The sequence below is a fragment of the Arachis ipaensis genome, chromosome B2 (genome assembly GCF_059453495.1).
Source record: "Arachis ipaensis isolate K30076 ecotype BB chromosome B2, ASM5945349v1, whole genome shotgun sequence".
Lineage (NCBI taxonomy): Eukaryota > Viridiplantae > Streptophyta > Magnoliopsida > Fabales > Fabaceae > Arachis > Arachis ipaensis.
Window position 1 is genome coordinate 26,516,975 of NC_142437.1, and position 63,125 is coordinate 26,580,099.

The following is a 63,125-nucleotide window of genomic DNA, read 5'->3' on the forward strand; positions in this document are numbered from 1 at the left end:
AAGTTACATAACAACAGAACAAAATACCATTCTCCCTTTCTTACAAATAAATCAATCCTCTTTTATGCTGCAATCAAATACTCTTCTCCTTATATTTCTACTACAATTCTTTCTCTTCTTTTATTTTATAAGTATTTTAAATTCTATTTTCTATTACTCTTTACATATAATATTAATAGCAGTATTAACCATCTTTATTATATTGAGATTGTAACAATAAACAAATGCGATTCTCTCTCCCTTTATTTTTAATACTTCTTTCTATCTTTGTATATATATACACATTACAACATATAATATTATTATATATATATATATATATAAATTATTATTGAGCTAATTATTTTAATACTAGAGTCTTCTATTTATACATCTTTATATATATATCTTTTATTTTACAACATGTTATCAGCACGAGACTCTGATCAAATTTTTAGGAAGACTCAGGTAACAATTTTTCATTATGTCGAAGCTCTCTCATCTTGAATTCAATGCTCTTGATATATCTGGAAACAATTATTTATCATGGATATTAGATGCTGAAATCCATCTTGATTCAATAGATCTTGGAGATACCATTAAGGCTGAAAATAATACATCCCAGAAGGATAAAGCCAAAGCCATGATTTTTCTTCGTCGTCACCTTGACGAGGGATTGAAAAATGAATATCTCACATTAAAAGATCCTGCAGATCTTTGGAAAGACCTTGAAGAAAGGTACAATCATCAGAAAACGGTGATACTTCCTCAAGCCCGGTATGAATGGACGCATCTGCGTTTACAAGATTTTAAATCTATAAATGAATATAATTCTGCAATGTTTCGAATCACCTCACGAATAAAATTGTGTGGGAAAAAAATAACTGATCATGATATGTTGGAGAAAACTTTCTCAACCTTCCATGCCTCGAATGTGCTCCTGCAGCAGCAGTATCGAGAGAAAGGGTTTAAAAAATATTCTGAGTTAATTTCTTGCCTTCTTGTTGCCGAACGCAACAATGAGTTGTTATTAAAAAATCATGAAGCACGCTCAGCTGGCGCCGCCCCATTTCCTGAAGTAAATGCGGCAAATCATTACCCCAGAAGAGGTAAATGGCAAGCTTTTAATAACAAGAAAAATTATGGAAGGAAAAAGAATTATGTTCAAAAGAGATGATCTCACCAGAAGTGGGACAAAGAAAGGAATATCGGGCAGAATAAATCAACCGAGGAGAAGTGTTTCCGCTGTGGTGGAAAGGGCCATTGGTCACGTACTTGTCGTACCCCAAGGCACCTAGTCGATCTTTACCAGGCATCTTTGAAAAAGAACGACAAAGGAAATAAAACAAATTTTGTTTCAAATGATGCTGAGAACTCCACCACTTATTATGATGTATCTGATTTCTTTGAGGACCCTGAAGGAAATATTGGTCATTTGATCAATGATAGAATAGTTTAATATGTGGGATTGTGAAGTATATATGTAAATAAATAATGTAAAAAACTTATTGTTAAGTTTTATTTTCTATGTATTTAAGTTTCAAATGTGATGTAAATAAATAATGAAATATTAATAAATTTTGAAATTATTAAATGTGTCAAATTTTAAAATAAAATTTTAGTATATGACATTATTTTATGTACAGTATTTCTTAGAAAAATAATTCTGATCAAGTATTCAATTTAACTGTGCATACTACTCATTTTATTATTATTTGTTTTTGAAGAATGGCAAGGATATGTAATGAAGATGTATGCCTTGCGGATAGTGCAAGTTCACACACTATTCTCAAAAGTGATATATATTTTACCCATCTTGTGCCAAAAGAGGAATATGTTAACACTATTATTGGCTCAGGCAATGTGATAGAAGGCTCCGGAAGAGCTATAATTTTGTTTCCTGGAGGAACAAAATTTATAATAAATAATGCACTGTTATCTACCAAGTCTCGAAGAAACTTGTTGAGCTTTAAAGATATTCGCCGAAATGGATATCATATTGAGACTATGAATGAGGGAGATCATGAGTATTTATATATCACAACCTATGATGCATAGACACTGACACGGACACGGGACACGACACGACACGGGACACGCCGACACGCAAATTTTAAAATTTTACATGACACGGGGACACGCATACATATAAAATATAAAGTATTTTTTAGATAAATCGTAATGATATTTTGATATTTTATTGATATTAAAATATAAATTAAAAATTTTAATTATTTTTAATGTCTTATTTTAATTATATCAAGTATTTAAAATATTTTTTGTTTTAATAAATAATAATATATACTATATCTAAATTTATTTTAAAAATATATGTTAAGAATAAGACAGGATACGCTGACACGTGATGGTATTTAGGTGTGTCCAGGTGTGTCCGGAGAAGAATTTTTTATTTTTTATTAAGACACAGTTGGACACAGCAGACACGCGTGTCGGACGAGTGTCGGTGAATGTCGTGTCCGAAATGTGTCCGACACGCGGACACGGTAACTCAACGAAGTGTCCGTGCTTCATAGATCACAACTCATGATTCAAATAAGAAAGTTATATTAGAAAAATTACCCTCACTTTCATCTGGGTTGTATTATACCAAGATTAGTGCAATTGAACCACATGCCATTGTAAACCAGAAGTTTACTAACTCAAATGAGTTCATAACTTGGCACGACCGATTGGGTCATTTGGGAACAACCATGATGAGAAGAATTATTGAAAACTCTCATGGGCATTCACTAAAGGACCAGAAGATTCTTAAAACTAGTGAATTTTGTTGTGCTGCATGTTTTCAAGGGAAGTTAATTTTAAGGCCATCACCAGTAAAGATTGGATTTGAGTCCCCTGAATTCTTAGAGAGGATTCAAGGTGATATATGTGGACCTATTCATCCACCATGTGGATCTTTTAGATATTTTATGGTCCTGATAGACGCATCTTCGAGATGGTCACATGTGTGCTTATTATCTTCTCGCAACCTGGCGTTTGCGAGATTACTGGCTCAAATTATTCGATTGAAAGCACAATTTCCAGAAAATCCAATCAAAGCAATTCGTCTTGATAATGCTGGTGAATTTACTTCCCAAGCTTTTGATGCTTATTGTATGGCTAATGGAATAAGTGTTGAACATCCAGTGGCTTATGTTCACACACAAAATGGGTTAGCAGAATCACTTATTAAACGCCTCCAATTGATTGCTAGACCTTTGTTTATGAGAACAAATCTCCCAACCTCGGTTTGGGGGCATGCTATTTTACATGCCGCAGCACTTATTCGTTTGAGGCCAACGAGTTACCATCGGTTCTCTCCTATGCAATTAGCTTTTGGCCAGCAGCCAAATGTCTCCCATTTAAGAATATTTGGGTGTGCGATATATGTTCCCATTACACCACCTAATTGCACCAAAATGGGACCCCAAAGAAAATTGGGGATATATGTTGGATATGATTCTCCCTCTATAGTGAGGTATCTTGAGATACAAACTGGTGATGTGTTTAAAGCCCGATTTGCGGATTGTCATTTTGATGAATCAAAATTTCCAACATTAGGGGGAGAGAATAAGCTTCCTGAAAAGGAACTTAATTGGAATGCATCATCGTTGATGCATTTAGATCCTCGATCAGGGCAATGTGAACCAGAAGTTCAAAAGATTATACATTTGCAAAGAATAGCAAATGAATTGCCTGATGCATTTTTCGATACAAAGAGGATAACCAAATCTTACATACCAGCGGAAAATGCCTCAATTCGAATTGACGTCCCAGTAGGACAAGTAGCCACTGAAGCAAATTCACGCCAGAAGCGTGGCAGGGCGGAAAATGCCCCAATTCGAATTGATGTCCCAGTAGGACAAATAGCCACGGAAGCAAATACACGCCAGAAGCGTGGCAGGCCTGTCGGTTCCAAAGATAAAAATCCTCGAAAGAGAAAAGAGGTAAATACGATTCCTGTTGAAAAAGACATAGTAAAGACACCGGCAGTTGTCCAAAATTCTGATATAACGCCAGAAGACGTTCAGATACCTGAAAATTGTGAAAATGACGAGATCTCGATAAATTATGTCTTTACAGGAGAGAAATGGGACCGAAATAAGACAATTGTCAATGAAATATTTGCATATAATGTGGCATTAAATATCATGCATGAAAGTAAGGATCTTGAGCCAAGATCAGTTGAAGAATGTCGACAAAGAAATGATTGGCCAAAATGGGAAGCAGCCATGAAAGCTGAATTAGACTCACTTACAAAACGTGAAGTCTTTGGACCTGTAGTCCGTACACCAGAAGATGTAAAACCTGTTGGATACAAATGGGTATTTGTGAGAAAACGAAATGAGAAAAATGAAGTTGTGCGCTATAAAGCCCGACTTGTGGCACAAGGTTTTTCACAAAGGCCTGGTATAGATTATGAAGAAACGTATTCCCCTGTAGTGGATGCGATAACATTGCGTTATTTGGTCAGTTTATCTGCATATCATAAACTGCATATGCATTTAATGGATGTGGTAACAGCCTATTTGTACGGCTCATTAGATCGGGTTATCTATATGAAAGTCCCTGAAGGACTAAAGATATCTAAACCATCCAGTGAATATTCGCAAGGGTTATACTCAGTCAAATTGCAAAGATCTTTATATGGTCTAAAGCAATCTGGACGAATGTGGTATAATCGTCTTACTGAGTATCTGGCCAAAAACGGTTTCAAGAATGATGATATCTGCCCATGTGTTTTCATAAAGAAAACTACATCTGGGTTCATTATAATTGCTGTGTACGTTGATGATTTAAATATCATTGGGACTCCTGAAGAGATTCCAACAATTATAAAAACTCTAAAAGAAGAGTTCGAGATGAAAGATCTTGGAAAGACTAAGTTTTGTCTCGGCCTGCAGATCGAGCATATAAAAGGTGGGATCTTTATTCATCAAACAACATACACAGAAAGAATCTTGAAAAGATTTTATATGGACAAGTCACATCCATTAAGTACACCAATGATCGTAAGATCTTTGGATGTGAAAAAGGATCAATTCCGTCCTAAAGAAGAAAATGAAGATATCCTTGGTCCTGAAGTACCATATCTTAGTGCCATTGGAGCGCTAATGTATCTTGCTAATAATACGCGACCTGACATATCATTCGCGGTGAATTTACTAGTAAGGTATAGTTCATCTCCAACCAGAAGACATTGGAGTGGAATCAAACAAATTTTTCGATATCTTCATGGAACGGTTGATATAGGATTGTTTTATCCCTATGGATCCAAGTCACAACTAGTTGGCTATGCAGATGCCGGATACTTGTCTGATCCACATAAAGGGAGATCTCAAACAGGATACCTGTTCACATATGGTGGTACAGCTATATCTTGGAGGTCCACGAAACAGATGATTGCTGCAACATCCTCTAATCATGCTGAAATACTGGCGATTCATGAAGCTAGTCGCGAGTATTTTTGGCTGAGGAGTCTGATTCAATATATTCTATCATCATGTGGACTGATTGATCATAAGATAGCTCCAACTGTCCTGTTTGAAGATAATGCAGCATGCATTGCTCAACTTAAAGGTGGATACATCAAAGGTGATAAAACAAAGCATATTTCTCCCAAATTCTTCTTCACTCATGACCTTCAAAATCAAGGGACAATTGATGTCCAACAGATCCGTTTAAGTGACAATCTGGCAGATTTATTTACAAAGTCACTCCCAAAATCCTCCTTTAAAAGATTGGTACATAAGATTGGGATGCGCCGATTTCGAGACATTAAATGATGTCGGCAAGAGGGAGAGACTGTACTCTTTTTCCCTTGGTCAAGTTTTTTTCCCATTGGGTTTTTCTTGACAAGGTTTTTAATGAGGCAGTCCCCATCACAAAAGATATTGTACTCTTTTTCCTTCACTAAGGTTTTTCCCACAGGGTTTTCCTTTAGTAAGGTTTTAATGAGGCATATCCCTAAATGAGCATCCAAGGGGGAGTGTTGAGATAAGATTTGTTACGTGGATGCCCATTTATGAAGGGCGGTGTAGTATTCTCAAGGAAGAATGCTTTTAATAAGCATTTGAAAATCTATCCTATGTACATCTATAAATAGAGGTTCAAGCCTCTGAAAGTTACATAACAACAGAACAAAATATCATTCTCCCTTTCTTACAAATAAATCAATCCTCTTTTATGCTGCAATCAAATACTCTTCTCCTTATATTTCTACTACAATTCTTTTTCTTCTTTTATTTTATAAGTATTTTAAATTCTATTTTCTATTACTCTTTACATATAATATTAATAGCAATATTAACCATCTTTATTATATTGAGATTGTAACAATAAACAAATGCGATTCTCTCTCTCTTTATTTTTAATACTTCTTTCTATCTTTGTATATATATACACATTACAACATATAATATTATTATATATATATAAATTATTATTAAACTAATTATTTTAATACTAAAGTCTTCTATTTATACATCTTTATATATATATATCTTTTATTTTACAACAAATGCTATACTTTTTTGTTTTTATACTAATACTGTGAACATTACCAATAAATAAGTATAAAATGATGGATAAAGAGATTAGTAAAAAATTAAAATAATACTGTAATTATTTTTAAATTAAAATAAAACAAAAATATTATTTTACTATCTTACTCGGTTACTCTTACCATTTGCCAACTTCCTTTTTCACCTAGTGGACTCGTGGCTAGTGCAGTAGTGCGTATATCTCGGGATACCCGACCCGCCCCGTCAAAGAAAGTCCAGTCTTGAGTCTTCTTCTTCCTCGTGTCGCAGCCACTCGCCCGCCAGCCTCGCTGTCCTCGCCTCACCGGTCTCGATTCGCCGGCTTCACCTCCTCCCTCAGCCCCTACTTTCTACTCCTCCGTGATCAGAATCTCCACGCTCCTTCTCGGTTCCACGCATCCACGACGCCGTCCAGACTACAGATCACCCAGCCTCCATCGGCGCCGTCTCCTTCGAAGCCACATCTGCCAGTTTCCGCTGTCTCGGTGAGCTTCTATTATTTTAACTTTTCAATATTCAATTTCGGGCATTCGTGTAAATAATCTGCTTATCTACTCTTGTTCTTCGCATGCGTGAAATATTTGAACAAAAATTTCATTACAGACTGCATCGGTCCGCGTATTTTGTTTAATTGATCCACATTTCCGACTCACTACTTGTTCTTCTTTCGATTCTAAGGTAAAGGATATTTTTTTTTTGTGTTGAGGTTTGTGAAAAATTTTAAAAATATTTTTAATTTTTTGTTTTAATTTTTTTTATTTATATTAAATATATTTTTGGTGGTAAATTTTTTAAAAAATATAATATTAATTCAATAATAATTTTATAAAAATAATTTTTAATATAAATAAATCAGATATAATTGTATATATTATTGTTGAATTAGTTTTAAATTATTTATAAATTTAGTTGTTAGATGTAAATTAAAATATTTTAAAATAAAATTAAAATAAAATAAAATTTAAAAATATTTTAAAATTTTTGACAAATTTAAAAAATAAAATATACATTATACTTAATTTAATTAAAATCTTTCTGCCGACTATCATCATTTCTTTTTTCAAACAAGAACAAGCAGATGAGATCAATTAAAACCCCAGCAGCAGCAACAAGGAACGCTAATTAAAAAAGAAGAAAAATAGTCTCTTAAATTTTGAGAAAATCAACTTGATGGAGGAATCACTTCTGGATACAATATTTATGGCTCGCATATTTGGCTAAAAAAAGGAACTACCTGAAAGGCTTAGCATATTTTAGAAGAATGATGTTATTTGCTTTTTTAATTTAGTAGTAAGCGTTGTATGGTTTTGTGTGTTTATAATTTTTTTGTGGAATTTGGGATTTTAACCACCTTGCTCAGTTTTTGCTGAAGTTGTGACTTACATTTAGTTTTTCTTGAAATGTTAACACACACTTATATATTATATTAGGTCACTTATTCTTGCTTGATTCACTTGTCAACTCAATTTTATGTATTAAGATAGTTGATTAAGTATTTTCATTTGATAATTTTTAAGGCATTTGATCAAATATTTTTATTTTTATGTTTGGATAGTGTGGCTAATTTTTTATAAAATAGAAATATTGTTGGTGTTTTAATTGGAAATTAGTGCACCAGGTGTATATGCAAATTAGTGGACGTGTCAGAGAGAAGCTCCAACACGCAGGGAGCTACGTGTTGCCAACAGCACGTGGGGGTGTTATTGTCACGTGGCGAAGTCTGCTTGCTTGGTGATGCAATTGTGGAGGGCGTGTTGACACGTGTCTTACTCTCGTTGGTTGGTGAAGCAACACGTGGGGGGCGTGCTGAGTCAGCATGTGGAGGGCGTGTTACCACGTGTCTCAATCTGGTTGGTTGGAGATGCAACACGTGGAAGGCGTGATGAGTGCTTCCCCTATATAAGACAAAGTTCGGTACCATTTCATTACGAAGAAGAGAGTTCTTTGAGTGTGTTGTTAGTGTAATGGAGGGTACTGCAAATTTGGTGGTGTATCACAACGGTGAGATTATACAGAATACTCATGAGGGAGTGAGCTTTGCGTGTGAGAATCCATTTTCGTTTGTGGTTCCATTTACCATGACGTTCATTGAGCTTCAAAACGGTCTCTGTCAAAGGATGAAGAACGATATGCTGAGGAGAGTGAGCAATATTCTGTATCGGAATCCTGTTATAATTTTTGGTAGTCTAATACAATTTGATATTATGCCGATCATTGATGAAGCCAGTATGCAGAATATGTTTCATATTCACCGGCAGACTCAAGTGCGACAGCCAAAGATTGAGCTTTATATTGAGTTTGAAAATGTAGAAGATGGGATTCAACATTATTCAGATATAGAGGATGATAGAGTTGAAGTGTACGAAGGAATGAACAGTGATAGCGAAGAGGTCTTCGAAGCTACTTATGAAGCCGGCAACGAAGACAAGGATGATGCTGTGGGAGGTGAGGCAGCAGTGGAGAATGTAGTGGTTCCTCCCGCAGTAAGTCAACCGATGAGCGTTCCACCTTTTATACGTATCTTGGATCTTAACGCTATGCATGTACCGGAATTTTCCGAATATACAAACATAGGTACATGATGAGTGAATAATACGTTTGTCTTCATTTATATTTTGGATGGATCAATCAGTAACGATTTCTGTTTTGTGTAGGTGTTGATGATCTTGAGGACGGGGAGTTTAGGATCGGAATGGAATATAGTTCTAGAAAGTCTGTCGTCACAGCAATCAGAAGTTACACTATTTCTAGAGGAGTCGACTATAATGTTTATGAGTCTGAGCCACAGACATTTTATGCAAAATGCAAGATGTATGGGCGTGGGTGCGACTGGCTTATCCGAGCCAGCTTGATACAGAAAAAAGGTTGTTGGGAGATACAGAGATACAACGGTAGGCACACATGCACCATGGGAACCATTTCACAGGATCATTCCAAGTTGGATTTGGACACAGTTGCTGAGACTATAAGGCCGTTGATTGAGACCGACCCGTCCATCAAGGTCAAATCTATAATTGCAGAAGTCCAGTCAAGGTTTAACTATACCATCAGTTATCGAAAGGCTTGGTTGGCAAAGCAGAAGTCCATAGCCAAATTTTTCGGTAGTTGGAAGGATTCTTACCAAGCTTTGCCATGGTGGCTCTCGGTCATGGTTCAGAAGATTCCTGGCTCAGTTGTCCAAATAGAAACACGACCCCTGTACAATGGGAGTGAGGAGGCGGGCGGTGTCAAAATACTTCATCGTGTATTTTGGAGTTTCAATCCATGCGTTAGGGCATTCAAGCATTGCAAGCCTCTAGTTCAGGTTGACGGCACACACCTATACGGAAAATACAAAGGTACACTTCTAGTTGCTGTTGCACAAGATGGGAATCAAAACATTGTGCCTATCGCTTTTGCCCTGGTGGAGGGGGAGACAGTTGATGCGTGGCACTTCTTTCTCCGAAATCTACGAAGTTATGTTGTTAGAAGAGACGGTGTGGGTATGATCTCAGGCCTACATGAGTCAATCCGAACAGCAGTAAATCGTTCAGGAGGTGATTGGCAACCTCCAAGAGCATGGTGGATGTTTTGTATAAGGCACATCAGTAGCAACTTCTTAAAGGAATTCAAAGTCCCGCACTTGCAAAAACTTGTTGTCAACATAGGGTATTCAAGGACGGTGGAGGAGTACAACATCAACTATAAGAGGTTGGAAGAGCGAGGAGAGGCATATGCTCGGTGGTGCGATGCCATTGGACTTAGACACTGGGTATTGGCATTTGATGAGGGACATCGATGGGGCCATATGACGACAAACATTGTCGAGTGCATTAATTCAGTGTTGAAGGGTGCCCGAAACCTCCCTGTGTTGGCGCTCGTCCGAGCAACATATTATCGGTTAAATGAACTATTTACGCAGAAGAGTGCCGAGACCCACGAACGCAAGCGTGCTGGATTTACTTATTCTGTATTTGCACAACAACGGATAGAAGCAAATATGCAACAGGCTGGGAATATAGTTGTGCACCGGTTTGATGGACGAAATGACGTGTTTGAGGTGCGTGAAATGCCTAGCGAAAAGGTGTTGGTAGTTGATCTTGCACGACGAACGTGTGATTGTGGGAACTTTCAGGTGGAACGATTACCATGTCGCCATGTTATTGCTTGTTGTGCTAACCGACGTCTCAATTGGCAGTTGTATGTGCATGATGTGTACAAGATGACAGAGGTTCGTAAGGTCTATAGATTTGAGTTCATGCCATTAGGCGATCCAGAGACATGGCCTGATTATCAGGGACCCACATTGGTCGCTAATCCCGCCTTGAGGCGAATGCCGAAAGGTAGTCCTAAATTGACCTGATACCTGTATGAAATGGACTCACGCGACATGCGTGGTCCTTGGATATGCCATCTCTGTGGTAGACAGGGTCATAGTCAGAGTCGATGTCTTCAGCGTGCTGGATCGAGTGGTGCTAGTGACAATGGTAGTCTATATATCTTTGTTGGTCTTTGTGTTTGTATGTTTAGGTTAATTTTATAAGTTAATACTTTTTATGTTCGTCGTGTTTGTATTTTTAAATTAGGATTTATCCATTAATGTTTTTCATGTTTGTTGTGTTTGTATTGTTAGGTTAATATTACATTAAATGCCTTTGTGAGTTAAACATACAAAATATTAACTAAGAATTACATTAACTTAATTTTGAAACCATAATTTGAAATTCGATTAGGGTTACATACAAAATATTAACTAAGAATTACATTAACTTAATTTTGAAACCATAATTTAAAATTCAATTAAATAAACATACAAATGATTAACTAAGAATTACATTAAACCTTTGCTCACTTCTTTCGAACCATCTAGTTCAGTGACCGAACCGCGACGGAGTAAACCTATCAGGTGGATTTTATTCCGTCCGTAGGTCATACGATTGTCCTTGAACTGAATCATCGACAGCCGGAGTGGCCGACCCACCTGCCTCTGCTGGAGCAGATGCACTTGGGTTGTACTCATCAACAACCTCGAATCCCACATGCGGCTCGAAGAAACCACTATCACACGACGCCAATAGCTCACTAAATAGCTTGAAGAAACCACTATCCAAAACTGCATTAATTTGGATTTGATTGGATTCTATTTTTTGCAAACTACTGGATCGAATCGGATTTTGGATCTACTTTTTATAACCGATCCAATTAAATCCAAACTGCACAATATGTTATAATGTTATTATTTTATTATTATATTTATAATTATACTTATAACATGTTTAATTTGTTATATATTTTTATATTATTCATATATTATTATTATTTAATAAATATTTTATGTTTAAAATGTGATTTATTTATTTATTTTAACTAACCTATAATTTTATTTCTATTGTTATGTTATAGTCAATGTTCTGAAAACCGGACCGGATTGGCCGGTCCAACCGGCAAAGAAAACGGTCCAATCCGCTATTAATAACCGTTCTTTCAAAAATCGTTCAAAAACTGTTGAACCGGCCGATTTTTGGCCGATTGGACTGAACCAGTAATCGGCCGATTCTTTTTAAACGTTGTCGTTTTGATTTTTATTTAAAAAGAAAAAAACCAATGTTCAACTTAACTCTCAGTCACCCCCTTCCCCCAACACACCCCCGGAAATAGATCCTCTCTAGTTTTTTTAACACTTGACAGAATATAGTGTAATCTCTCACCTTTGATTCTATAAGTGGGACCAGAAATAAATAAGAGATAGAGAGTAATGAATGGTTAGATTAAACACTGTACACTATCCAGTTTTTTCACTGGAGAGGATCCACTCCCCACACCCCCTGTTCATGAAACTATCCCTCTGAACTCTCAAGCAAAGTTCAAAATCACCCAACCAAAACCCTAGTTCTCCCTGCAACAGTTCTGCCGCAGTGCCGCCGCCGTCCGTGCTGTCGGTGCCTTCGCCTCCTCTTTTGTAGCCCATGTCCTCTCTTGTAGCTCAGCGTCCTCCTTCCCCTTGTCCCCGTCCTCCCTGGCTTCTTTGTTCGAGGCTTGGAGCAGCTCGCCGCCGTGTTGCAGGTCACTGTTGTCTTGCCGGTCGCCATCCGTGTCTCCGTCGAAGGTTAGTGGCACTGCTTTCACTTCTTCGGTTCTTCTCTTCCTTTTATGCTCTGTGTGCTAATTTTTGAATGTGAAATTGTGGATGAATTAATGACAATCAAATAATTGATTTTGTGCTGTTGCTCTTTTCTTAATTCCTGAAATTTTTGTTGAAATTTTCTTGTTGCTGCTAAGGATGGATTAGGGATTAGGGATTACTTGTTGCTGTTTTGTAATTAGGGATTATGCTCTGTTAGCTTTATTGATTTCAGGTTTAGTGTGATTAGGGATTACTTGTTACTGTTTTGTTATGTTTGTTGCTGAATGCTAAAATGGAAATCAAATCAAATGTTGTTTGTTGCTGAATGATATTTTTTGTTGCTGAATGCTGTTGGTAGTATTAATTTTGTGCTGCTATTAATTTTCTGGCGGTGCTGCTGCTGTTTTTAATTTTGTGAATGATTTATTAATTTCAGTTATGGATGATAGTTTTAACCTGCTGTTTTATGCTACTAATTTCAATGAAAAATTTGTCACTGATGTTGAGGGACTCTTAAGCTTATATGAAGCTTCACATCTTAGGATTCATGGAGAAGACATATTAGATGAAGCTCTTCGATTCACCTTAAATCCATTACTCTTATGAATGTTATTTTGTTTTATTTTATTTTTCAATTTGATGATATCTTTAATCTTTGTTGCCTATGTTAGTTGGTGTTTGTTGATGGCCTGGAGTTTTGAGCTGTTTGTTAGATGAGTTTAGTTGTGATAAATTTTGATAATTGTTATGTTTTGAGAAGGTTTGGTTTAGTGATTAGGTTGAGCTTGAGTTTAGATTGTGATAAATTTTGATAATTGTTATGTTTTGAGAAGGTTTGGTTCATTGATTAGGTTGAGCTTAATTGTAGAAGAGGTCTTGCTACTCGGTTGTAAGATTGTACAGTATTAACTTATTAAATGATTAGAATTGCATTTTGTTTGAACAGTGTTGACCTATTGAATAGTATTCAGTGATTGAAATTGCATTTTGCTATAGATGGTGATGATTTCTTATGGAATGACCAAGTTTGTATTAGACTACAAGTATGTGTTAGGCGTTTATTTATAATTTATTTATTATTTTATTATAAAATAGTTTTTTTCAGTTAGACCATGGTTGAACCAGTAAATCAGTGAACCAATAACTAAAATGGTTCGATGATCGATTCAGTTTTTAGAACCTTGGTTATAGTTGGTTTTTAAGATATTGTGAGACTTATTATGTCATTGCTGGTTATTTAAAATTTGATGTTGAGACTTGTTATATATATTTAATTTTTTTAATTTACAAAACCGTAAATCCAATCCAATCCAAACCGCATCGTAAGTAAAATTAGTATTCGAATCGAATGAATTTTTGACTCAAAATCGATCCAAACCGCACGGCGAACGCCTCTTACTATCTGTGAATAGTCGCAGGATGGAATTTATATAGATTATAGAATAAAGTAGGAGTGTAGGACAGGGCGAGGTTGGATAGTGCAAAAACCGCCTGTTGCCATCCCTGCAGCCCACTTTTTTGACCCACCTAACCAACATACACGGCAAAATCCCAAGCTCATTCTTTTCCATATTTACCATTTAGCCCCTCCCCTCCTACCATGCTCTTCAATTTCAACTAGCCCATCCATTTTCCCCTTCATCACAACTTGCAACCTTGCTCTCTTGTACTCTTTCCCCTCCTAATCCCACCTACTTCCTCTGCAATAAATTGTACTCCCTCTCTCTCTTTGTTGTTTTTTCTCTGACAATTTTAGCTCGTTCCATTACATTTTACGAGAGATGGGAAAAGTTTTGAATTTTTTAATCTAATTGAATTTAGAATAAAATCCAAAATAGTTTCTGACAATTACCTCAAAAGACAACAAAACCCTTAATAAAAAAAAATACCAATTCAACTCCTGAAATTTACTTTTATGAGAAAAGTCAATGTTATTTTTTTGGGACAGGGACTAATAAGTCCCAAAATAAAATCAAGAGCCGGATTGGATGGTTTTTTTTTTGGGAGCCTTGTTGTCCTTTCGAAATAATTGTCAGGGGCCGGATGAAGTATTCACTTTTGAATATATATTTGTGGGTTGTGTTTGTTCAGGTTGTGTTTGAGAGAGAGAGATAGATAGAGATTTGGCGGGAAAATGGAAGGCAGCGAAAGTGAGGCCATCTTTGAATCTCTGAATTTGAATCCGCAGCTCTTCGTCAACGAAGTTCGCAACACCGTGGACGATGTTGTTGATGAAGCTTTCGATTTCTTCCACCAGTAAGTAACACCCTCAAACACTCCCTTCTTCTCCTTTATTTTTTCACTTTCAATTCTGAAATATCATTGTTTGTTTTAATCGGTTTTGTAATTCTATAATTTCAGAGAGGCATCAACCAAGTTGAACTCTGAAGGCTACATACAAAAGTCTGAAGATCTGAAAAAAGGTAACTGTTCTGCTGAACTGAACAGAATTTTACCAGTTAGAGTTACTTTTGTTGTGATAATGGAAATTTGAGAGTATGATAGTTGGTAGCTAGAGTATGCTAAGTGTGGTTCATGCCATTGTTTTGGTTTTTGTGAAAAAGGGAGTTGATTGCGTTCGGCAGAGGACCCAATCTGTTTTGGACAGAAGCTTAGCTATGTGGGAAAAATACTGCTTACTTCACTGTTTTGCTGTTCCCCAAGGCTTTTGCATGCCAAACACTGTATGATCTCTCTCTCTCTCTCTCTCTCTCTCTCTCTCTCTCTCTCTCTCTCTCTCTCTCACACACACACACACACACACACACACATCTGATTTTATGACGGTCTAAAAATTAGTTCTGTTAACCGGCTATGAATATGCAGTATGATAAAAGTATACTATATTATAATATTATATATGCGTATGTACTAACTGAAGCATTTCTTATCCTCAGTAAGGATTTTCATTTTGTGAATTTATTATCTAACTTTAGGAAGACAATGTACTTCCAGGACAAGTCAAATGAGAATGGCCTCCATCCAGATGCTCCTTTTGATCCTGATATTGATGCCCAGTTAAATTCCTTAAGAACAAGACTAACAGAGGTCGTATGAATGATAATTGCTGAAATCCTTCTATTATGGGGTTCTACTTTGTTTTTGTCATTTGATTTACATTGATACTATTTGTGCTGTCAGGTGGGGAAGGAGTTTGAAGTGTTGAATCATGAAATTCAAATATTAGAAAAGCAGTCTACTGTCAATGCTCACTATGTCAATAATGCAGTACAATTATATGAGCAGAACCATGTGTTGTTTCAGGGTAATTCAAGAGCTCTGCTTCATCTTTATATTCATTTAATCATTTTTGCACGGCAAGTACTAGCCTTTTACCATTAGAGATTAATTGTGATGCGAAATGCATGCTTTCATTTTTGATTAAGCTAAAGGGTACTTCATTTTGTACCTTTATCTATATATGCTATTACATGCGTGCTGCATATAGCTTTCTTTTCCATTTTTGATGCAAATGGACATTTAATTGGTTCAACTGTTTGGATTCTAGAAATTTTTTCAAAATATATGTATTTTTCCACGCAATTGCATAGCAGTCAAATAATGCACAATTAGGAAAAGGTTTCTTTTTATTCTGTGGTTCATATATATCATATATGACTTGCATAATACATATTAGTATTTTACATGTATAAGATCAACTTTATATCTTTATAGCTTCTAACCTGATCAAGCATAATGGTGCTGCACTGTTAATATGGTTTAGGATGTCAAGCCCATGAACTCCAAGGGAGAAGCTTACCAAATAATGCTATCAACTTTTTTCCTGTATGATAATGATGATTATTATTATTGCTTTTTTTTTTTGGTGAAAATAAGCAGGAAGAATTTTGTACTTTCTGGTGGAAATAATTGTTAAGGTTTAAACTGATATTAAATGAAGTTTTGTAGTTGACTATTGTTTCCCACAGAGATTGTGACAACTGCAGCTGAACTTGGGATAAAAATAAGAAAGCTAAGCACTACAACAATTGAAGAGTCTGAACAAATGAAAACAAAAGTGGTTTACAGCCTAGAGCTGGATCTATCTTCTATTAAATCTGGCAAAGGTAACTTAAATAATTCATTGTATTTCCCTTGCTAATTTAGGCAAGTCGAAATGTTGCATTCCAAGTTAAATTTTTATAATTTCTTTTTGCAGATCTCTCAAATATGAATTTAAATGACCTTAAAAAATTTGCACGTATTATGAAGAGTACATGAAATTGTGTGTTTTTCATCGGTCTAGTTGGGACACCTTTTTGTTGATCCGTACTCTTTCCTTATGTTACCTGTGTGTATTAGCTATAGTGGATTACTGCACTTAGCTTAGTTAGCATTTCTGATTAATAGTTAGTTATTGATTAGTGTATTCAGATAGACTCAGATATTTATCACGTAAGTTGCTATATATAGCAGGGTTGGCTATCTGATTCTGTTAGCTTGCCATTTTACCCCGACTACTTTCTCTCTATTGCAATCTCCAGACTCCAGAGCACTCTCTCTACTCTCTACTCTCCTCCCTCATTCTTCTCTGTTCATCGCTTACACTCTCTCACTTCCGTTTTTCACACCTTGTACTAGTTGCATACTAGGATTATTCTGAGCAATTCTGTGATACTTGAAATTAGCTTTAAAATGAAATTGCAAATTTAAACAATCGTGACCCATAAATAGGGTCTAGATATTGGAAATGTTGATTCCGAGATAGGGTATGAAGAAAAGTAGATGGAAAAACAATCATTTTTATTTACAAAAAGTTTAAAACGCTAACAAAATTATTCATAAAAGAACGAAACTAATATTTTATCTATAAAAGATGAGGCCTGTGAGACAAAAGTATCCAAAATTCCAAACACTAAGTTTTGATTAATTTTGTTAAAAAATTATTCAAACTAGAGTGAGACCCGCGCAATGCGCAGAGAGATAGATTATTTATACTATATATTATATTTTAATTATATTAAGAATATTTTAGAGAACATATTATAAATAGATATTATAAATAGATTTTGAATTTATTTATTTTTAAAAAATACATAAGTTATTTATATTAGAGTTATACAAAATTGCATTTTTATTTTTTTTTATTTTTCGATTTGCATTAATGGCTACACTTTGTCTTTTTTTGCGGTTTTTGTTTGTTTGTAAATAATTAAAAAAAATAAATGAATGAGAATAAAAAACATATACAAATGTTATATTAAATTTAAGAAATTTTTGACAATTAGTATGAGAGGTTAAGAGAAGAGTAGTAAGTCTTAATATGTATAAGTTGTAGAATTTGAATATTTGTAACTGGAATTTTTTATAATTATTATTATTATGACTCTTTTAATGTATGTTTATTGCATTTAATTAGTACTTGATGTTTCAATTGAATAATAATAAATAAAAGTTTTTTATTTTAATTTTTTTAAAACATTTTACTAAATAGTGATTGATTGATTTTCATCTTTTGTCAAGTCATTAAAATTGCTGATGTGACATCATTAGCAAAGAAAAGATGACTTAAACTCATTGTGGAGAGAGTTGGTATCAGCTTTTATATATTAAAAATAGATTTTCAACGAAGAAGAAAACAACACAGATAAAGATCACATACGAAAAGAGTGTCTATATAGGTACAATTTAGTTGAACTTGATTTAAAAAATATTTAGCCGTCTACTATTTCTAAATCTTATAAAGGAAAAGTCTAGGAGCCAACAACTTTGTTAAATTCTGGCCAGCATGTAACCAGGAAAGAAAAGTGAGTCATTGGATGAAATCTCACACCATTAAAACCATTATTGATGACTATTTGATGGCTACAAATCACAAAAGTTACTAACCCCTAGCATTCCTCATCTTATAAATTCAAGTTATCAATTTTCTTAATATTAGACTAGTATAAAGAGAAACAATATTATTGTTAGAAGGCATAGAGTAACCTTAACCAAATTAAAACTGTCAGCTAGAAAAATGCATAATATGGCTATGGCACATTAAAAATGATCAAATTATGGTATCTCCATTATTTTTATCAGGCTTGTGTTGCTCCTTATCTATAGAATTTCCCTTTGGCAATTTTTCTTGAATTGTTGGACAAATTTTTTCTAATGTATATTATAACCGAAGCATAGTCACCAAAAATTAAATATACTTAAGAATTGCAATTTTTCTTTTTCAACTTTCAAGAAACAAGAAGCGGTATACCAAAAATAAAAAATAAAAATAAAAACAACTTAACAAGAAGCTTCTTCAAATACAATTATCCCATTCCTGTTAGGCATTGGGTTTCTCTTGTATTGACTCACTAATTAACAAATAACTAGTGAGACAGTCTATACTCTATAGGCTATATCCAAAAAAAAATAAAATAAAATAAAAACTAGCGAGACGGTCAACAAACATGCAGTAGTCTCTTTTAATATTCAGAATCATCGTAATATCTATGAGCTATGTAAGAAAATATCTTTTAGAATTTTCAATTCAAAGTACTTAAACGAGTTAAAGTGTCAATTAGATTTTTTTCAAAGATATATACATTATTATAGATTATAGATAAAATTTAAAATACCAACCAGTAGTCAAGATTCTTGGTTCAGTTTTGCAGCCACCGAAATTGAAGAACAGTTACATTTGAGCGATACACATAGTTGACTCCACAGTCCACTCATTAAAGAGACAACATCACCATTGAATAAAAACTTTCCACAAAAACTATGTGAATTTTAACACTTTGCCTTCAGAAGAAAACATCATTTGCCTTTCTCTTTGTCACTCGGTTAATATCTGCAATGAAAATCCAACAATTCTTATCTCTTTTGGTGATATCAATCTGTGTGGTTGCTGGCCTCTGTGTTAAAGATGAGCAACAACTGCTGTTGCAATTGAAGAACAACCTTACTTTCAATTTCAACAGTGAAAGATCAAGCAAACTGAACGTGTGGAATCAAAGTATTGCTTGCTGCAATTGGAGTGGTGTTACTTGTAATGATGAGGGATACGTTATTGGTCTTGATCTGAGTGGAGAATCAATCACTGGCGGATTCAACGATTCGAGCAGCCTATTCGGTCTTCAGCATCTGCAGCAATTAAATCTGGCTGCTAATAATTTCAATTCTATGATTCCTTCAGCATTTGGCTTGTTGGACAAGTTAACTTACCTGAATTTGTCACATGCTGGGTTCGTGGGGCAGATTCCCATAGAGATTTCTCAGCTGACGAGGTTGGTTACTCTTGATATCTCAAGTGTTGCATATTTTGAAGGGCAATATCTAAAACTTGAGAACCCAAATCTAAGGATGCTTATCAGAAATCTCAGCAGTATTAGGCAATTGTATCTGGATGGTGTAATTATGACATCTCAGGCAGAGGAATGGTGCAATGCTTTGTTGTTTCTGCCCAACCTGCAAGAATTGAGCATGTCATATTGCAATCTCTCAGGACCACTTAATTCTTCATTAACAAGTCTTGAGAATCTCTCGGTCATTCGTCTTGATCGGAACAATTTCTCATCTCCAGTGCCAGAAACCTTTGCCACTTTGAAAAATCTAACCATCCTCAGTCTTTCCGTTTGTGGGTTGACGGGAGTGTTCCCTCAAAAGATATTCCAGGTTAGAACACTGTCATTCATTGACATCTCATACAATTCCAACCTCCAAGGTTCCTTTCCTGTCTTACCATTCAACGGATCTCTCCATACCTTAATAGTAAGCAACACCAACTTCTCTGGAGAACTTCCTTCTTCTATTGGCAGCATGACACAATTATCCGCACTGGATCTATTTAACTGCCAATTTAGAGGAAAACTACCCATTTCGTTGTCAAAACTCGCGGAGCTGAGTTACTTGGATTTGTCACTCAACAATTTCACAGGTCCAGTTCCATCATTTGGCAAGTCTCAAAAACTTACCTATATAGATCTTTCACATAATAATTTTAGTGGACCAATTCCATCATCTTCTCCCTTTGAAGTACTTCAAAATCTCATCAGCATCAACCTGGCTTACAATTCCATCAGTGGAAGAATTCCTTCATCTCTTTTTAGACTCCCATTATTGCAGAAGATTCTACTTTCCAACAACCAGTTTGGTCAATTGGATGAACTCACGAATGTGTCTTCCTCTAAGTTAAACACTCTTGATTTAAGCAGCAACAACCTATCAGGTCCAATACCAATGTTCATCTTCCAGCTCCGGGAACTCTCTATCATCCAACTTTCCTCAAACAACTTCAATGGGCCAATGCAGCTAGATGAGTTTTTGGCACTTAAAAATTTAACCACACTAGACCTTTCATACAACAACTTATTTGTCAATGTGAGTCTCAACCTGTCTTCAATTCCAAACATTAGCACGCTAAAATTGGCATCCTGCAATTTAAAAACTATACCTGGTTTCTTGAGGTACCAATCTGGATTAGCCTTTTTAGACCTCTCAGACAACCAAATTCAAGGATCAGTGCCCAACTGGATTTGGAAACTTAAATATCTTCAAAGCCTTAATATGTCTCACAATTTTCTAACTGATTTCCAAGGGCCACTTCAGAATCTTAGTTCCAATTTAGCTGTCCTTGACCTTCACCACAATCAACTTCGGGGGCTAATTCCTGTCTTTCCTAAATATGCTGCCTATGTAGATTATTCAAACAATAATTTCAGCTCCATTATCCCAGTTGAAATCGGCAGTTACCTGTCTGGCACATTTTATCTGTCTCTTGCAAACAATAGATTCCATGGCAGCATCCCTAATTCCATCTGTGATGCCTCATTTCGTGTTCTTGATCTCTCCCGTAATAATATATCTGGCACAATTCCCTTTTGTTTAATAGCATTAAGTAAGATTCTCGGTGTACTGAACCTGCGCAACAACAAGCTCTCAGGTCCTATCCATGATTTGTTTCCAGCTTCCTGTGCTCTGAGGACTCTTGATCTCCATGGAAATATATTAGAAGGACATATTCCAAAATCTCTTGCTAACTGCTCAACACTAGAGGTTTTGGACCTTGGGAACAATCAAATTTCTGATGGATTTCCATGTTCCTTGAAGCACATATCCACCCTCCGTGTGTTAGTACTGCGAAAAAACAACTTCCATGGCAACATTGGATGTCCAAAAATCAGTGGTGCATGGAAAATGCTTCAGATTGTTGACCTGGCCTTTAACAAGTTTAATGGTGCACTCCCTGGAAAATGGTTCAGAATGTGGGTGGCAATGATGGATGATGAAAACCAGGCTGATTCTGGCGTAAATTATCTCCGATCTGAGGTACTTCAATTTAATCCGATATACTATCAGAATTCAGTAACTGTTACAAGCAAAGGTCAAGGGATGGAGTTAGTTAAGATTCTAACTATCTTCACTTCCATTGACTTTTCATCTAACCATTTCCAAGGAGAAATACCGAAAGAACTGTTTGATTTCAAAGCACTCTGTGTGCTTAACTTATCAAACAATGCTCTTACTGGCCAGATTCCATCATCTATAGGGAATTTGAAACAGCTTGAGTCACTAGACCTCTCAAACAACTCATTACAAGGAGAAATTCCCACTGAGCTTGCGAGTTTGAATTTCCTTTCAGTCTTGAATCTCTCGTCCAATCAGCTGCAAGGAAGAATCCCTTTGGGCAGCCAAATCCAAACATTTTCAAACTCCTCCTTCATTGATAATATAGGATTATGTGGTCCTCCTTTGACTACAAAATGCAGTGATATTAATGAAACATTCAGTTCAGTTAGCCTGCAAGATTCTGCAATTGATTGGAATTTTATTAGTGTGGAAGTTGGTTTGATTTTTGGCCTTCTTATTGTCATTGGTCCCGTCTTGTTCTTTAAGAAATGGAGACACATGTATTGCCAATTTCTGGACACAGTTCTTTGTTGGATCTTTCCTCAACTGAGCCTTGAATATGAAAGACGTGGAAGCCAAAGTTACGAAGTTCTGGTATGGAGGAAGTACTAGTCATTATTTAGTATCTATAACTGTTGATGACTTGATGATGCTACTGATGCATGAACAGCAAGTATAGAAAAAAAAAATGTGGGATATGTTATGTTTATTTGACTTGTTTTCATTTTTTGCTTTAAGCCTTTAAGCCATGTATGTACTATACTATTGAATAATCATGTGTACTTGTTGTACTGAAGTTTCCCTTTCCCATGCTAATGCAAATTGATCCATTGATAAAATAAAAGTGAATTGGGATTTTTTTTTCTTAGATTGGAACTATGACTTTCCTCATGCTAGATAAAATGATTTATTGTATGAAAGCTGTGGAGAAAAGGCACAGAACTCTGAGATGGATGCATTACTAGTTTATAAGAATTTCCCTCACTTTTCATAGCCTTACAAAACGGCAGCATAGGAAGTAAATAGGGGGTCATCCATAGTGTCCCATGAAACTCTTGAACTTCACTAACTGCTGGCGTACGATACTCATCTAGAAGCAGCATAATCTGTAAAATAAACCCGAAGAGATTGTTCACTGGTTCGTGATTGGGTCATACCTGACCAGGCTTCCGAAGTTTCTCTAGTGCTTATCAAACTTGTCAAATTTTTGCAAAGATTACGTGCCAAATTTGCTTATTTTCAATTTGAGAAATAATGAATTCTTCAACCTAAGGAATGAACTAACCACCTAGTCCTAAACTGAAAATTTGCACTAGACTGCGCAAATCCGCAAAATAAACGACTCCGGTTTTTTTTCCTTCTGTCATGAACGACTCCAGTTTCCAATTATTTTCTCTGAAAACCTCCAATCTCAAAAGTCAAAACCCAAAAAACAAAGACCTGCAATGTCACGAAAAAAACAAAGCAGCAACCCGCAACAACCCTAGCCCCTCCATCGCCCATTCCTCTTCGGCTGTTGCTCCGTCAACGCCGCCGGCGCCTCTTCGAATCTCCCTCGCCTGCGCTGCCGGCTCATTTTCTGTTCTCTTACCTTCTGCGCCGCTCCTCTTCTGTTTCCCCTCCTCTGCTGCTCTGCCACCGGTCTGCTCCGCCTCCACATCTGAGCTACTTTTCCGTCGGTTTTCTCTTCTCTGCTTTCTGGTGCTTCTTACTGCTGCTGATTTTGAATTTGGAGACACAGATTTGATCCTTCAAAGAATCATAGCGGTATAGTGGCCAAAGATTGGTACCGCCGCTAAAAGCGTCTTCGCAGGTATCGACCGACGCCTTCTTTCACTCGCAGATCGCAGTTAAGTTTCTGAAGCTTCATTGTATGCTGTGATTATTCAAATGGTTTCTTTTGGAAGTTGTAGTATTTATAGAAGAACAGAGAATCGTTTTCTTATGTGTTCAATTCTCAAATTTCGTAGCATATATGGTTCCTTTAAATTCTTTCATTCTAAACTTAACCGGGGTTCCAGTGCTTCAGATAAAACCTCCAAACTGGAACCAAATAGGAATAATCACAATAGGGTAGGGATTTTTTGGGACTTAGATAACAAGCCACCAAACCCAATTCCACCTTATGAAGTTGCCAATAAGCTTAGAATTGTTGCATCTTCATTTGGGGTTGTTAGGCATATGGTAGCTTATGCAAATAGCCACACTTTCAGCAGTGTCCCACACGCTGTCCGGCAGAGGAGGAAAGAGAAGGAGCTGTATAACCGACTGGAGAGCAAGGGCGTCATCAAGCGGAATGAGCCTCATGTTTGCAGGGTTTGTGGGAGAAAGTTTTACACTAATGAGAAGCTTGTTAACCATTTCAAGCAGCTACATGAGAGCGAGCAAACGAAAAGGGTAAACCAGATAGCGTCGGCAAGGGGGAGCCGGAGGGTGAAGTTGGTGGCAAAGTATTCGATGAAGATGGAAAAATATAAGAAGGCTGCAAGGGATATTCTTACTCCAAGAGTAGGGTATGGTTTGGCGGATGAGCTCAAACGCGCAGGATTTTGGGTTCAGACCGTGTTGGATAAGCCACAGGCTGCGGATCGTGCATTGGAAAGTCACATGGTTGATATGATGGATCATAGGAGGGTTGAGTGCATAGTACTTGTGTCTGATGATTATGATTTCGCTAATGTAATAAGGGAAGCGAAGCTACGATGTCTGAAGACAGTTGTCATTGGGGATACTAGTGATGGTGTATTGAAGAGGATTGCTGATACGTCCTTTTCTTGGGAGGAAATTCTAATGGGGAAAGCTAAAAAGGAGGCTGTATCAGTTGTTGAGAATTGGAAGGATCGTGATATTTTGAAAAGGTTAGAGTGGACATACAATCCAGAGGTGGATAAAAAGAAATACGATCCGGCTGATGTGGTTATTGAAGAATCAGAAGATGAGAATATTGAAGATATTTGTGATGATGTTGATGATGACTATAAGGATGGTGGAGGTGCTTGGTGGGAGTTAGATTCAGATGAAAATGTCACAAATGAACAGACACGAAAAGTATAGCTAGATGAAATTGTTAAAATGCTATTGGTTTGTATTTTCGTTTTCTATTGTCTTTCAGTTTTTCTAATTCTGTGGAAGAGAGATTGAAAATAGTAAAAGTAACAAAACCATGTTTTCCCTATTTTCAATTTTCAATTAAAATTCTGAAAATAAGAAATAAAACAGAAACCAGTCACACCCTTACTTGACATTCTACTTCACCATCTGAGTTGAGTGGAAATAATAAGTCCGAATCAATCATTTTTGGGAGTTAGAATTGTAACTTCGGGAATGTTATTGTTGTAAAAAAGACTTTGTAAATAAAATTAATAAATGTTTATTTATTCTCTTTTTTTTCCAGCTCTTATTTGTTCTCATTTGTTTATTTTACTAATCTGCTGGGATATTTTGTAAACAATAGATTTTTATTCTAAAAACTAGATATCTTGTTAGTAGTGAATGTTGTGGCATGGATCTTTTATTTCTTTATCACCTTATTCTGTTCCATACATTGGAATAAGACCTGGCGTTTAAATTTCAAAATGTTAAATTTCTAATCTTGGCTACACTTTAAATAAGTTAAAATTCACTATTTTTTTATCCAAGATTCATGTAGGATAGTGAAAGGAATCAGCATGCTAAGGTGTATAAGTTTTTTGCCCATAGATTGAATCTTGCATAAAATAAATAGTAGTAGATATGCGTATAATAAGCTATTTCTAATACTAAGAAAAGGTCGTGTATTAATAACTATTTCTTTCTAATGCAGTCAAGATTCAAAGAATATGCTTTCCACATTTAAAGATGACAATCCTGTACCTGAAATAGTCATTAGAAGGAGAAGATGTAGTGATGCCATCAGACAACAATTTCATTCCTGTCAACTTCACTCAATGGTGAGTGCAGTTTGTACATATATCAAACCAATGAGTGTCATTTCTTTTCACCGTTAACTCTAAAATCAAACCAATTATCCAACATTGTGTTCATGAGGTTCTGACATAATTGTGTGTGTGGTTTTTGTGATGACAAACTGATAGGACTAGCAATAGCAGAATGATCAAGTTTTATTAATACACTGGGGGAGCCAATTAGCTCACCCTAGAAGGTTCTACACAGCTGGAACTACCAGCTCAGAGAGAGAGAGATTCTCTCCAACTTCTAACAGAATTCACAACAGAAAAACTATCCTCCCTCAACTAACTATAACCTAGCTATTTATAACAACCTATCAGCCTGCTGGATATCCTAACAACTCCTAAAACACCTCTACTTGACCTCTACTTACCTCTCCTTTTGTAACACAGTCCAAACCTGTTAGTAGTAGGCGCATCTCTATCAATACTCCCCCCTCGGACAACCACCTTGTCCTCAAGGTGGAGCTCCGGAAAGGTGGCCTGCAATGTCGCCGCTCGTTCCCAACTGTCCTCACAAGGAGATAGGCCCACCCAGCGCACCAAATACTCCAAGGCCCCATCATCTGCAGTTCGCGATGCCACAATCTGGGATGGCTGCATCACCAGCTCACCATCCTCAGCCAGCCCTAGTGGAAGCGTCTGTACCTGCTTCTGCGGCGGGACAGCCTTTTTCAACTTGCTAACATGGAAGGCTGGGTGAAGTCTGCACTCTTGAGGCATGGCTAACCTGTATGCCACTGCTCCTATCCTCTCAACCACTTCAAACGGTCCATAGTACCGAGGGCTTAACTTCTCATTGACCCTCCGCGCTAGTGTCCGCATCCGATAAGGTTGCATTTTCAAATAAACCCACTCACCCGGTTTGAACTCGACATCCCTTCGATGCCTATCCGCTGCTTGTTTCATCCTCTGCTGAGCCTGTACCAAGTGCATCTTCAACTCTGCCAACACCGCATCCCTGGCTGCGGTCAATGCTGCCACCTCCTCAACATGGGAGGGAAACGTCTCTCCCCGGAAAAGAATAGGTGCCGGCACCCCATAAAGTGCTTGAAATGGAGTTGTTTGGGCTGAGGCATTGTAGGACGTATTAAACCAAAACTCCGCCCATGGGAGCCACTCCATCCATTTCTTCGGGTAGCCCCCCACAAAGCACCGCAAATAAGTCTCCAAACAGCGATTCACCACCTCAGTTTGGCCATCGGTTTGCGGATGAAATGCCGTGCTGTACTTCAATTTTGTCCCTGCTGCTTGGAACAGTTCGGACCAAAACTTACTCATGAACACCCTATCCCTATCCGATATGATTGACTTGGGGAACCCGTGTAGTTTAACTACCTCTTTAATAAAGGCTAGTGCCACCTCCTTGGCTGAAAATGGATGAGCTAAGGGGATAAAGTGAGCATATTTAGTCAATCGATCGACCACAACTAGGATAGTGTCCATGCCTTTGGATTTTGGCAATGCCGCCACAAAATCCATCGTAACGTGCTCCCAAACTCGCTCCGGAACTGGTAGTGGCTGCAACAGCCCCCCCGGTTTCATCGCTGCATGCTTGTTTTGCTGGCAAGTGTGGCAGTTCGCAACATAATCCTTGATCCGTTGCCTCATGCCGCGCCAATGAACCGCTGCTGCCAGCCGCTTATAGGTTCGAAAGAAACCTGAATGTCCACCCGCCCCGCTGTCATGGGACTCAGCCAGCAAAAGTGGGATCTGAGAAGAATTTGCAGGCAACACTGCTCTCCCTTGATAAAACAGCCGACCCTTGTGTAGGGAATACCCCGGATAGTCATCCAGCCCCTGCTGCAGGGCGATCACAATCTTTTGTAGCTCTTGGTCGTGAGCCACCTCCTCTTCCACTGTTTCCCAGAGGTTCATATGTACTACTGAAATCACCCTTGCCATCATTTGCCGTGACAATGCATCTGTTGCCTTATTCTCAAGGCCTGGCCGGTATCGGATCTCAAAATCCAAGCCTAACAATTTAGTGGTCCACTTCAAGTAAGTTGGGTCCATGAGTCGCTGGTCCGAGAGGAACTTCAGACTTCTCTGATCTGTGAGAACAATAAAATGGCGACCCAACAAGTAATGCCGCCACTTTTGGACAGCGAAGACAATGGCCATCAACTCCCTCTCATATGCAGATTTTTGTCGGGCCCTTGGAGATAGTGCTTGGCTTAGGAATGCTATTGGCCTGCCTTGCTGGGACAGCACTGCACCCAACCCCTCACTCGATGCATCCGTTTCCAAAACAAAGTCTTGATTGAAATCCGGAACTGTTAGAGTCGGTAGGTCTGCCATCAGCCTCTTCAATCTCTCGAAAGCCTCTTGTGCCTTGTCATTCCATTCAAACGCATTTCGCTTTGTCAACTCCGTTCACGGCTTGGCGATTACCCCATATCCCTGCACAAACCGCCTATAATAGCCGGTAAGGCCCAAGAATCCCCGTAAAGCTCGCTGGTCCGTAGGCATCGGCCACTCTAGCATCGCCGTGGTTTTGTTAGGATCCGCTGAGACCCCTTGTGCCGAGATAATGTGGCCCAAGTACTCCACCGAGTTCACTGCGAACGTGCATTTCTTCTCATTCAACACCAGCTGGTTCTCCACTAAAATCTGGAAAACTTGTTGGAGATGAAGGGCATGGCTATCCATATCCTGACTGTAGATGAGGATATCATAAAAAAAAACTAAGACAAATTTCCGCAATAGAGGCTTAAGAATGTCATTCATCAAGGCTTGGAAGGAGCTAGGGGCGTTGGTCAAGCCGAAGGGCATGACTAGAAACTCATAATGGCCTTCATGAGTGCGGAAGGCGGTCTTGTGGATGTCTTGATCCCTCATCCGAATTTGGTGGTACCCCGATTTTAAATCCAGCTTAGAGAAGACTGCAGCTCCCGCCAATTCATCGAGTAGCTCATCAATGACGAGAGTAGGAAATTTATCCGGCACCGTAATACCATTTAACGCCCTATAATCGACACAAAATCTCTAGCTGCCGTCCTTTTTCTTCACCAGCAATATCGGACTCGCGTAGGGGCTGGAGCTTGGCCGAATTATCCCTGAGGCCAGCATTTCTCGTACCATTAGTTCAATTACTGCTTTCTGATGGTGCGGGTAACGATAAGGTCTTATATTCGGAGCCGAAGCTCCTTCTATCAATGGAATGGCATGATCATGGCAACGATGTGGTGGCAGCCCTGGTAGTGTCTGAAACACCTTAGCATGAGAAGCTAACACCGATTCGATTACCTGCGGCACCTCCGATACTGTAGCCGCTTGCAAAGTCATGGGCCACAGCTGGACCATAAATCCTTCTCCCCCTTCTTGAATGGACAAAACTGCAGATTGAAGGTGCATACCTCCATAGCACAACTCCGGGTCCCCCTGCAATGTAACCATGCTGTCCCTATTCCGAAACCGAAGGCGTGATTTTCTGAAGTTTGCGAGAACGTCTCCCAACTTATCTAGCCACGCCAGTCCCAGGACAAATTCTGCTTCGTCAGTTGGGAAGATGAAGAAGTCTTCCTTGATTGCCACTTCCTTGAATTGGAGCGTGACACCCAAACACCTTCCCTGTCCCCCTTTATTGGTACTGTCCGCTACCCTGACCTGGAACTTAGGGGTGTTGTCAATTCTCAGGCCCAACTCGGCGATAATCTCTGGTGTCGCGAAGTTGTCCGAAGCTCCACAATCTATGAGAAGCGTACACGGCGGCCATTTACCTCTGCCCAGGCTTTGATTGACTTGTGATGTCCACTCAAGCTCATGAATTTGAGCTCCAATTGTCCCTGTTCCCCTGTTTCTGGAACTGCCTCATGCTGTAACCAATCTGCTTCAAAGTCTGGCTCTATGATTAAAAGCTTGAACTCTCTATTCTTGCAATTGTGATCTGCAGTGTATGGTTCGTCACAGAGGAAGCATTCCCCCTTGGCCCGCTTAGCTCTATATTCCTTATTGCTGAGATGTCTCAATCCGCGCCGTTGCAAGGGATCCGTCGTCGACTCCACACTGTTGCTTGCTGCAGAGTTGGACGCTGTAGCAGGGTGCACCGCTTTGGTGGCGGTTGAATTGGCAACGGCGAAGTTGGGAGCCAGTGATTTACCGCGTCCCGATACCCCCGCAAGGCAGCGTTGCGGTTTTCGACCTTCTGTGCCAGTTCCATTAACTCGTCCACTGACTGGTATGGGAACAGTTTACATTCTTCCCCCACCTCTGGTTTCAGCCCATTCAAGAAGAGATCCATCAGCAATTCTGGCGCAATTTCGCGAAGGGGCCGCGCGTGAAGCACGAACTGGTCAACGTAGCCCCGCACTGAGTTCGTCTGTTTCAGCTTCAGCAGCGCTTGATAAGGGCTCTGTAGCCGTTCCGGTTGAAAATGGCGTAGCAGCGCCGCACTAAAAAACCGCCACTGCAGCACCGGCGCCGTCGCCTCCCACCACCTGAACCACGTGAACGCCCTTCCTTCCATTGCAAAGGTAGCGACCGTGAGCCATTCCTCCTCTGGCACTGTGCGCAGCAAGAAGAATTGCTCCATGCGTTCAACCCAAACCACCGCGTTGTCTCCGCAGAAGATCGGGAGTTCCAGCTTTCGCCATTGCTCCGGCGTGCCGCGGCTTCCGGCCGATGAGCCTGCTGCCAGGTGCAATCCCGGTGAACCACGCTCATTCCGATTAGGCGCGCGATTTTCGAACGCATCTATTCGGGAATCGAAGCGCTGTAGCGTCTCCTGCACCGATCGGAACATCTCCTCCATGCGCGATTCAATTGTGTCAAATCGTGACTCCATTTTCCTCGATCTCGATTGCACCATTCAGCGTTGGGATCCTCAAGCTCCTGATACCAGTTGATAGAACTAGCAATAGCAGAATGATCAAGCTTTATTAATATACCGGGGGAGCCAATTAGCTCACCCTAGAAGGTTCTACACAGCTGGAACTACCAGCTCAGAGAGAGAGATTCTCTCCAACTTCTAACAGAATTCACAACAGAAAAACTATCCTCCCTCAACTAACTATAACCTAGCTATTTATAACAACCTATCAGCCCGCTGGATATCCTAACAACTCCTAAAACACCTCTACTTGACCTCTACTTACCTCTTCTTTTGTAACACAGTCCAAACCTGTTAGTAGTAGGCGCATCTCTATCACAAACACTCTTGAAATATTTTTTAATTTGTGTTTCAGGAAGTACATATTCAGGTTTGGTAACCATATCTAAATTATCTTCATTCAATCCAAAGTTCATTAGAAGAGGTGCTCTGTAATTTTAGCTTCTGGTTGGTATATTTACTCCTTTCCTCCTCACAATTTACTTTCCTATTTTTGTTGGGAGAAAGAAAAAGAGATGATGATAACTTGATTTGAGAAGGGATTAGTTATATGTATATGCTAAATATACATATATCAACTTAATGTATATGCTAAACTAAATGATGTTTCTATCTTTCTTATTTTTAAATGTATATGCTAAACTGCCAATGAGTAATAGCTCAAATGGCATAGTCTCCCCATACTCAATTAAGAGGTTGCGGGTTCGAGTCTCATATCTTTGGTAAAAAAAAAAATGTATATGCTAAACTAAATTTACTATAAATATCAACTTAATTTTGGTTCTTTAACTGCTGCCAAAGCTATTACGATGCCAAAACTGCAAAGGTGGAGCTTGTAAATTTAAACAAAAAGATGTAACATTTCTAATGCATTCAAGTTTATTACATGAATTTATAAAGACCTCTGCAATATCGTTATTCATTAATAAAATCTGTTATCAAACACAATCTTGATAAACTTTCTCCTTGTTGAAGAAAATATTAGGTCGGGGCTTTGAGTGTTTGATTGCTTGTGGATTCTGCTGGGAATGTCAAGCTTACTAGCTCCTCTTTTGAATATTATGTGATTTGTTGAACTACACGTCTAGTCTAATAATTGATTTTTTTTGTTCAAACATTTCACGAAGATAATCATACTTTTACTAAATTAATAATTTAAGTTTTACAATTTTGTGATTATACTCAAATAATATGCACTTCGGTATGGATTAATTTGATGTAATGGACCTCAATTTTCATTACCATATTGTTACTAGAACGATAATTCTTTTTCTTCTTTTTGGGTTGATTATGCAATCACTATAAATCTGCAGTTAGGGAGTGGTTCAATGATGGATTGGGCTGAGATTTCGATAGCAAGTTCTGGATGTAATTTTTCATTCCGAATGGTTGGAGGATTAAGATAAGATTTGGAGGGTGAGATATGGCTTGCGTGCGCAAAGTAATTTTTAAATTTTTCATGTTTTTGGTTCACATTTATATGCTGTGGTGCTTGATTGTTTTGACTCAATGTAAGCATTTGATTTGTTTACTTATTTGAGATTCTCTTGTATCATTACTTATTTATAGTGGTACTTCTTTTTTGGTCCAAATGACATGTGGTTTTTACCTCTTAGTCTCTTACATTAAGAAAATTTTCCACGTTAAAATTTTGGTCTCTTGTTTTTATTTTTATTTTTTTGACTTTTATTGTTCGGTCGTTGTTTCTGTTTTGTATATTGTTACCCCAATTAATCTCTCAAGCAGCTATTCCAATTGATGAGGCATTTGCCAAATCAATCTGTTCTGTTTTTAAAATTGAAAAGTTTTGCTAATTTGTGTGCTTTTGCAACAGAAGAAGTTCTTCTTTTCGAAAAAGAAAGAAAGAAATACTTACACAATTTTATGTGAATTATATATGCGTTCATGAGATTTCATATGAATAAATATAATAATTATTGTATCAGAGGATTTCTATTTGCTAGGAAGTATTTCTTAAGATGTATCTTGTGCAAAAGATTAATCCTGAGACTAGGAACAAACACATGAAACTTAGAGAGAAATTCTAAAAAGAATAATAGTAAACAAGGAATTTTTGTAGTAAAAATGAAATGAATTCAAACTCTCAAGAGTCAGTTATAGTTAACTCTCTTTTGGGTCTATAACTAATTTTGCTAAAATATATTATGAATTATATTTTATTAACTGTTAAGCTTGTATAATAAAGTGTAAATTTTGTTATTAAATTCTCTTTTCACTTTGTTTTTCTAATATTTATTGCCATTATTATGGAAAATCTTATTGAAGAATCAGATGAGAATATTGAAGATATTTGTGATGATGTTGATGATGACTATAAGGATGGTGGAGGTGCTTGGTGGGAGTTAGATTCAAATGAAAATGTCACAAATGAACAGACACGAAAAGTATAGCTAGATGAAATTTTTAAAATGCTATTGGTTTGTATTTTCGTTTTCTATTGTCTTTCAGTTTTTCTAATTCTGTGAAAGAGAGATTGAAAATAGTAAAAGTAACAAAACCAAGTTTTCACTATTTTCAATTTTTCAATTAAAATTCTGAAAATAAGAAATGAAAACAAAAACCAGTCACACCCTTACTTGACATTCTACTTCACCATCTGATCTGAGTGGAAATAATAAGTCCGAATCAATCATTTTTGGGAGTTAGAATTGTAACTTCGGGAATGTTATTGTTGTAAAAAAGACTTTGCAAATAAAATTAATAAATGTTTATTCTCTTTTATTTCTTGCTCTTATTTGTTCTCATTTGTTTATTTTACTAATCTGCTGGGATATCTTGTAAACAATAGATTTTTATTCTAAAAACTAGATATCTTGTTAGTAGTGAATGTTGTGGCATGGATCTTTTATTTCTTTATCACCTTATTCTGTTCCATACATTGGAATTAGACCTGCCGTTTAAATTTCAAAATGTTAAATTTCTAATCTTGGCTAATCTTTAAATGAGTTAAAATTCACTATTTTTTTCTTCAATAGATAGTCAAAATTCACTACTATTTCAGTAATTCTGCCACTATTTTTCTTTTGAACCGGCCACTATTTGTAGATTTTTTTAATTAAGATTATTGATCAAAGATTTTTAATATGTCCTTTTTTTCAGATCGCTATAGAGTAGTCATCATGACAAATTTGTGAGTTTGTACTTTGTAGTGCTTTCTAAACTGAACTTTGAAAGGTCCTTTCATGGACGAGTTGGGGTTTACAATGTTTATCATAGAGTCAAATTCAAAGGCGGTTATAGCTTTGGGGACTCAACAATAGGATCGTTAAAATATAGCAAATACATCGGGCGAGTCTATTTATTTATTTAAATAGGTGAATTTTGTCTCTAAAATTAAGTCTTTTTAAATTTCGGACAAAATGATTAAGTCTGATTAATCTAAAAAAAATGGCGGGTTAAACAGTTCGTTTATTTTTTTTACATTTTAAAGAAAAATAGTACTTTTAGTCGATATTTCTTTCAACCTGATCTGAAATTCGACCTATCAACTAAAAAAATATAGTTTATTTATAATTTTTGACCTAAAAATGATAATTTTTTGTCAAAATATTTTTAAAAAAATAAAATAAAAGAGTAAAGGGTCAGTCCGTTTAACCCATCAAACTGACCATAAATGGCCTGTAATGAAAAATTATGTCCCGCGAATGAAATGGGTTTAAACGGGTCAACCTATTTAATCTACTAACTTAAATTGGCCGAATCTAAATAGATCGGGCTGACCTATTTGAAACAGTTTTATTGATGAAAAGATAAATGTGACCATTTTTTTTTTTAATTAAGAGTGAGACTCGAACCCAAAATTTTTATATGAGGATAAAGAGAAATACCATTTGAATTATAGTTCGTTAGCATAAATATGACCATTTGATTATAGATTTTATGTGTATATTTAACTTATTAAATCACTTGCGTGTAATTTTGTCTTTGGTACAATTTTTCATGCCTACATTTGTTAATTTTTTCATTATTAAAGTATTACAAAAATTTAAACAATGTAGAATTGAAAAAAATGCATATTTTGACTTACTCAGATATGCAAATATATGATCTTAACAAACTATTTTATATACACAGTTCCAAAGCTTGCTGAAAATTCTAAAAAGAACTAACTTCAAACGTTGAAACTTGTTTTTCAACTCTTTCTTAGAGCACTATTTACAAACTTTCTACTCTCTCTGACAAAATGTAATCACAAAATGGAAAAAGTGAAACGACACTGTTTTGGTGATGCGCGAATTTTCATTGCTAACTGTATGTGTTCATGGGCGATGCGCGAGGAGGATCTGAAATGATGATAAAATTGCATTTTTGGTGAGACTAAATTATTTAATTCACTTATGTGATTTTCTTTCTATAAAGAAAAATTATTCTAAAGGATCATTAAGAATATTTATTTATTAAAAAGAATTTTTAATATTAAAATTATTAAAAAAGATCAGATTTTTTTATAATATTTAAAAAAAATTAAATTTTTATAAAAAATAATATATTTTTAATTATTTATTTATTTATTTTTTATAATTTTTATGTTTGATAAATTTTATTTTTTTAAAAATTTTAAAAATTTTTATTAATTAATTATTTATTTTTATTAATTTTTTTATTTTTGTGATCTTTATCCAATGAGAAAAAAAGACAAAAGATTAGAAAAGTAAAAAAAATAAATAAATAATAAAAATTACTAAAATTTTAGAAAAAAATTAATATTAAAATTATAAAAAATAATTAAAGATATATTTATTTCTTTATAAAAAGATTTAGTTTTTTTTTTAAATATTATAAAAAGATTTGATCGTTTTTAATAATTTTAATATTAAAGATCTTTTTTAATAATTAAATCTCCCCAACGGTCTTTTAGAGTAATTTTTTCTAAATTAATTAACTAATTAATTCCAAGTGAATATTCATACATATCTATATAGCGTTGAGAATCAAACAACATATATTAAAGATTATAAAAAATAAATAAAAAAATAGTTAAAGATATATTTGTCTCTTTATAAAAAGATTTAATCCTTCTTAATAATTTTGGTATTAAAGGTGCTTTTTAATAATTAAATCTTCCTAATGGTCCTTTAAAATAATTTTTCCTTTCGATAAAGTCCTATTGTTATTTGTTAGTACTAGTATTTGATCCTTAAGGCTGCGTTTATTTATGAGAACAAGATAAGACAAGATACTGACAACAAGAGATAAAGGACAGAAATGCAAAATTTTGTATTCTTGTATTCTATTTGGTGATAAATTAGAACAAATTATGAAAATTCGATTTATTTTTATTTTTCTTCATTTAAAAAATATAAGACAAAAAATATAATAATAAAAAATTAACAAGAATAATGAAAAAAAAAATAAAAAATAAATTATATTTTTTATTAGTGTCTTTGTGTCATTTCTTTTAGGATGGACACAAAATACACTAATTCAATATTTTGGACACATTGTCTCTGTTCATATTTCCCCTATCAAATACGATTTATCTATGTGTCTATATTTCAGTGTTCTGTCTCTATAAATAAATGCAACCTAATATATCATGTGAACCAAAGATATACTTGTGCAAATGTCTTTTCTAATCAACTAAGAAATTAAATGACATATACTTGTATTTAAGTACAAGATAAAATAGACTAAAACATAAAATATTATCTAAAAAGGAGGTTAAAATTATAGTTATTTTAATTTTATTAATAAAAGAATATCATAAAAGTATGCGCATTCGATTCACTACAGTCCAACCTCACACATAAATATAATTGCAGAAAATAGAATAAACTCAAGTTAAACATCCTGACTTTTCTGCATTTATGTTAAATTCATGTCTGAATCAGAAAAAAAATGTAGATATCTAGATGGTATTAACAATTTCATTTTGTCTTTCTACAATATAAAACTAAATTGCTAACACAATTCATTTAAATATCACAACACTTGATGGCTAATTTCAGACATGATTGTAAAACTTTTGAAAATCTTGCATTAAGAATGAGACTTGTATAATGTAACTTGTATATCCTGCACTTTATAACTTAAGAGTATAAACAATACTTAAAACATATTAGAAGGAATGAACCTTTTTTTCTTAGCCAATAAGAAATATAAGAAAATATTAAAATGTAGTAAATTAACATAACCCACAAAGCATTCAATTATTTTTTTTTTATATGTTTTCAAACTTTTAAACTTCTGTAATCTATATTACAAATTATAAATAACATTAGAACTAAGATAATGAGTTTTTTAATTCCTCTTCCACAAATAGCAAATTTAAGGCTAAAATAAAACACAAATATTTATTCCCTACTAACCAAAATTCATTATACTAACATTAACATGATGATTATACTTCTCCGATGATTATACTTCTCCAAAGTTTCATACTTTTAGAATCTATATTAGAAATTTCACACATCACAATATAGGCAAAGATATATAACCAAAACACAGACAAAAGCTTTTGAAGTTATAAAAAAAAAGGGTCTTGCTATGATGTAGAAGTTCATATTATTATATACATATAGAAAACATGTGTTGCTTAATCCTTTATTATAGATGACTCCAACATATTTGTTCCGTATATTATTTGACAGATGAAGTCAGGCTTTGGAAAGTAAAAGCTGAAGGCTACTAGGAGGTTGTCAGATGCTGCAGGAAATTAATTAAAAAGATTGCAGTGGATTAATAATTAACTAATTAATTTATTAAATGGTATAAATGGCCTTGATCATTGTTTTTATTACGAGTTGCAAATCGTAATTATTTTTTACGGTGGGTGTATATTATGTTTTTCTTTTTGTTTTTTTTGGGTTAAATTTATTGTGGTTCATATTCGTTATTGTTGGATTGTATTATTTGGAAAGAAAATTTGTTATAATTATATTTATTATTATAAAATATAATAAAATTTCAAATTATGTCGCAAATAAATTAGAAACTAAAATAATTATTTAAATAATAACATATAAGTTAAATAATTATTTAAACAATAGCTTGTTAATAATGTAATATATAATTATATTTATTATTATAAAATATAATAAAATTTTAAATTATGTCGCAAATAAATTAGAAACTAAAATAATCATTTAAATAATAACATATAAGTTAAATAATTATTTAAACAATAGCCTGTTAATAATGTAATATTACAGCAAAATCAAAATCAAAATTAAATATAATTTTAAAATTAATTCATGAAAAAAAATAAAATGTCACTAATAAAAGTAGTAGTGAAATTATATACACACAACACATTACGATGTCTTTGAATATAATTTTTTTTAATTTTGTGATAAAATTAATCACGCAAATAAGAGAAAAAGAAATATACAATAAGACATAAAATTTAATTTTCTCCATATATATAAAATAACTCACTTCATTAGCGTTTAGTGATTAAGGGGTGGAGGGATATTAATAAGTGTGTAGGATTTAGAATAAGGAGGTAGAATATATGGTGATTAGGGTATATTATGATTTAAGATTTAGGGTTTGGTATCTTAGGGGTTAGAGTTGAGAATTTCTGAATGTGATGAGTATAATTTAGGGTTTAGAGTTTGAGTTTTAGAATTAGAATTTATGGTTTAAGATTTGTAGTTTAAAATTTAGAGTTTATGATTTTATAGTTTATAATTTAGAGTTTATAATTTAAGGTATAGAATTTAGTATTTAGGATTTATTTTTTTATTTAGGATTTATGGTTTTAAGGCGTAAAATTTAAAATTTAAGGTATAAAATTTTATGGTGTATGATTTTAGTGTTTAGAATTTTGATATTTATAAAATTATTTTAATTGAGAATTTAATTATGATGAAAAATAACGTACAATTATGTTGATAGAGACTAATTATGGACAAGTATTATATTATTATTAATTTTATTATTTGAATTTAATTTTGGTTTTTTTGGTTAATTAATTAAATAATTATTATATAATCTATAAAATACGTAATATGGAGGTGAAAGGTTTGGTATTGTATAATAATATAAAATTAAAAGCGCATATAATACCTGTTAATTTACCAATAATGAAGATAAATACATTAACATTTTTTTATGATATATTCTATATTTTCAATGATAACTTAAAATTTCTAGATTTGTGTACATAAATAAATTTTCATTAACATGCAATTATAAAATACTTTTATGATCCGCTATGTTAAATTTACTAAATAATTTCGCATAAAAAATTATTCTTAATTTTAATTGTTAGCACTCTTTACAGATTTATTGTAGATTGATTAAAAAAATATATGGGACCTATTAGAAATTGATCCTCTTCATTTTTTTTAACAATTGAGGAAGTAAAGTGTAATCTCTCACCATTAATTTTATAAGTGGGACCAAAAATAAATATGAAAGAAGGAGCAATGAAGAGTTAGAAATCACACTTTACATTGTCAATTATTTTTAACAATTGAGAGGATCCATTCCCGAGACCTACCAATCCTGCAATCACAATTTTTTAGAATCCTCATAAAGTTGTTAATCCAACACACATTTTTATACTGGACAACTGTCAAATTTTTAAATAAGACACGTAGCTTATATACATGTAGAAGAAAATTTTTCTTCTACACCATAGCAAAACCCCAAAAAAAATCCTGCATTTAGTAGAAAATTATGATGAAAAGTTATCAAAGCGATACTGACCATAAATCTTCAAGCCCAAAAAAGTGTTCATCCTTTGCATCAATAGCTTCAAGGTGAGATGGAATGCACAAGTATAAGAGCAAGAAGTCTCTGTCATAGACATTAACAGTTTCATTTATGTTGAAAGAGAATTTACTTCTCCATCCTGAAACAAAAATAAAAGAAATTAAACACCGAAAAACACTAGACGATCTATTAAAATTTGCAAAATCTCAACAATACCTTCATCACATTAGCCTAAGAACAAACTATTCGTTATCAACATGCTAATGGAATTAAGAAGCAAGTCTCCCTAATCAAAACTTTCTACACTTCAACATCTCCCTGACCTCATCAATAATATCATTCTATTTTTCACATTTGGCAAAGAAAGAAAAGAAGCCAAACACTCTAATTCTATAATGTTAAGTTAAATAACCACAAAAGCACTTCTATCATTTCAATGTATCTACTCTATCAATCATTATTCTCACAGAAAAGTGATCTCACTTTCAACGCCATTATAGACTTATAGTATGGCTCTCAAATAACTCTTAAAATATTGTTTTTGACTATGCCATTGTTAACCATTAGCAAATAAGAAAAAAAAAAAAGAATATACAATATGTAACTAGAATTGGGGATGTACAACGTGTCTAGCTTTGTTATGTTCCACAAAATATAATCACAACACCTCCATTCAAATTGACTCAGATTTTTCATGTGCTGAATATCGATCAGCCTATTGCAACATAACCATGTTTAGAACTGGGATTAAGCTACAGAGTAAAAAATAAATGAAGAAAATCTATATGATTTACCAAACAAATTAAGCAAAATACAAATAAATTCATAAGAAAAATTTAGTAAGACATAATATTGTACATTTCAATGTAGGTGCAATTCAGTAGGCACATACAAAATCAAGCAATCACAAGTATGTAAAAGTAAATTTCAAGGTACATGAACCATACTATGAGAAGAGAGAGCCAATGAAGGATCTATATAATTATATACAATAGGTTTTGAAAATACATATTGCACTAATTGCCGTTGAGAACTTGTTTGAAAGAGTTATCATCAAGAATAAAGCATCAATGAGTATTCCTCAAAATAAAAAAATAAATAAATTTAAGAACAAACTCGATACTTGATCTGCTAGTTCTTTAGCCTCCGAACCCTTTGAAGCTTCTCCAGATTGAAGTCCAGTCGGCATTACTTGTTCAACACCTTTATCTCTCCCATCTTCTCTCTTCTTCTTTTGGTACTGATTCTCTTTCTTCCACTAAATCAATCATAAAGACTCAGACTTAAAACTAACAATTTAACTAAAGAAGAGAAAAAATAGAAGAATAGGATCTGCCTTTGTTTACAGGTAGGATAACTGACATAAAAACACCGAGATACAAAATTGTGTTTGGTAAATGAGGCATGAATAGAGATATTATATCTAGAACATTAAATTAGTGTATTTTGTATCTATTCTTGTAGAAAAGATACTAATGAAAGACGCAATTTATTTTTTATTATTTTTGTTAATTTTTTATAATTATATATATTTTTTAAATTTTTTGAATGAAAAAAATAGAATAAATTAAACTTTCATAATTTGTTTTAGTTTATCCCCAAATAAAATACAAAAACATTAATTTTTGTATCTCTATTCTTTATTTCCTATTTTTAGTATTTTTTTGTCCTATTTTTAGAATTAATTACAATGCAGCCTTACAAAACATCTCTAAAAAAATAAGAGGAAGAAGACCTCTAAAAAAGATACTACATCAAAGAGAAAAGCAAGCCAAGGAGAGAGGTTGAGTGTAGAAAAATTTTAGAATTTTGGATTGAAATTTGAAATCTCTTTGAAATTTTGAATTTGTTTGGCAAGGAAAATATGACGTTCAAACTTTTTTTTTTTATTTGGTCAGATGCGCTCAAATTTTTTTACTTGAAAAGATACGCTGGACTCATAAAGATAAAAAAAGGTCATGCATGTGTTATGGGCCACAGATTCGTTACCATAGTAAAAGTATTTATAAATAGAATCCCACTTTTTTAATCAACTTGGGTTGGTCGAGTGGTCAGCTCACTCGTCCGCTTAAGCAAGTGTCGCTATCAGCGATGAGGATTTTATTTTTTGGTTCTCTATTTGGCTTTTGTACTAAAACATACCATTTTTTTGTTGTGACTTTTTCACTTAGGAGTTGTTTGGATTTATTAAAAATGAGAGGAAAGAAAATAGGAAGAAAGAAAAAGAATAAAAAAGTAAATTTTTTATTGTTTGGACGAGGAGTGAAAATCGACTAAAACAAATATTATGTAGGTTTCATGTAAAAGTTTTCTCTCCAAAGATGAGACAAAAATAGAAGAGAAATGGGTAAAAGTTGGTGAAATTACAAATTTATCCTTTAATTAATAAAAAAAACAAAATACTTAAGGATATTAGTTTAATTTTACACTATTATAATTTTTTTTCTTTTCACTTTTTTTCCCCATCAAAACAAAAAAAATCTCTTTATTTTATTTTCATCTATTTTTTCTTTATCCAAACAACATACAAATAACTCTACTTTTCTTTTTATTTTTTTCTTCCATTTTCTTTCCTATATCCAAACAAAGTGTTAGCGAAACATGCCATAATTTTCTTTCTCTTTCTTAGGTTTTCGGTTTACTAATGGTATGTGTATTTTAAAACTTTTTTATGTATGTAGGTACTGTTTATGAGACATATGATGCGATTTGCTGAGTCTTTGATTATAATTGAATTTGATTGTTGTGATTTGGTTGGTAGAAACTATTTTAATTTCTAATTGAATAAAGTTCTTAATTTTTTCTTTTCTGAAGTTTAACCTTTGTTGTGAAAGTAGGACAATGATTGTGATTGTGAAAAACTAAAATACAATATATGGTGTCTTGTACAAGGGAACTCATTAGATTAGGAGTAAATTTTAGATATTGTATCATTAGAAAGTCAAAAATATTTTCAATAATGCTAATTGGCTAGGTAAAATAAAATAAGAATGACTGAGGGAAGGGATTTGATTGATTTTATCTCAAGATGCCTTTTGTGAAATGTGTTAGTTTAAACTTCAGAAATGTTTAAATTTCAAAAACATGGTATTGAATGCATATTTATTTTCTTTCTCCTCTATTTTCTAATGAAAACTCCTATATATTATTGTACTTTTGTTGTAATTCTTTATTTTTCATAGCATTTTGGTTCTGACATATAATAATCTATGCTATTGTAGTTTATTATTTGTGTTGCATTTAAAAATTAACAAAATTAATTACTTGCCAGAACAAGATTAAGACCAGTTCCTTTGGTGATGCACAACTTGCCAAATTATTTTTAAGTTTGTTCTACATAAGCAATCATAGAGTTGATTTTTCTATATTCTATTATGTTAGGCTCTGATGAGTAGATATTTTATACGCTTTTTGGCATCATTTTCATATAGTTTTCATTATGTTTTATTTAAGTTTTATTATGTTTTCATAGGTTTTAGTGCAAAATTCATATTTTTGGATTCTACTTTGAGTTGTTGTGCTTTATGATGATTTCAGCTATTTTCTGGCTGAAATTGAGGAGTTTGGCAAAGTCTAATTCAGAGACAGAGAAAGAACTGTAGATGCTGTCAGATTCTGACCTCCATGCACTCGAAGGAGCATTTCTGAAGCTACAGAAGTCCAAATGGTGCGCTCTCAATGGCTATGGAAAGCTAACATCCAGGTCTTTCCAGAAATATATAATAGTCTATACTTTGTTTTGGAAATAAAGATCCAAAACTGGCGTTCAACGCCAGCCACCAACCCCATTCCTAGCGTCCAACGCCCCAGAGAGAGTAGCTAGCGTCCAACGCCCATTCAGAAGTCCCAAGCTGGCGTCCAACACCCCAGAGGGAGTACCAACTCGTGGCTTCACTCAAACTTAGCCCAAACACTCACCAAGTGGGCCTGAAAAGTAGATTTTTGCACTACAAGACTAGATTATCTTATTTTTGTAATTCTTAGTTATCAGATTAGTATATATAGGAGAAGATCACCCTTGTTTAGGGGTTTCGCCAATCTTCTTCCTCACTTTTACATTCGAACACTATTCTATATACAGTATGAGTCACTAACCTCCTAGGTTAAGGTTAGAAGCTCTGCTGATTCTTATGGATTAATAATATCACTATTCTATTTCCATCTACGCTTGATTCCATTCTAAGATGTATCTTCGTTCTTCATCCTAATGAATTGGGAGTGTAACTTGACCATCATCCCTATTTCACATGGGTTCGTGCGAGTCCTTGACGGGATAGTACTGAACCACAAACTTGATTATACATCTTTTAGACGGCTAATCCACGACTTCGTTGGGTACTTGGAGACATCAGTACAGCCGAGGTACGGGGCGATTAGGGCCTTTGTGGTATAGGCTAGAACCAAGACGCGACATTCTCTGATCCGAAAGATTCGACCTTGTCTGTGGCGCTTTTAGTAGGATCACCAAGGGAATTGACTGCAGGAGCTTTACCCCCGTTCAGATTGGATGACCGCTGACCCGGCGTTTGATCTGAAGTAGAGGAGATTAATAACCGTTGGCCCGACGTTAATCATTTACAGTCTGCCATGGAATGAATCATCAGAAGTTGGAGTAAATGGTGAGAAAAGTTGATCCAGAAGGAAGAAACATCTCCGAAGCCTCAACCGTTCTATCATCACTGATTTCACACCTATCTAGTAACGTTTTATTTATTTATTCTGTTTTATGCGTTTTTCGTGACAACTATCATTTTCTCTAATTGCCTGATTAAGATCTACAAGATAGCCATTGCTTGTTCAAACCAACAATCTCCGTGGGATCGACCCTCACTCACCTGAGGTATTACTTGGACGACCCGGTGCACTTGTCGGTCTATCTGTGCAAATATTACGGAGTCAATTTTGTGCACCAAGTTTTTGGCGCCGTTGCCAGTGATTGTTTGGATTTGACAAACTACCGGATTATCTTGTTGCTTAGATTAGGTACTTTTTACTATTTTGTTTTGTGTCTTTTGTTTTCTTTTCAAAAATTTTTCAAAACCTTTTCTTTTCTTTATTAATCTTTGTCTTTTGTCCTTGTTCTTGTTAAAAATTTGAACTTTCTTGTTTTCTTTTTCCAAAAATTTTTAAAAATTGTGTCTTTTGTTTGAGTCTAGTGTCAGTTCTTAAGTTTGGTGTCCTTTGTGTGTTCTTTATTTTCTTTAAATTTTGAAATTTGTTCTTGAGTGTTCTTTTTGATATTCAAGTTGTTCTTGTTTCTTTTCTTGTTTTGATCTTAAAAATTTTAAGTTTGGTGTCTTTTGGTATTTTTCTTTTTAATTTTCGAAAATTAGTATCTTTTGGTCTAAAAATTTTTAAGTTTGGTGTCTTTTAGTTGTTTTTCTCTTTCTTCATTAATTCGAAAAATAAAAAAATATCTTTTCTATCTTCATTCAAATTTTCGAAAATCTTAGTCCCTTTTTCTTATCTTGATTTAAAAATTTTAAGTTTGGTGTTTTCTTGTTAGTAAAGATTAAATTTTGAATTTCAAATCTTATCTTTTCATAACTTTTTCAAATCTTTATCTTATCTTTTTATCTTTCTTTAAATTTAAAAAAATATTATCTTATCTTATTTCAAATTCAAATTAAAAAAAAAAACTCAATTTCAAAATTAAATCTTTTTCAAAAATCAAATTTTAAATCTTTTTCAAATCTTCACCATATCTTATCTTTTCAACTTATCTTATCTTGTTTTAATTTCAATTTTTTTTTAAATCAAATCTTTTTCAAATATCCTATCTTATCTTATTTTCAAATCTTTCTTAATTAGTTACTTGCTTTATCTTATTTTAATTTTAAAAGTTTGATTTCTTTTTCTATCTTTTTCAAAACCTCCTAACTAATTTCTCTCTCTTCTATTTTTGAAAATTTCTTACCTCTTTCTCTCTTCTTTTTCGAAAATGATCTTTCAATTTTCAATTCTTTTTAGTTAATTATCTTTTAAGTTCCTTCTTGTTTCTCGAATTCAATAAATAGATAAAATAAAGAGGTAAATACCAAGTTGGTACCCGAAAGATTCTGACACTGACAAAATGGTACCTGACTTTTGTTATTGACAAAATGGTCCCTAAAAGATTTTAAAATTTGACAAGCATGTCCCCGAGCTCGCCGAAGCAAATCTCTTACAAGCACAATGCTGACATGGCCACCGTATTTTCGTGACCTGGAAAACCACCCCCCAAACCCTAATCCCTCCCTCCCCAACACAGACTCCCCCTCCATCTCCCTTCCTATCGCAACCCTCCCCCTACCCAACGCAACCCCCTCCCCCTCCTTCCCTATCACAGCTCCCTAATGCACACTCCCCTCTTCCCTTTCCCTCCCATTGCAGCCCCCTTCCCTCTCCCTCCTCTTTCATCAAGTTCATCAAGTCAGGCCTCAATTCATTGTTGCAGAACCTCTCATACTCTGCTTTGTTCCCTCCTTTCTTCTTTACCTCAACCACTACAAGCTTCGACATCAGCTCGAATATCTCAACAGCAATTGTCAATAGACCTGTCAAGCCTTCCCTTCTTCCTTCCAAGCTCACCCTGCAATCCTTCTTCCTCACCGAGAATCTAACCAAGTGTGCAATCTCCTCCAATTTCGATATAATCTTTCCAACCGGCGCCGACGTCACAAACCTCGCCTCGTCCCCTTTCTCCTCGAACAATCCAGACAGATCGAATCCCTTGGAAAATAAAATTATGTCAAACGCATTCAAACTCGTAGACCGAGGCAAAAGAGCATTGCTAACTATGTCTTCTTTTAATCTCAACCTCATAATCAAATTCAGCGTAATCCAAAACAGAAGCGTTGTCATCGTCTCCACATTTACTGATATTTAAAGGATGATTCCTGCTATTAATGCTATTAACATTATGTGTTGGGGAGGGGGCTGTGATGGGGCGGGAAAGGGAAGGAGGGAGTGTGCGTTGGGGTTAGAGGGCTGCGATGGGAGGGAAAGGGAAGGGGAGAGTGTGTGTTGGAGGGCTGCGATGGGGAGGGAGAGGAAAGGAGGGCTGCGATGGGAGGGAGGGGGAGGGGGTTACATTGGGTAGGGGGAGGTTTGCATTAGGGAGGGAGGGATTAGGGTTTGGGGGTGGTTTGCCAAGTCACCAAAATACGGTGGCCATGTCAGCATTGTGCTTACCGGAGATTTGCTCTGGCGAGCTTAGGGACACGCTTGTCAAATTTTAAAATCTTTTAGGAACCATTTTGTCAATAACAAAAGCCAGGTACCATTTTGTCAATGCTAGAATCTTTCGGGTACCAATTTGGTATTTACCTCTAAAATTAAAACAAAAATATTTTAAGTCTAGTTTCTCTTTTTACTTCTTAATTTTTGAATTCTTTTACCCCCTCTATTTGAATTCTTCTTCTCATTCCTCTACCCTCATTCTTTTTTCTTTTTTATATCTCACAGAAAGTTCTCTATACTTTGACATAGAAATCCCCATTCTCTTTCTTTCTTGTTTTTTTTCTTGTTTATGAGTAGGAATAGAGATAAAAAACCTCTCTTTGATCCTGATCCTGAACCTGAGAGGACCATAAGGAGACGTTTACAACAAGTTACACAACACTCCAGAGAAAATCTCACAGAACTTTTCGAACAAGAAACTGAAAATACAAACATGGCAGCCGATCAGAATCATGGAGGAGATGCAAGGAAGGTTATTGGTGACTTCACTGCACCCACTTCTGACTTCTATGGAAGAAGTATCTCACATACATGCCATTAGAGCAAATAACTTTGAGCTTAAATCTTAGTTAGTCTCTCTAATGCAACAGAATTGCAAATTTCATGGACTTCCACTGGAAGATCCACATCAATTCCTATCTGAATTCTTGCAAATATGTGATACTGTTAAGACCAATAGAGTGGATCTTGAGGTTTACAGACTTATGCTTTTCCCTTTTGCTGTTCGAGACAGAGCTAGGATGTGATTGGATTCTCAACCCAAAGAAAGCCTATACTTTTGGGAAAAGTTGGTCAATACTTTCTTGGCCAAGTTCTTTCCACCCTAAAAGATGAGCAAGCTCAGGGTGAAAGTACAAACTTTCAAACAGAAAGAGGGTGAATCCCTCTATGAAGCTTAGAAAAGATACAAGCAACTGATTAGGGAATATCCTCTTGATATGATCTCAGAATGGACTATCCTAGGTATCTTCTATGATGGTCTATCTAAGATGTCCAAGATGTCATTAGACTATTCTGCTAGTGGATCACTCCACTTGAAGAAAACGATTGAAGAGGCACAAGAACTCATTGAAATAGTTGCAAACAACCAATTTATGTACATTTCTAAGGGAAATCCTGTGAACAATGGGGTAGCTCAGAAGAAAGGAGTCCTGGAGGTTGACACTCTGAATGCCATATTGGCTCAGAACAAGATCTTGGCCCAACAGTAGGTTAATATGAACTTTTAGCATCTGACTGGAATGCAAGCTGCAACTAGCAGCACTCAAGACACCTCCTGTGATGGAGATGCTTATGATCCAGATCAACCCATAATGGAAAAGGTGAATTACATGGGAGAACCCTATAGAAACACCTATAACTCCTCATGGAGAAATCATCCTAACCTTTCATGGAGAGATCAACAGAAGCCTCAACAAGGCTTCAACAATAATCAAGGTGGAAGAAACCAGAATAAGTTTAATAATAAACCATTTTCTTCTTCTCAGCAAAACATGGAGACTTCTAAGCAGAGCCTTTCTGACTTAGAAACCATAGTCTCTGAACTCTCTAAGACCACTCATAGTTTCATAACAGAAATTAGGTGCTCCATCAGAAATCTGGAGGTACAAGTTGGTCAGCTAAGCAAGAGAATTCTTGAAACCCCTTGATAAACCACTATTTTATGGTTTATAATGTGTTTAATTGTGCGGTTTTATCATGATCTTTACCCACTTATTCATATGATTAGCATGCATTTATATTTCCTTTCTAAAATTATTACATGATTGAAAACTTTCTTCCTAGAGATTTTTAATTATGTATTTTAATTCTCCTTTATTCCATTAGATGCCTTGATCTATGTGTTAAGTGTTTCAGGCTTTATAGGGCATGAATGAGTTGGAGATTGGAAAGGAAGCTTGCAAAAATGGAAGGAACACAAGAAATTAAGGAGATGACCAGCAAGAAGTGACGCGGCCGCATGGCTCACATGACCGCGCGGATTGGAATAGCACAAGTGACGCGGAGGCGTGGACGACGCGCTCGCGTGGCAAAGCAAAACGCCGCATGACGCGTCTGCATGAATGACGCGATTACGTGACATGCGCGATCTGCATAATCTGCAGAATTCGCTGGGGGCGATTTTGGGCCCTGTTTTGACCCAGTTTTCGGCCCAGGAAAGCAGACTAGAGCCAGAGAACATGCAGAAACCAAAAACAACATTCATTCTACACAGTTTTTAGTTTTTAGATCTAGTTTTACTCATCCTCTAGGTTTTCTCTCTACACATTCATAGTTTTTAGGATTTTTATTTCGATTGCTCTTTGCATTGGGACATTGAGAAGAGTTATTACCTCATCAAGACTTCGTCATTCTAGTTCGTTTTCTTTACTTGGCTATACTCTTTCATGTCCTTTAATTTACTCAATTTTATTATTGAATTATTTTAGAATTTATTAATACAAGAGCTACTTTTATTTTTAATTGATTCCTTTGAGTTTTATTTATCATGTCTTTCATTAGTTCCCTTCCCTATGTTATGTGTTCCATATTCACAATGAGTGAGTAGTTCCCTAACTTGATGGGGAGTTGATTGAAAAGAACCCTTGAGTTGGAATACTCAGAAGAGAGATTGTAATTGGGTTTACTGTTGGATGGCTCTCTAGTCACTAACGCCAGTCCTTCCAAGTAAGCGGATTGGGACTTGTGAGTAGAAACATCATTCCAACTTGTTTGACTTTCCCTTAGTTAGTAAGGGATAACTAAATAGAACGACCTTCAATTATCAATTAATCTTGAGAGTACTGCAACAAGAATAGGGCTTCCAACTAATCTACTCCCAGTCAAGGCTTTTATTTAAATTACTTAATTTCTCCAATTTAATTTCCTGTTTATTCAACTCAAACTCTTTATGAAAATATCTGATTTATAAAATAGCACACCTTTCTACAACTCGTTGGGAGACGACTTGGGATTCATACTCCCAGTATTTTAATTTTAATTTTTTGTGACAACCCTTCTAAATTGATAAGCGGATTTCTGGTTGGTTAAGAACTATACTTGCAACGAACAACTTATATCAATTCTTAATTAGCCAATTTCTGCCACGTCAATTTTTGGCGCCGTTGCCGGGGAGTTACAATAGAGTGCTAAAGTTATTAATTGGATTTTATTTATATGCATTTTATTTTATCTTGCTACCATGAGCTGCTTGTTTCTTTCGTTAGATGACGCGTTCACTTCCTGATCCAAACTTGCTAGTATTCGATCCTGAGATTGAAAGAACTATTTCACGAATAAGGCAAGCTCGGCGTCGGTTAGTCCTCTCTGAGGGCGGATCTGAAACGTCACTTGAGAAAGAAACCAGCCCCCGTTCTACTGATTTAGTTGATTTACGTGCAGGTAACATGACAGCAGCTAGGAGAGTTACTATCCAGGAGGCTGGAGCCCCTGATTTTACAATACAACCATTTCAAGCGCATCACCCAGCGGTGACTACAGACTTTGAAATAAAGACCGCACTGCTCAATTTGATGCCCAAGTTTCATGGCTTACCTGCTCAAGAGCCTATCAATCACCTGAGAGATTTTCAAGCAGCCTGTTCTACTATCAGGCGTGATGGTGCAGATAAAACTTCAATTTTGCTGAAAGATTTCCCGTTTTCTCTTAAGGGAAAGGCAAGAGAGTGGTATTACACTCAACCAGCAGCAACTGTATCCAACTGGGATACACTGAGAAGAGAATTCTTGGAAAAATTCTTTCCAGCTGAAGTTATTGATAAACTGAGGAAAGACATTTCCATGATTGTTCAGGATAAATCTGAGACTCTCTATGAATACTGGGAGCGCTTCAATAATCTTCTGGAAGCATGCCCCCACCGTATGATTGACAAGATAGTGTTACTCGGTTACGTCACACAGGACATGAGGCCCCAAGATAAGACCACATTGGAAAGTGCTAGCAATGGGTCTATGAAAAAGTACAAGACCACTGACGAGGCATGACAATTGATCAGCGACTTAGTTGAATCTACTCGGAATCACAGGCAGAAACAAGGCCGTTCAAAAGCCGTTGCAGAAGTATCCTCTAGCAGAGAGACTGCTGCTCTGACTCAGAGTATCTGTGAAATGACCAACTTGCTGAAGTAGATGCAATTGAATCAACAACAAGTTCAGCAAGCTCAACCCTCTCCACCACAGCAAAACCAACAGTTAGTCCCACAGAGAGTTTTCAGAATCTATGCTGATTATAGCCACTATACTGATGAATATCCGCAGCTCCAGCAGGAAGACAACACCGTAGCAATCACTCATAACTTCTATAACCGCTCCAACCAAAGGTACAATCAAGGTGGCAATTACAACCATGGATGGCAGGATAATTCTAACCAGAATTGGAGGGACAACAACAACAGAGGAGGCAAAGGCAATCAGGGAAATCAGAGGTGGAATAATAACAACAACAGGCAGCAGAACCAGAACCAGCCTTACAGAGCACCTCACCTAAGACAATCCCAAGGACCACAGAATACCCAACAGCAGACCTCTCAAATTACTTATCCTTCCTCATCTTCTAATGATGATTTACTACAATCTATTGATCGGAGACAACAGACCATGGAAAATAACATTAATGCCACTCTAAATGGTCTGAACGCTACTCTGCAAGCTCTTGTCTCACAGATTGGATCAATGAATAACTCCAATAACCAGCCTTTAAGCTCCAGTGAAATCCCCTCTCAACCATTACCCAATCCCAAGGGTGGCATTAATGCCATCACCCTGAGGTCCGGAACCACACTGCAGGAGAGGAATCAGGAGGAGCCAAGCCTACCAGAACACGCCTCAGCTGAAGAGGTAGTGGAAATAGAAGATGCTGAAGAGGAAGAGGACATACAGGACATAGCTGAAAAAGAAGAAGTTCAACCACAGAAAGAAGCACCACAGGGCGCAGATACTGCAGAAGACACCACTCCTATCCCATTTCCACAACTTGCAAGGAAGCCCAGGAAGCAGCTGGAACCTGATCCCAAAATGGTAGAGATATTCAAAAAGGTTGAGGTAACTGTTTCTCTTTTTTATGTTATTCAACAGGTACCTAAATATGCAAAGTTTCTAAAAGATTTATGTATACATAAAGACAAAATTAATGAATTAGAAACTATTCCTTTAGGTAGTTCCATATCTGCTTTAATGGGAGGTTTACCTGAAAAGTGTAGTGACCCAGGTCCTTGTATAGTTAATTGTACTATTGGTAGTGTGATAATTTCTGATTGCATGTGTGATTTAGGAGCATGTGTGAGTATAATGCCTTTGTCTATATGTGATATCTTGAGGCTCCCTCCCTTAAAAAGGTCGGCAGCTCGTTTTGTGTTAGCAGATAAGAGCATTATTACAGTGGTTGGAGTTGCTGAAGATGTATTAGTGGGCATTAAGGGACTCACATTCCCCACTGATTTTTATATTCTGAAGATGCCCCAAAATGACTCAAAGAAGCCATCATCAATCCTACTTGAAAGACCTTTCCTGAAGACATCAAAGTTCAAATTGGATGCTTTTTCAGGAACATACTCTTTTGAAATAGATGGCCGATTAGTAAGTTTCAACCTGAATGGAGTTATGAAGCACCCTCCAGAAGATCATTCTATCTTCCAGTGTGACATCATAGATGAAACTGTAGCTGAAGTTCACCAGGAAGAATTAGAGGAGAAGCATACAGGACAAGGTCCAAGTGTGGGGACATTCTCAGAGGACAATGACAGTGCTTTACCATTGTTACCAGCTCCAGACAACCCAGAGCCTGACCATGATCAGAAGTTAGACTTGAAACCCCTTCCTCCACACCTCAAATATGCTTACCTTGAGGACAAGCAACAGTGTCCAGTTACCATTGCAAGGGAACTCACTTCTCAACAAGAAGAGCAGTTACTTAGTGTGCTGAGGAAGCACAAGAAGGAAATTAGGTGGAGTTTGGCAGATATAGTAGGCATCAACCCTCAAGTATGTGAGCACAGAATATTTTTAGAAGAGGGAGCAAGGCCCGTTCGTCAATCCCAGAGAAGACTGAACCCCACTATCTTAGAGGTTGTCAAAAAGGAAGTGACCAGACTACTGGAGGCAGATATCATCTATCCCATCTCAGACAGTGAATGGGTAAGCTCAGTACAAGTAGTACCAAAGAAGTCTGGAGTCAATACAGTGAAGAATGAGCATGGAGAGCTCATAGCAACCAGAGTACAGAACGCTTGGAGGGTCTGCATTGACTACAGACGCCTCAACCAAGCAACCCGTAAGGATCACTATCCTCTTCCATTCATTGATCAAATACTGGATCGCCTGTCAGGTAAATCACATTATTGTTTTCTAGATGGTTACACAGGTTATTTTCAGATTCATATAGCTCCTGAGGATCAGGAAAAGACTACTTTTACATGCCCTTTTGGGACTTATGCTTACAAGAGAATGCCCTTTGGCTTGTGCAATGCACCAGCTACCTTCCAAAGGTGCATGATGAGTATTTTCTCTGATCTTATTGAGGACTGTATGAAAGTTTTTATGGATGATTTTAGTGTTTATAGTGATTCCTTTAGCCTTTTCTTAGATGGATTATCTAGAGTATTAGATAGATGTGTCAGTACAAACCTTGTATTAAATTTTGAAAAATGTCACTTTATGGTTAAACAAGGGATTGTACTAGGACATGTTGTGTCTAATACTGGCATTTCTGTAGATCCAGCAAAGGTGGATGTTATTTCTAGTTTACCTTACCCCTCTTCTGTGAGGGAAGTCCGCTCGTTCCTTGGCCATGCAGGTTTTTACAGGAGATTCATTAAGGACTTTGATGACAAGTCATCTTAGCCTAGTTTCACTAGCCTTTTTCTTTTGTTTTCATTTAGTTTTATGCACTTTCTTGCATTATAAATTAGCCATTTGAATTGGAATTGCTTGGTTTCCTTAAATCAATCAACCACCTTTTAATTGATACAAAATCATGAGGTTCAAGCCAACTTTAGTTGATAATTAATTGATTTATAAACCTTGTGAATTTTGTGATACTTTGATTGGTTGTTTTGATTACTTGTAGGTGAAGAAAGGAAACAAAAGGTGTGCCAACATTATGGAAGAAGGTTGCAAGAATGGGTTTGAGAAAATGGAATTCACGTTTGAGCTAACGTTTGCCTCAAACGTCAATTCAAACGTGAGTAGCAGTTGAAGAACACCCTGGGGAAAAGCCAACGTTTGCGCCAACGTTTGCCTCAAACGTGAGGTCAAACGTTGGCTCCAAAAGAGAAGATAATTGAAGCTCCTGGAAAGCAATGTTTGAGCCAACGTTTGCCTCAAACGTGAGGTCAAACGTTGGCTCCAAAAGAGAAGAGAATTGAAGCTCCTGGGAAGGCAACGTTTGCGCCAACGTTTGCCTCAAACGTGAGGTCAAACGTTGGCGCCAAAGAGAAGAGAAATGGCATCCCTGGAGGCAGCAACGTTTGAGCCAACGTTTGACTCAAACGTGAGGTCAAACGTTGGCACCAAACAGCATAAAAGGGCATACTTCAAACAAGAATAACTTGAGTTGTAGATGTCCAATTGAGGTGATTCCAAGTGGGTTAGAAAGCTGACATTCAGAGCTTTCCAACCATATATAATAGTCTCTATTGGGCACAAAATTGACAACACAACAAGAGGACAAAGTAGCCCCCAAGAAGCATACAAGAAGGGAGGTCCACGTTTGAGCTCACGTTTGACCTCAAACGTTGAGCCAAACATGGAAGACAGCACATGGCCTAGCTGCATAATGCCTCACTCAAGTAACGTTTGAGTCAACGTTTGCCTCAAATGTTGGCTCAAACGTGAATGGTTCATGGCCTGGTTCACTAATGGATTTCCTCCCAACACCAAGAGCAATCAACAGAGGCCACTATCAACCCAATTCCATCAAGGCTAAAGGCCCAATTCAAAGCTTAATGATCATTTGAAGAAAGTGTATAAATAGCTTAGGATTTGAAGTTTTTGGAGAGCTTCCCTTTTAGTTTTTCATAATAGCTTTCTTTTCAGTTTTGCTCAGAGCTCACCTTTATTTTTCTTAGCATTGTTGTTTAATTCAAAAGAATTTGGGAGGAGAATTGATCTCTCTTCTTCCTTGTTCTTGCCCAGCACTCTTTACTTTTCTTGTCTTGGATTTTGGGTGGAGAATTGAAGAAATTCTGTTTCAATCTCACCTTGGGATCTTGTTTAATTTTCTGCTTAATTGAATTTCAGTTTCGGTTCATTGCTTTTCATCTACTTTCTTTGCAATTTACAATTTCCTTTGCAATTGTTCTTGTTGGATCTAGGAAGGCATTGAGATCTAGACTTGGTTTTCTAGTCTCTTGGGTCCTGAGATCCAAATTTCCCATTTCCCATTCCCTGTTTTGCTCATTTACAATTCTGTTTCTAGATCTGATTCAATCCAAGTGTTCTTCTATTCCTTTGCTTGTTGCAATTTCACATTTCCTTGTTTAATTTCTGCAGATCCAACTCCCCATTCCCTTTACAATTCAAGTCATTTACATTTCTTGCACTTTAAGATTCTGCAATTTACATTTCTTGCGTTCTAAGTTTCTGCCAATTTAATTCCTTGTTCTTTAAGATTCAACACTTTTATTTTCCGTTCTCTTTGATTTTCTGCAATCTACCCCTCTCCCTTTACTTTTCATGCAATTTAATTTCTGTTAATCACAAATCACTCAACCAACACTTGATTCGCTTGACTAAATCAACCACTAAACTAAAATTGCTCAATCCTTCAATCCCTGTGGGATCGACCTCACTCACGTGAGTTATTATTACTTGATGCGACCCGGTGCACTTGCCGGTGAGTTTTGTGTCGGATCGTTTTCCGCACATCAAGTTTTTGGCGCCGTTGCCGGGGATTGATTAGATTGACAATGATTACGTGAAGTGGAGATCTAGATCAAGCACTTTTTCTTTTCTAATCGTGGACTAACCCACTAACTGTTCGAATTTTTGCTTAAACTAAACTTCATTCTAGCAATAGATTGAAGTGATTTTGTTGGTGTTTCTTTTGTTTTATTTGTATGTCAGGTATAGGGAGATCCGTTCCTGTTTTATGTGAAGCTGACCAGAGAACTCTTAGAAGGTTAAGAAGAGCCGAAAGAGGGCAAAATATTGTTGGAGAAGAAGAATCTGAGGAAGAATATCACGAGATGGAAGGAGATACATCTAATCCAGGAGGAGGAGTTAACAATCATCCACAACAGAGGAGAGTATTGGCCTCCTACACCTTTGCAAATGCTAGACATTGTGGAAGCAGCATTCTCACCCCTAATGTCAATGCAAATAACTTTGAACTGAAGCCACAACTCATCACATTGGTCCAGAACAACTGCTCATTTGGGGGAGGACCATTGGAGGATCCAAATCAACATCTATCTACCTTCTTAAGGATTTGTGACACTGTCAAATCCAATGGCGTGAATCCTGAAACCTACAAGCTTCTGCTGTTCCCGTTCTCATTAAGGGACAAGGCCGCACAATGGCTTGAAACTTTTCCCCAAGGAAGTATCACTAGTTGGGATGACTTGGTGACTAAATTTCTAGCCAAAATTTATCCACCCCAAAGAGTCATCAGGCTGAAAACCGAGGTGCAGACATTCACACAATTAGATGCCGAATCCTTGTATGAAGCATGGGAGAGGTACAAAGCCTTAATCAGAAAATGTCCCCCAGAGATGTTCAATGAATGGGACCTGCTGCAAAATTTCTATGAAGGCCTGACATTGAAATCTCAGGAGGCATTAGATCATTCTGCTGGAGGTTCACTACAACTGATGAAAACTGCTGAGGAAGCCCAGAATCTTGTGGACATGGTGGCCAACAATCAATATTTCTTTGCTCATCAAAGAAACCGCCAACCATCACAAAGGAGAGGAGTAATGGAGCTAGAAGGAGTAGACTCAATCTTGGCTCAAAACAAGATGATGCAGCAGCAAATTCAACAACAATTTGAACAAATGGCCAAGAGGATTGATAGCCTCCAAGTTGCAGCAGTTAACACAAGCCAACCATCATCCACATGGGTGCAAAATGAAGAGACTCAAGAGGAGCAGCAGTAAGAACAAGTCCAGTACATGCACAACCAAAACTCTGGACAGAATGAAGTGTATGGAGACACATACAATCCATCCTGGAAGAACCACCCGAACCTCAGATGGGGAGACAATCACAACCAGAACCAACAACCATGGCAGAGGAACTCAAACCAAAACACTTCAAGAAACAACCAAAACCACAACCAGCAGCAAACTAACCAAAACCCTTACAGAAAACCTCAAAACAACTACTCCAACCCCAACCATTATCAATCCAATAACCAACCCACCAACCAAAATGCCTACCATCCACCAACCACACCTCACAACCCACCACAAGTGTCACCAGAATCTCAAAGAATCACTAACTTGGAAACCTTGATGGATAAGATGTGGAAGCACCAAGAAATAACAACCAAGAACCATGAAGCTTCCATGAAGAGCTTAGAGAGGCAGATTGGGCAAATCTCCAAACAGATTTCTGTTGAGAAACCTTCAAGTTCACTTCCGAGTGACACCATTCCTAATCCAAAAGAAGAGTGCAAAGCTATACAATTACGGAGTGGAAAAACATTGATAGACAACAACAAGGAGGTAACCAAGAAGCCTTTGGATAGCAACAAAGAATCATCAGAGAAAGGGGAAGCTAGCAATGAAGACATGACAACAAGAAGAAGTGCCCCAGAGAAGCTCAAAGAGAAAGACAACCAGCCACATAGTTCAAAGGAAGTGATTCAGGGACAGCAGCAAGTGGAGAAGAGCATTACACCTCCACTACCACACCCTCAGAGGTTCAACAAAGAGACTAAGGACCAACACTTTCATAAGTTTCTTGAGACTTTCAAGAAGCTAGAAATCAATATTCCCTTGGCCAAAGCATTGGAACAGATGCCCTTATATGCCAAGTTCTTGAAGGAACTCATTAACAAGAAAAGAAGCTGGCTGGAGAAGGAGACTGTACTTCTCTCTGAAGAATGCAGTGCACTCATCAGAAAAGGACTCCCTCCCAAGTTGGAAGATCCGGGAAGTTTCTTCCTACCTTGTACCATTGGAAGTCTATTTATCAACAAGGGGATGTGCGATTTAGGAGCAAGCATAAATCTGATCCCATCCTCTTTAGTGAAAAAGCTTGGCATAGAGAAGGTGAAACCAATACAGATGTCATTGGAATTGGTGGACCAGTCAGTAGTACATCCCAAAGGAGTGATCGAAAACCTTTTAGTTAAGATTGACAAGTTCATTTATCCTGCGGATTTTATAATCTTGGAAACAGAAGAAGAAGGAAACAATTCGATTATCTTGGGAAGGCCATTCTTAGCTACCGCCAGAGCCATCATAGATGTAGAGCAAGGAGAACTAACTCTTAGGATGCATGAGGAAAGCATTACTCTGAAAGTGTTCCCAGAACGACAAAATTCTGAAGGAAGAAGCCAAGTCATCAATGACTGTTTCTCAAGGCAAGTAATCAACACTTCAGTAAAGCAGAAAAATGAACAGATGCAAGGAAAAGAAGGCACTCAAAAAGAAATTTGGAAAATAACCAAGAAGGAAAGTGCCACAACTAAAGCTACTGTCAAGGAGGAAAGGTTAACCAGAAAAAGGAAGAAAAATAAGAAGAAGGCTCACAAAGGGTGGAAGAATAAAAAAATCCCAACATAAGGGCTCTCCAAAGGTGACAAAGTGCAGTTAGTCTATCAACAACTGGGCGCAAGCCAACAGACTGATGATTACTATACTGTGAGCAAAATAATCTCATTAGAACATGCTGAGATAGAACATCAAGCTACAAAGAAGAAGCTCACAGTCAGAGGGGACAAATTGAGGCACTACAACCATCAACCACCATAAAAGAAAGCCCCAATGTCAAGCTAGTGACAATAAAAGAGCGCTCCATGGGAGGCAACCCATGATTTAAGATTTCTGTTATTTTAAATTCAATAGGCTATGATCATCCAGCATGATATTTTTTTCACGAGTGCAAACATTGTTTTAAAACATATGCCAAGACTTCTAAGTTTGGTATGCCTTCGAGCACACTAAATTAGTTTTTCAAACAATCTTAGACCATATGCTTAGTCATTCTGATAAAGCATATGACCAAACATTAAGTTTGGTGTCTGCATATGTAGAGCTTTCAAAAGAACAGTTCTTGATTAATGAAACAACAATCATGCACCGATGATCATAAGTAATTTTTTTGGCATTCCTTATGAATAGATAACCAAGAGTGACATTAAGATTTCAAAAATACTAGTTGGAGGAAGAAATATTTTGGATTATATGGCCAAACATTAAGTTTGGTGTCCTCCAAGAAAAAAAAAAAGAGAGAAGAGTCACGGTCAAAATGGATATAAGGAATGAGAGTTCACATAGTAATTTAATAAGCTTTCTTGCCAAGATTTGATAATGTTATCTTTGTTGTCTTGTTGTGATGGTTAGGTGGTCAAAGAATATTCAATGAAAGGGACAAGACAAGGAGGGGCATAGAATGAAGACAAAGATGCATCACATGCTTCAAGGAGTGATTCTGCACACTCTTGGAAAGAGAATGTTGAAAACCATTAAGGAAGCAAGCTTTGTCCTTATTCAACTTGCATGCACGCCGTTGATTTGCAAAGTATCTAATTGCATCCCAACCCTCCATTGTTCAATCAAATGAGTATAAAACACCACCTTCAAGCCATGCACATAAACGAAAAAGTTGCACACTCTCTGCACTCCAACTATTCAAACTCCAATTCATCCATCATTCCTCACCATCTAAGCTCGGCCTCAAATATTCCTCTGTCAAAAACACATAAAAATCTCCAACTTTCTTCACACTTCCTCCACCCTTAAAAAGATCAACCAATTAAGCAATCATGGCCTCTTCCTCAAGAACCAAACGAAGGAGAGGAAAAGAGCCTATGATTGAGGAAAGCACCCATGAATTTGATCGATGGAAATTTAGATCTTGGTACCATCAACTACAACTTGAATGGATGAGGCAGAAGAAAATATATCCAGAGGTTCCACTCCTATTGCTGGACGATGAGTGTCAAGAAATGAAAGCCAAGATTAGGAAAAGAAGGTGGGAAGAGCTCATTTCACCAATCACCAAGATTAATGCGAACATTATATGGGAATTTTATGCCAACACCCCAAGAACCGAAATGGATCAACCTCCAACTTATAAGAGTTATGTGCGGGGAACTGAAGTAGATTTTAGCCCAAATACTATCATGAAAGTATTGAAACTAAGGGCAACTCATTTTGATAAGCCAGGATACCATCAAAGGCTAAATGAAGAACAGGACTATGATGAGATTGCCAGTGAGATTAGTGTAGTCAACACAGAATGGGTAGGAACTACTAAAAACAAGTACAAGTACTTGAGAAGGGGAGATCTCACCCCTGAAGCGAAGTGTTGGTATGAGCTAATGAAGAGATCAATCCTAGGCACAGTAAACAACTCGGAGGTCAATAAGAAGAGAGCTATCATGTTATACTGCATAATCATGGGAGGTGAAGTGAAAGTCCATGAAATCATTTCAAATGACATCCAAAGGTTAGCAGAGAAAAATTCGGCCGAAGGGTGGCTGCACTACCCGAGCACCATTATGCGTTTATGCATGAGAGCCAAAGTGCCAATGGAGGAGGCAAACCCAACATGGTTGCACCCGGGCATGCCTATAACCGTTGAAAGAATGATGGTTGTTACTGAAGCACAGCAAAGCCGAAGACTACCAAGAAGAAGGCAAAGGAATGAACCAATGGAGGAAGAAGGATCATAAGAGGAGGAGGAACAGCAACACATTCCACCACACAACACTCTGGATATGACTCAGATGCAGGAAGCAATTGGAAGATTATCACAACAGTATATGAGAATTCAAGAAAGGCAAGAGAAATACCATTCACAGTACATGAAAAACCAACAAGAGCAGGAGGAATGGCAGCTGAGGATGATGAACAAACAAAATGAGTTTGAGTCAAAATTTTTCGTGATGCAAGAGGAGCATGCTTTTCAAGCTCACGAATCATTTGGAAAGTTGGCACAGATGCAAGCTGAAAATATGAGGGCTCTCAAAGAGTTCACAACCCTCCAAGAGGCAAGATATGAAGTCCAAGCCGACTACAACATAAATAGTCAAATTAAATTGAACTACATCGGAGAGCATCTGCACAACATGGATCCAGCATTTCCAACTTTCGATGAGTACTTCAAAGGGAAAAGTGAGATTGAAGTAAGTAATGCTATGAGGCTTGAAGATAGAGTAGAAGAAACGATGAATAGAGCTAGATTTTGGCTTGGACAACAGACAACAAACATGGAGACAGGGAATACCAACAACCAAACATATGAAAGAAGAAAAAAAAAGCACGATAAATGAAAGGTGGACCTGATCCATGCATCTTTTCTGTTTGAAGTAGTTTTTGCATCATGGTTATTTTTCTTAAAATAAGTAAGCTAGTCTAAGTGTGTGCTTGTGTGGTTACTTTCACTTAACTAATGCATGCCTTGTCCCCTGCATCTTTTCAATTCAATAAAAGAAATGTTTGAAACATGAAGTAAGATGGTTCATTGTTAGCTAGAAGTCAAATAATAGTAAGTGGTGGCATATATGTGTGATTGTGTGGCAACTCACTATCAGTGAATAAAAGGAATAGATTGTTCTCTCTTTAAGAAGAAAGCAGCTCACTGTCTATGAATCTCAATCAAATAAAAGTCCTTGTGTGAAAAGAAAAACAAAAAGAGAAAAGAAAAAGCCAAAAATGGCAACAGAACAAAAGAAAAATAAAAAGAAACAAAGCTAGACACCAATAGCTTGAACCTTAGAATATATGCCTGTGGTGTCTTTGTATTGGGATCTGCTTGGATTATTAAGTTCTTTGGAGTGCATCAACACTTGGTGACTTGGGTTAACTAACCCGGGATCATCAACTGAAAGTCCACTATCAAGAGCAACCTAACTACAAGGCATTTCGTAACCCAAAGAGGTACTGGGCATCAATATTCTAAGAAGGAATGTGAGCCAAGTGTCTATAGTGAATAATGTGTCAAGCATAAGTAAAGAAAAGAGCTTGTTACACATGACACTGAACTAAAGCTTATAGAAAAATAGTAACCAAGGACAAAGGAATAATGAGAGGTCATAGCAGTGTATTGCTTGACGCTTAAAGGAAACTTTCTAGGCCTAATTGTCAATAAAAAGTGGATAAGTTACATATCTGCATAAAACCCCATGAACTACCAATAATATTCTGCTAACATGAGCATTCTCTTTTGTTTTCATTCTTTCTTCTTAATAATTCTTTTCTTGCTTGGGGACAAGCAAGCTTTAAGTTTGGTGTTGTGATGACAAGTCATCTTAGCCTAGTTTTACTAGCCTTTTTCTTTTGTTTTCATTTAGTTTTATGCACTTTCTTGCATTATAAATTAGCCATTTGAATTGGAATTGCTTGGTTTCCTTAAATCAATCAACCACCTTTTAATTGATACAAAATCATGAGGTTCAAGCCAACTTTAGTTGATAATTAATTGATTTATAAACATTGTGAATTTTGTGATACTTTGATTGGTTGTTTTGATTACTTGTAGGTGAAGAAAGGAAACAAAAGGTGTGCCAACATTATGGAAGAAGGTTGCAAGAATGGGTTTGAGAAAATGGAATTCACGTTTGAGCTAACGTTTGCCTCAAACGTCAACTCAAACGTGAGTAGCAGTTGAAGAACACCCTGGGAAAAAGCCAACGTTTGCGCCAACGTTTGCCTCAAACGTGAGGTCAAACGTTGGCTCCAAAAGAGAAGAGAATTGAAGCTCCTGGAAAGCAACGTTTGAGCCAACGTTTGCCTCAAACGTGAGGTCAAACGTTGGCTCCAAAAGAGAAGAGAATTGAAGCTCCTGGGAAGGCAACGTTTGCGCCAACGTTTGCCTCAAACGTGAGGTCAAACGTTGGCGCCAAAGAGAAGAGAAATGGCATCCCTGGAGGCAGCAACGTTTGAGCCAACGTTTGACTCAAACGTGAGGTCAAACGTTGGCACCAAACAGCATAAAGGGGCATACTTCAAACAAGAATAACTTGAGTTGTAGATGTCCAATTGAGGTGATTACAAGTGGGTTAGAAAGCTGACATTCAGAGCTTTCCAACCATATATAATAGTCTCTATTGGGCACAAAATTGGCAACACAACAAGAGGACAAAGTAGCCCCCAAGAAGCATACAAGAAGGGAGGTCCACGTTTGAGCTCACGTTTGACCTCAAATGTTGAGCCAAACGTGGAAGACAGCACATGGCCTAGCTGCATAATGCCTCACTCAAGTAACGTTTGAGTCAACGTTTGCCTCAAACGTTGGCTCAAACGTGAATGGTTCATGGCCTGGTTCACTAATGGATTTCCTCCCAACACCAAGAGCAATCAACAGAGGCCACTATCAACCCAA

At 36.4% G+C, this 63,125-nt stretch overlaps 4 protein-coding genes, 1 non-coding gene and 1 pseudogene across 5 annotated transcripts; 5 read left to right on the top strand and 1 right to left on the bottom strand.

The window, feature by feature from the left end:
- Positions 1 to 6,595: 6,595 nt before the first annotated feature.
- LOC107625140 (uncharacterized) lies at positions 6,596 to 11,113 on the top strand. The gene is made up of 3 exons (XM_016327716.3): positions 6,596 to 7,006; positions 8,140 to 9,095; positions 9,176 to 11,113. Exons 2-3 carry the CDS (start codon positions 8,486 to 8,488, stop codon positions 10,861 to 10,863), a joined length of 2,298 nt encoding a protein of 765 aa, XP_016183202.1. The 5' UTR covers positions 6,596 to 7,006; positions 8,140 to 8,485; the 3' UTR covers positions 10,864 to 11,113.
- Positions 11,114 to 11,886: 773 nt separating this feature from the next.
- On the top strand, positions 11,887 to 17,138 carry LOC107625142 (protein MIS12 homolog). Its single transcript, XM_088505098.1, has 8 exons — positions 11,887 to 12,606; positions 14,716 to 14,880; positions 14,986 to 15,053; positions 15,193 to 15,308; positions 15,580 to 15,672; positions 15,766 to 15,889; positions 16,554 to 16,691; positions 16,784 to 17,138. Exons 2-8 carry the CDS (start codon positions 14,759 to 14,761, stop codon positions 16,843 to 16,845), a joined length of 723 nt encoding a protein of 240 aa, XP_088361224.1. The 5' UTR covers positions 11,887 to 12,606; positions 14,716 to 14,758; the 3' UTR covers positions 16,846 to 17,138.
- A 1,603-nt stretch (positions 17,139 to 18,741) lies between these two features.
- On the top strand, positions 18,742 to 22,747 carry LOC107627055 (receptor-like protein 7). The gene has a single exon (XM_016329927.3). The coding sequence runs from the start codon at positions 19,402 to 19,404 to the stop codon at positions 22,564 to 22,566; it is 3,165 nt and encodes a 1,054-aa protein (XP_016185413.1). The 5' UTR covers positions 18,742 to 19,401; the 3' UTR covers positions 22,567 to 22,747.
- A 281-nt stretch (positions 22,748 to 23,028) lies between these two features.
- LOC107625141 (uncharacterized) lies at positions 23,029 to 25,868 on the top strand. The gene is made up of 2 exons (XM_021115688.2): positions 23,029 to 25,035; positions 25,757 to 25,868. The coding sequence occupies exon 1, from the start codon at positions 23,845 to 23,847 to the stop codon at positions 25,006 to 25,008; it is 1,164 nt and encodes a 387-aa protein (XP_020971347.1). The 5' UTR covers positions 23,029 to 23,844; the 3' UTR covers positions 25,009 to 25,035; positions 25,757 to 25,868.
- Positions 25,869 to 50,393: 24,525 nt separating this feature from the next.
- Positions 50,394 to 50,497, bottom strand: LOC148573379 (small nucleolar RNA R71). The gene has a single exon (XR_015905833.1). It is a non-coding gene; the product is annotated as a small nucleolar RNA R71 (small nucleolar RNA).
- Positions 50,498 to 56,341: 5,844 nt separating this feature from the next.
- Positions 56,342 to 58,549, top strand: LOC148573380 (uncharacterized; annotated as a pseudogene).
- Positions 58,550 to 63,125: the final 4,576 nt, after the last annotated feature.

Excerpts from the sequence above, each read along its gene's own strand:
- LOC107625140 (XM_016327716.3), top strand. The coding sequence starts at position 8,486 with ATGGAGGGTACTGCAAATTTGGTGGTGTATCACAACGGTGAGATTATA. Across the intron at positions 9,096-9,175 it reads TTCCGAATATACAAACATAG|GTGTTGATGATCTTGAGGAC; the intron begins GTACATGATGAG and ends TGTTTTGTGTAG.
- LOC107625142 (XM_088505098.1), top strand. The coding sequence starts at position 14,759 with ATGGAAGGCAGCGAAAGTGAGGCCATCTTTGAATCTCTGAATTTGAAT. Across the intron at positions 14,881-14,985 it reads GCTTTCGATTTCTTCCACCA|AGAGGCATCAACCAAGTTGA; the intron begins GTAAGTAACACC and ends CTATAATTTCAG. Across the intron at positions 15,673-15,765 it reads TAAGAACAAGACTAACAGAG|GTGGGGAAGGAGTTTGAAGT; the intron begins GTCGTATGAATG and ends TTGTGCTGTCAG.
- LOC107627055 (XM_016329927.3), top strand. The coding sequence starts at position 19,402 with ATGAAAATCCAACAATTCTTATCTCTTTTGGTGATATCAATCTGTGTG.
- LOC107625141 (XM_021115688.2), top strand. The coding sequence starts at position 23,845 with ATGGTTTCTTTTGGAAGTTGTAGTATTTATAGAAGAACAGAGAATCGT.